The sequence below is a fragment of the Strix uralensis genome, chromosome 2, assembly GCF_047716275.1.
Source record: "Strix uralensis isolate ZFMK-TIS-50842 chromosome 2, bStrUra1, whole genome shotgun sequence".
In the NCBI taxonomy this organism is placed as follows: domain Eukaryota; kingdom Metazoa; phylum Chordata; class Aves; order Strigiformes; family Strigidae; genus Strix; species Strix uralensis.
In genome coordinates this window covers 40,080,604-40,152,692 of record NC_133973.1, presented here as the reverse complement: position 1 = coordinate 40,152,692, position 72,089 = coordinate 40,080,604, and the positions used below count along the sequence as shown (strand labels likewise).

At 42.7% G+C, this 72,089-nt stretch overlaps 1 long non-coding RNA gene across 1 annotated transcript; it reads right to left on the bottom strand.

Moving 5' to 3' along the window:
- Positions 1-16,975: 16,975 nt before the first annotated feature.
- Positions 16,976-59,826, bottom strand: LOC141940138 (uncharacterized). The gene is made up of 3 exons (XR_012627893.1): positions 59,505-59,826; positions 58,370-58,494; positions 16,976-19,025 (listed from the first exon to the last, which is right to left on the bottom strand). It is a non-coding gene; the product is annotated as an uncharacterized LOC141940138 (long non-coding RNA).
- Between the last annotated feature and the right edge of the window lie 12,263 nt (positions 59,827-72,089).

Genomic DNA, 72,089 nt, shown 5'->3' with positions numbered 1-72,089 from the left:
ACATTCCTGTATTTACCATTCCAAATCACTACAGTGATGGCTTAATTCAAGACAGATGAGTCGCTCTCCCTCTTCCAATAAAATTATTTTCTCCTCACATATGTGGTCTCATTCTTGAATGCAAGACGGGAAAGCCACCCCTCTCACTATCGTAAATTAGCCTTTGTCCAGTGGTTGGTCATTGTATACATGGCTTCGGGTACACAGCAGATGCCACAAAGGTCCCAAGTGCTGAGATGCTGCCTCTGTCCCTCAGCTGAGGAGAGCATTTGCCGCAGCTGAGGAGTATCAAGCTGGAGAAGACCCTTCAGTGAGGAAGGGGATACCCTGCAAGGCCCACAGATGGGCAAGCAGTACGCAAGGGCTTGTCAGCAAGAGGAGGACTCTTCTCTTAGGACTCACAGAGCTGCTTTCCCCTACAGCAGCATTAAAGCGCTATTTTTTTTTCAAGTTCTGATCAGCAGCTTTGCCATCTGGTTTTGGGTTTCTTTCCAGTACACAACTGTTGAAGTTCCCCTCTGAACTCCTCGCAGTGCCTTTTTTTCTTTGTTTTTTGTCCTTGCCAGTCATTTTGTATTTTATGAAGGACCTTATTCCTCAGTTTTTGTTATTTTGAAGACAGTTGCAATGCAAATGTTTTTTCTCTTTTATTCATTTATCTCTTCACAAAATAAAGTTTATTAACTTTGGCAGAAAAAAAGTTTTAAATTTTAAATGTATGATTTATTTTATAAGGTAACACCAATTATTTTTGCGTTATAATAATAAATCAAGTTTGCAGAAAGGCATATATATGAATGTCAAGTACCTGGGGCATCTTACAAAAATACAGACTAAGACAAAGGAACAAGACAATTTTAAGGCTCCAGAAATGTCAGTTTTCCAGGATATTTAGATTTTATTCTAACACAGGCAAAAATCTTTGTTTGGAATACAATGTAAAGACATGACAGGACAAAATGTCATTATTTTACAGGTCATGTAAGATATGATATACTGGAGTAACTAACACAGAAAACTTCAAAGACAACTTAGTAATACAATGATTAATGTCAATTTTATGAAACATTCAAAAACAGATTAGTTCAAAGTATAAAATGAAATTTTTCTTTCAAAGATGTACAAAAATTTCATCCCCCTTTGGCAATTGTAAATGTAACATCTGGTTAAATAATTTTTGAAATTTCAACGTTCAAAACCTTTCAGTAGTTGATCAGACTGTGGTATTAATTTTTGTGCAAATCTTCCTGAACCTCCTGATTGGTTTCTCAGTTGTCACTGGGAATTGATCATAAAAATTACAGTAGCAAGCTTCAAATTATCTGAATGTCCTTAAAGCTAAGAGGCAACTAAATTTTAATTTCTTTTTAGTTGTTGCACTTTTCCTGCTCTTTGCCCTTCTAGAAGACAGGGCAACATTTTCATTTGTCCTAGAACGGAGTCTGGCTTGACTGCAAGCAACTCCTTCCTATGGAGGGACCCAAAATAGACACCTGGCTCGTACCCAAGCAATAGTTTCCAAGTGAACCAACTCACAGCTCAATCTGAGTGATCTCTTACAGAGAGACAGCTCTGCCACTTTGTTCATGCTCAGTAGCATGTTACTCCTCAAGAAATAACACAAACTACTTCCAGAATAAAACATTATTCTCTGTGAATAGGCTTAATACGATCTAGATCTTCAAAATAGCCTTTCATTGTGGAGGTAGACCTCCTTTGCTCCAAGACCCTTGACTGTGGCTGTCCTATTCACCCTCTGTTGGACCACTACAAATATAATTCTTTCAGCCTGAGCCATCCCAGTACTGCTGTGGTCGGCAGGCAGGAGGCAGGTCTGTGTGGGAAGCGCAGTCCGTAGGCTGTTGTGGGCTGCTCCCATCCCGTTTGGAAGATCTGACATACCGCCGCAATTTATTGGCAAATTATTTTGGACTTCAAAGCAAGAAAAATAATTCAAATTCATGGTTTTCTTTGCTGTGAAGGGGAAATTAGTTTCTTACCCACTCCTCCTTCCAGACCGGGATATGACTCAGTCCCTGATAGTTTAAAGATGATCAGAGCCGATACTGGATTTCTTTTGTGAGATGTGCCGTTGCTGTATTAAATGCTTAGGATAAAAATACCTTCTGCTGCAGTCTGCTGCTGCACTGGAAAACAAACAGGCCTTCTTCCTTTAGATTGACTGGAGGTAGATTGCTATTCATTTAGACTTCAGTCAAATTTATAGATTTAGGACTTCCATACAATATAATATAAAATTCTTGTAAAAAGAATGAAACATACTTGTGCAGTTGGTGTAATGGTGATAACTAGGGAATATACATCATGGGCAAGGGTTTCAGAAAGGTTTACTTTTTTGCTCAGCTTCAAAATGAAAAATATCACAAGGAAACATGGGTTATTTGTGGTGCTAACAATGCATATTTTTGAGGGTCTCTGGTTTCCTGTGGCGCCTCATCCTTAATGCACTTTATTGTGAGCATGTTGGCACACATCCTTTTCCCAAGCCAAAAGCCACCTGGCAGTTGCAGCACCAAGAATGAAAAGCAACATCCCACTTTCAGTGGTAAATTCTCAACCTATGTGTGATTTTTTGTAACAATCTACTCATTTGCTCTCCTGCAGTGATAACTAACTAGTGTCTGGACAATGCTGTAGAAGGAAAACAATTTCATAACACCTCCTAAACTTATACCCCAAAGCATGAAAGTCTCTCCTTTATTTTAAAATGTGGGAATATCTAAAGCAATATACTCCTCACGTAGATTTTAAATATTTTTGAAAGTCATAGTTTTATTTTGCCTCTGACATTACCTTTAACTTAAATTAAGAATACTTAAGAATTAAGCATGCCTGCATCTTATAGACACACACCCACACACAAAATTTAAAAAAATCGTATTTAGTTATTTTGGGTGCCTCACTTAAAATACATTGAAAGTTCATTGATTTTTAGATAGCTGGAACTCAGCACAGTCTGAACATCAGGTATCTCCTAAGGTATTCCGAGAGGAATATCCCAAAGCAGAACACTCACTATTATTATTTGCTTTTGAAAATCTTGACTGGGAGCGACATTTCTGTTAGTTAGATGTCTTAACTCCAGGTAAAACACAGCGGAGACAAACTGCCCCTCTGTACATATGTTCATGCCTTTTAAAAACAATACTTTAAATGCTAGGTGCTTGAGCTCACTAGTAATTCCCTGAATACTAGTAGTTCAATCAACATGCTAGTCCTTATATGTAGTAAACCTCAAGATGGCACTCTTGAACTACAGAGTTTTTCGGGGAAGCTGATTATGAATTTCTTGCAAAGGAAAAAAAAAAGTGTGTGGGGGAATTTAATGGTGAGTGTGAACCTGTGTGAACCTGTGCAGGAATAACCACAGCAAATATCAAATAGAACAGCAATATCATACTAGGACAACAAAGCCTACTGGAGTTCACATGGCAAAATCTACTTGAAAGTATTGATTGCAATAAAGATGATTGTTGATAAAAAAAACCAAAACACAAATCCATGGTCTTTTGAAGCTTCTTCCAGTTTTTTCCTTGATCACTGTCCTTTATTCACTATTTCCTTTTCTCTCACAGAGGATTTTTTCATATTTCCTCATGAGTATCCTGAGGTTTGCTTAGGTTTTGATTTGGTTTCATTCAGACATTGGTTAGAACGCATTTGGGTTCAATATTTATGCCAGTGGCAATGGTCTATAAAGGCTGTGCCTCTCAGTTCCTCCTTCCACAGGTGACTCATCATCTCCCTGTGTGCAATGGAAGGTGCTGTGCCAGTACCTGTAACAAAAGTCCCTGACAGCTTCATCCTGGCTTTTTCTGCTTTTTCCTCATGCAGCATGGGGACAGAGGGAGGAAGCCCTGACATCCCCAAGCACAGAGGGGAAGGAAGGACACCTACCTGCTCCTCATTGGGTATTGTAGAGCTAACCTGCTTCTCACCAGCCCCACATGAGCAACTTGCTTTTTTCTTTTTACTTTTCAGACATTGTAACACCATTTCCTGCATCTCCACCGGGCTCCTGGGTTGAAATCCTGCAGGTAGCTGGAGAGAGGCTGTCTCAACACTGCCCGGAGGGTAGACATGGCTGCTATGCCATGGTTCCCGTGCAGCTATGGAGCAGCTGGCTCCAACCCAGGCACTGTGGTGGGTAGGGAAATGCTGGCACCGGCAGGCAGTCACCCCTTGTGGGGTAAAGGGGGCCCTTCTTCAAACCAGGCTTATGTGAAAGTGGAGCTGGGAAGAGGGGCAGCAGCTTCCAAGCATCCAGAACCTTTATCCTTCTCTTCTTCTTCCTCCTCCTCAAGAGGAAGTTTTGTGCAAGTCAAAGAGATGCAACAAGGAGCAGGGATGGGAGGGAGGAGGGAGACCATGGGGGACCTACCCTGGCTTGCAAAGATTTTGGGGGTCTTTCTCCCATGGCATTTGCTCCTTTCACAAGCACCTTCCCTCCCTCAGCAGTTTTCCTCATCAGTTTTTCTCTCCATGTTGACTTTGGAGACTCACAGCCTTGGCTGTGTGTTACGTGAGGTTAGGGTCACGGCTGGCACCCACCCAGCCCACCAGCCAGCCTGCCTTGCTCGCCGCCCTCGTAGCCACCACGTTGGAGCCAGCTGCTGAGCACTCTTACGAAATCATCTGCTGACTCACCCTTCCTTTGCTTGCCTAAGTGAAATCATTCCTGCTTTTAAAAATCACTTTGCAGCATTACATGACACATTTATCCACTTCTTTCACTGTCATGAGCTGCTTCAGATAAGCAGCTGTGAGGTTTCTGGAAAAGATATCGTGGTTTTTTTTTTTTTCTCTAGGGCCATTGAAAAAGGCATGGCATTTGTTTCTGCTCTGCTTGCTGTTATAAATCTGAATCTGTTGAATCACCGAGGTCATTCCTGGAAATGCTAGGAACTGCCTTCTCCAGAGATGGTACAGGTGGGTCCCAAGGTGGGCAGCTCTGCTTTTTTAATGGTGTCTGTGTTTCTCACATGTTGTTTCTCCCAGGTATGTTGTATGAGCACAGTGGCTTGGCTGCTTTGGGCAGCAGATTGATGCCTCTGAGGATGTTGCATCACATCAGCATCCTTTCCTATCATCAGCCCTCATTGCAACATGGACTCACACAGACAAATTTCTCTGGGCCAAATTTGGTTTTGGTACCTGTACTGTGACGTTTTTCAGTTACTATGCCTAGATTGGAGACCTTATTTACTTGCACCCTATTTTGCAGAGCTGCTGTGTCATGCATTGAATCTTTGTCCAAGCCAGGCTCTGGCACAACAGGGAGATTAGCTATCCAAGGCAAGAGCCTGATGAGTGATGGATTTTGGAGATGGACAGACAGGAAGAAAATGAGTGGGATTTTGCTTAGATTGAGCCAAAACACAAACTTAATTTTTTTTGACTGAATAAGCCATTACACTACATTTTGATCAATCCAAGTATTGGTTTTGATTCTGAATTCATTACTTTTTGAGTCAGTGTTGGTTATGATTGTGATTCATCTGACACTTTTAAAACTGTTTTTGCTTTATAAAATAGTAGGTTAATTTTTAATTGGGAAAAAGCTAAAAGTTGAAAGTTCTGATGTTTCCAAAATTTTACAAAAAGAAGGTTGCTTTTTCAGAAGTAAAGCATTTCAACCTGACTTTAAGAAAAATACCACCTCACTTTTTTCTTCAGGAAAGAGTATTTGCCAGTTATGACAAATATTATTTCTTTCATTTTGTGATGATTGCTAAAACAGTAATGAAAGCATGCTTTGGTAAGTGATATACTACACCTTGTTTTTTCCACGCTACAGAGCTGGGTACAGCAGAGACACGAATACTTTTGGCTCTTCATAGACTGGTTGCCTCAAAGGTGTTGAGGAAACCCTGTAAGTATGACAGTCAAGAGTATATTTTCAGTCCCAGAAATCTGTGTTCTACCGTTAGAAAACTTACTAGGTAACCCGGAAAGTTTTATGATGTGGCTGACAGTCTAACAGCTGACTGCTTCCAGAAAGACCTGTGTTGCCAGCCTCTGCCTTCCCCAGGTCAACTCTATAGTTCTATCATCATTCCCCCTGTGCCATCACCAACACTTGGCCAAGTCTTCAATAAGGAGGTCTGGAGAGAGAAACTAACCAAAAAAAAAAAAAAAAATTGTACCAGAAATAAAGAGTAGCTTTCTGTCAGTTTAGCCCCAAAGTCTGCTTTTCATGGGACCCTTGTCTGGTACCAACACCAGTAAGGGAAAAGGACCATGAGTAGGAACATCCTGAGCAGTAGGCTGGCTCGTCTGCATCAGAGCCCCATGTCCCAGGAGGCAGCCATGGCATGGAGCGAGAGAGCCATTCCAGACTTGGTGTTGCATCTCTCCTTCTCCTTTTGCAGTGCTGCATCTCCCATTTTCATGTTGCTTTTTTCTGTCATTGGAATTGTTTTGTATACTTGGTCCTGTGACATCTGTGTATCTCTATAATGTTTTCTAGAGCTTAAGTAGATCCTCAAAAGCATTAAAAAGCTGTGGAGTACCCATGCAAAGGTGCAATTCATCAGTTCAGGTTGTTGACTTTTGGTGGAGGCTGAAGATTTCTTTTTTACTTTTAGAAAGTTACAAATAAAGGCATTTAACAGTCTTCCAAGTGAAAAGTACCATTTTTCTATCATTCCTGTTACATTGGTCATTTCCAGATCTCAAATATTTACGTGTCCCCCCATTTCTATCTGCTGTGAATAAATGCTGGGGTTTTTTTCCATGTATAACAGCCAAAAAACCTGCAAACACTCTGAGCTTTGACACTAGAAATTTTTACTTTCACTAGCTGTAAAATGAAAACTAATGCTCCCCTCTGCCTTAGCTTGGAATACTGATTTGCAGAATTTCTCAGTGGAGGACATGGTAGGTATTTTTAAATCATTCTTCCACTAATGTGGAGAGCCATCTCTGGGAAAAGTTTGTAAGACCAGGCCCATGGCCATCGTTTAGTCAAACTGCATAATTCTTAGGTCTTTTAATCTTTTCTCATAAATCAATCCTCCAATCCCCTTAATCGTATTTGTTGCTCGTTTTTGAATTCCTTCCAATTTTGCAATTTACATTATAATTAAGGCTTAGTGAAACTGATGAGAAAGTCATTTTTGGGGCCAATTTTTATGCTGCTTGTAAATATTCAAAATCTTGCTTTCCACAGGATCGTGAGGGCCCCCAAACTGTGTGACAATGGCAGGGACCTGAGGAACTCCCACTCCTGGGGCAAGGACAGATGTTTTCCCAGATTCTCCCACTGTGACTTGCCACTAATTAGTATTCATTATCCCATTGATTTCCGTGGGACTATAACTGCCTATGGCACAATTCACAGTGAATAAGGACAGGAGGATCTGCCCCAGCCTGCACCTAGTATCACTAAATCACTGCCTGATTTTACACGAGGTGAGTAGTGTTAGGCAGCAGGCAGGGCAATGGGTTGTAGTTGGGCTGTTTGGGGGAACATAAGGCAGCAAGCAGAGACACTGAATGAATGGCTGTGCTGGTGGAAGACATTGCGGTCCAAAACACCTTCCCTGGGTGTTTTCAGCTGCAATCATATGCTCTCCAGGCAGCTGGGACAAATGGTGAAGTTAGAGCCTGCACTCTGCTATTGCTGCCCTGTGCCCTTCCTTGCTCTCAGATCTGCCAGGGTGCTGCTCACCCACCCTCCCTGTAACCACTGTCTGGAAGAGCGTTTATGCAAATCCAGTGGAACCAAAGGTGGTTTGCAGATGGGAGGCCTGAGGAAGATGTACAACTGGCAGAGGAGCAGCCCCTCCCACTGCAACCACCTCCCCTGCTGCTTCTGGCTTGCTGCAGGGACATCTGCCCACGGCCAAAGCTTGCCCCTGCACTGCACATGGAGTGGATGAGAGAGCACGTGTGATCCTTCATGCTGGGAGGAGAAGATGGCCATCATAAAGACCTGATGGACTGAAACTTTCTCAGCCAGCACAGCTGACTGGAGTGTAGGCTTGTCCATAGGTGAAGGAGGGGGCTCAGGATAAGGCCATCTGTGAGCCTTTGTAGAAGAAGCCCGTGCAGAGAGTCCTTGCTGTACTTCTCAGATCAGCTGCCATCTATTCCTCTCAAGGATCCAGAATTGGTTTCTGACTCTGTTTTTCTACCTTAAGTTTTGGGGTTTTTTTTATGTGATGGCTGCAAAGAATTGGAAATCTGCCCCACTGGCAACAGACTGAAGACTCCTGTGAGAGTTTTAGCTCAAATGCAAGCTGCAGAACAACCATTAAAAAATAAATAGCTGAATCCCTGCCTGCCTATTTTATGCCCATAGCTATACCAGCCATATTGTCATCTTGGTTCTGCTTCCTCTGAGTGCACATATGAGAAGCTACCAGCGTATGTTTCTAGTCTCAGTTACACAGGTCAAAGAAAATGAAGATTTTCATGTGCCCTCTGCTCACTTTTCTTCAAATATTTTGAAGATTCTTATGGGGAAATATCTCATATTACTCTTATAGTATTGCCTTATAAAAATAATTATTCTCTTATGTTAAAATACCCTTTTCCTTACAATATGAATGCTAGAACCAAAAGCAGAATGAAAGTTCCCATGTAAACAGAAAGTAGGAGACAGTGCACTCTTCAGTAAACATGCAACACTGGTGAGGGAGAGCAGCATCATTATCTCCATTCTGCAAACAGGAGCATAGAGAGGTGCAACTCACCCAGCTGATGTTGCACAGGAGCTGGGCACGGGGAGGCAATGGAACTGAGTCAGTCCCAGCTCCTTGACTACAACCCAAGCAGGCCATTTTATAGAAAGTTTCTCAGGCATCATGTGCAGTCCAGCCCTCTCAGCTTTCTCGAGCAAAAGAGTCACCAAATTTGCTGAACAGTGCCCCAAATAAGAACTGCATGATTCTCTCTGTGCCGTGCTGCTGGGAAGAGAGACCAACAAGCATGTTTGCTCTCCAAATGTATCACCGTGGCAACTAAAAATTATAGTCAGGAATACTGTATTTCCTTGTTTTTATCATGGCCTTCAGGTTCTACCTAGTGATAGCATGGTCAATTGTTTTAATATTCAAGTATGCATAATAGACTAATAGTAAGAGCACTCCGAATACGTGAAGCCAAAGAGCTTTTCTCATTTATCTTTCTTAAGTCGGCCCCAGAAGATAAACAAGACAAAGAAAAAAACCCCACTCTTAATACAGTGGAAACTAAATAGTCTGCAACTCTAGAAGAGCAAGGACTTTGTCCAAGATTTTTAAATGCAACTATTAGTTTTATATGACTCAGTTTTCCTCTGTCCAAATTGAGACCTCTCAGCAATTTGTTTTCTGAAAACCCGGTTCCTTCAACCTACCTCACGTTGGATTCCCAGGAATCCAGAGTCAGAACTAGGTGATGGTTGGACTAGATGATCTTCAAGTTCTTTTCCAACCTAGATGATTCTGTGAAATCATTAATAGTTTTGAAAACCGAGGACACTTCATCACTGTGCTGTGACTACAGCACTTGAATGGATTTACAAAATCCGGATTTAGTCCTAGCTCTGCCACAGACCTATCATGTGGTCTTAAATAAGACAGGCAATCTGTCTGAGATTCAGCTTGCAGTCTGAGAAAAAACAAAGGTAAAAATTCATTTTTCCTCTCCATCATTAATACTTATACCATAAGTGTTCAGTGTCGATGACTGTCTCTTTCTACAACGTCTATTGCAGTAGCCTCTTCATTCTGCAAGATTAATCACAATTAGTAAACAACAATGCAGCTCTGCACCTAATTGAAACAGTTAGAGAGTTACTTAGGTAGGTTTGTTAGACCTCACTAAACTTTGCCCTGTGATGGCTGCAGCATCGTCTGTATGAAATTTATCTAGACAGTGCTGGTTAAAGTATATGAACAACATCTGCAGTCCCATTTTAAGACTGTGATATAGATACCAGTACTACTCAAGATGAGTAGTACAGATTTTCTTTCCATCAGGCAGATTAGCAGGGAGAAGACTATGAGAGTCTCTGAAAAAGCAGAAGGGACAATGGCACACAATGCCTTGGCATCAAACTCACTTTTATCCCAGCATACAGAAGACTGTCTGTACAGATCAATGTAGCCCAGTAAGCCCATCACTGATGGAGCAAAAAGTAAGCCTTGAGAAGTGTGTGCATATGGTGCTGTGTCCCAAGAAGAATCTTTGGCAATTTGAGGCCCATTTCCTTTCTGAGATGAATGAGGAGGAAGAAGCACCCCTATAATTGCTAGTTCCTGGTGATTTATTTTTCATGAATGAGTTCTGTCACTTTTTGAAACCATTTTGCTGTTTCTGCTCTTTCAGTCCTATCTAGAGAGGATGTGGAGAGGAGTGGGGGAAAGGTGGGTTGAGGAAAAGTCCATGTACTCAATGCCTTTTCTTATCGGTCCTTGCTAGTAAGAATTTCTTTCAGCAATACCAGGTCTCTGAGACCAGTGGGAAAATCTGGAGCAATGGAGATTTACCCTTGATGGAGGAGGATCAAGATAGGAAACATTTGGGCAGGCTATACATATATAAATCCATGGGACTTGATGGGATTCTTCCATGAGTGCTGAAGCAGCTGGTCCAGGTCCTTCCGAGGCTACTCTCAATTATCCTTGAAAGGTCATGGTGATCAGTGGATGCTTGGAAGAAAGAAAATGACAAGCCTATCTTCAAGAACGACAAGAAGGAGGATCCAGGGAACTACAGGCCAGTCCACCTCACTTCCATCTCTGGGGAAGCGAAGTGAGGGAGCAAATAATATTGGAAAACACTTCCAGACATGCAAAGGATAAGGTGACTAGATTGGCATGGATTGGCTGGCATGGATTTATGAAGAAGTCATGTTTGACCAACCTGATAACCATGATGCCTGATGAAATTCCTGGTTTGGTGGATGAGATAAGAGCTGTGGATATTTCTTGTCTTGGTTCTAATAAGGCTTTCCATGCTGTCTCCCATAATATCTTCATTGACAAACTGGTGGAGCAGGGACTAGATAAATGGTCAGTGTGGTAGATTGAAAACTGTTTAGTTGAAAGGGTTGTGATCAGCATCACAAAGTCCATCTGGATGTCAGTCATTGGTGGTGTACCCAGGGGTCGATACTGGCACCAGCACTGTTTAACATCTTCATTAATGACCTGGATGCTGGGATAGAGTGCACCTTCTGCAAGCTTGCAGATGATACAAAACTGGGAGGAGTGGTTGACACTCAGAATGGTTGTGGTTCCATTCCAAGGGACCTCAACAGTCTAGAGAAACAGGCTGACAGAAACCTCATGAAGTTCAAAACAGGCCTGCCTGCACCTGGGGAGCAACAACCCCATGCACCAGTATGGGCTGGGGGCTGACCAACTGGAAATTAACTTGGCAGAGAAGGACCTGGAAATCTTGTTGAACACCAACTTGGACATGAGCCAGAAAAGTGCCCTTGTGATAAGAAGACCAAAAACCTCCTGGGCTGCATTAGGCAGAATGTCACCAGCAGATCAATGGAGGTGATCCTTCCCCTCTACTCAGGACTGGTGACATATCTAGAGTCCAGTACTGGGCTCCCCAGTACAGGAAAGACATGGACATACTGGACCAAGTCCAGAAAAGGGGCGTGAAGATGATTAAAGGATTTTGACCATCTCTACTATGAGGAAAGGCTGAGAGAGCTGAGACTGTTCAGCCTGGAGCAGGGAAGATTTGGGGGAACTTATTGTCTAAAAATACCTGATGGGATGTGTGAAGGCAACAGAGCCAGGCTCTTCTCAGCAGTGCCCAGTGACATGATGGGAGACAATGGGCACAAACTGAAATACAGGAAATTCCATTTAAACATAGGAGAAAAATTTTCTTACTGGAAGGGTCATTGAGCACTGGAACAGCTTATTCGAGTAAGTTGTGGAGTCTCCATCCTTGGAGGTATTCAAAACCCAACAAATGTCCCTGAGCAACCTGCTGTAATTGATCCCACTTTGAGCAGGTGGTTGGACTAAATGATCTCCAAAGGTTCCTTCTGCCTCAGCAGTCCTGTGATTCTGTGAGAGGAGAGGAGAATGGTCTTATGAAATTTGCAGTGCTCCTTCAACATAACTTCCTGTATCCAATGAGTCTACTGTTTTCACTGTGATATGTGTATTACTTTGTTAATTTATTACTATTATTAAATTAAATTATTATCACCATTTATTGGTGATAGTTGAAGTAGGCCTGGAAGACAACACTTGGAAAGGATTCCCCAGATATCAGTGGATATTTGGATTCAGATTGTGTTTTCAGTTTGCTGGGTATAAGGCCCTTAATACTCCAGAAATGAAGCTTATATGTGAGCCTAGGCCCACCAGTTGCTCTTGGGGTTGTGATGGACCATTTTTTCAATTTTCTTCATCACTGTTTAGATGCATCTTGAAGCTGATGCCTTTCCTGCATGGTGACAGAGTCAAACCTGATACAGGGTCAGCAAACAGCTCTGCATCCAGAAGTGACTCATCATGGGTCTCCTCCAGCTGCTTTCACTATCTTCTCTGCCAGGAGAGCTGTTTCTCTCACCTGCTTCAGGCAAAACAAGCTGGAGCTGTAAAACCCAATGGTTTAAGCATTCCCAGGTTGTTATGACGGAGGAGGGTTTGGGAAGGCTCAGATGGGAAGGCTCTGCTAGCAGGTCAAGGGGGTTGGAGCCTTTGACTGGAAGTGGTGATGAGCAGCTAGGGACTGGGTGAGGAACAGTGGTCTCTTCTAGCACCCCTAAATGGAGGATATTCAGACCCTCAGGGCAAATTCCTCCTATATGCATCTTTGTAACCTTTTCCACCAAAATAGAGTTTAATCTCTTCTCTCCAGATGCAGAAGCTTACAAAGAGTCTCTCTCAACAGGGTAGGCACATGGAAAACAGCAGTCAAAATAATGACTGTGAAGTTAAAATTTCAATATTTTAATTCTATATCAATTTCTTCTGGCCTTCAGTAGAAAGGCTTGAATGCACAAAACTGCTTGCCAGTGCTCTGATGAATTTAAACAGATGAAGAAAATATGAGCTAGAAAATCTCTCTTTTGCTATTTTTTTTCCAAGGACTATCATTAGTATGGGTACTACCTGGACTGAACCAAGGTGCTGTGTTAACAGCTGCAAAATTACTGGAAGCAACTTTGAAAATAGCCTATATTTGTCAATTTGCTGTAGTTGTGCCTTTCTCCTGAGTTACTATCTTAATCTCTGGAAACTCTGTTTTCATTTAACAACACAGACAGGGTTCCAGGTGCTGTGACTGGGAAGGAAAACCTCAAAAATGAGAAATGAAGATAAGTGAGGCAGATATGAGTCTGCAGACAGTCTGGGACCATAGCTCCATGACATGTGAAGTGACCCATTCGCCTCATTGAGGTATTCATTCATCATGTTCCTAGGGCTGATACTGAAAACTCAGTGTTAATCATTGTGATGTTGCTGTAAGAGAGGAAGAGGATAATGCCAGATATCTTAATTTCGATACCAGGCACACCTTTTTTGGTATCATGAGTCAGTAACATTTACGAAGATCCATGATGTGTTATTACCCTGCTCTGCCTCTTTCAGGGTCAGGAAGAGACTGAGCCCAAGAAGCCTGAGATGTGCCTTGACATTCAAGAAGAGCAGATCTATTGGTCAGAGCTGGGTCTTTCATAGGATGTTATGGCTGAATATGGGTGAGTCTTCCAACCCCTCTGTCTCCACCTCTTCAGGCAGAACTGCCCCTCTCAGATCAGCTAGTCAATAGATCCGCTTAGCTATAATATCACAAAAGGGAGATCTGAGCAGCTCAAAACATGATATGACAATATTTTTATCGGATGAACTGTCTACTGCAAATGACGTGTCACATTGGCACCCCCAGCTGGAAACCAATGGTAGGAATGATATGCAAGGTTTGAACACACCAAATACTGAAGCCTCTGAAATCCTGAGATGGTCTTGAGAAGATCCTGACCAGCAGCTCAAACCGCAGAATCACAGAATGGTTGAGTTTGAAAAGGACCTCTGGAGATCACCTAGTCCAACCCCTCCTGCTCAAGCAGGGCCATCTAGAGCTGGTTGCCTAGGTCTGTGTCCAGATGGCTTTTGAATATCTCCAGGGATGGAAACTCCACAACCTACCTGGCAACCTGGGCTGGTGCTCAGTCACCCCCAGAGTGAAAAGTCTAAATGCTACTGGTTTTAACTATGTTCACTGAGAACAGAAATTAGACTAAATCATGTGCACCAAACCAGTCCCATGGGGTGTCTCTAGCATTTCCCCAGCACATAAGGGTGCTAACAGGTATATACATACAGTACCTCTCTACCTGGTGGAGCTTGCAGCCCAAACACAGACTGTGAGGACTGGACTGGAGGCACAGGGCAGTCAAGTGGTTTCTACAAGGTCATGTAAGAAGGTCAGTGGAAAAATTGCAGCGGGAACTCAGGGACAGAGCTGAAAATGCTGAAAACAACAGCTGTTTTGTCACTAAGCAAGGACTTTATCACTGTATTTTTTTGCTCTGTGTGGTACAAAGACACTAACGCTGAAAGAGTTGTCTCAAAACCAGCTTTTCAGCTGTGGGATACTAGTCCTCTAACTGTGCTTGTAGTGCTTTTGGCAGATACTGCTTTGTGCCCTGCATCTCTTGCCTAGCTATCCATTTGCCCAAGATAAAAGAATAGGAGAGAGCTTAAGAGTTACAAAAAAAATGTCCTTATTGTGGACACAGGAAATACTGGAAGGGAAATATCCTTGGGACAGACCACTGTTAAAGATTTGATGTCAGAAGGTCTTCCATACTCTATGTACCATCAGAGGTCTGTCCAGGGGATGCCCAGTTCTTACATCAGCTTCAGGTTGGGGAATCATCTACCACAGCTGGGACATCCCTGGCCTTTTCCTGACCAGCTCCTACAAGCTGAGTTTGACTGGTAACAGCATTAAGAGTGGAGGGCCCAATAGATCAAAAACTCCTTGCAAACTTCTGCAATCAAATATGAAAGTGGAAGACAATCCTTGATCTATCAACCCTTTCCTCCCCAAACTGAGTTATTCCCAGCTTTTTCACCACTTCTTCTCACATTTTTTCTCTAACAGAGCTCTTTCTGATGGCAGATTGGTCTTTCCTGCCCTTCAGATGGAGCATTTATTACAGATGTGCTTAGCACGTCTCCTGGAGTCTTTCCATCTGAGACATGCTTGTTACAAACACCGTCACAGGCTAGAAAAGTTAACCTGGAAGAAAGTTTGTCATTTTCTTATACACCACTCTTCGTAGGTAGGTTCTTTCCTCCGCATGCTGGTTAACTTTCTTATTAGATCAGATCACCTAAGACTGGTGCTGGATTGCGGTACCGGCCAGTCCCTTCCCTTTCAGAGGACCATGGGAGCTTCTTGACCTTGCCCCAGGATATAGTGCAATTAGGCAATTATGCACTTCTGAGAAGACCAGGGGACCTGTGTCTGTGCCGAGCATGGTGCTGCTGATGGTGGAGAAGCAAGTGTTATTGAAATGTCAGATTAAAATCAAGAGGAGGACTTTCTTCTCTCTCTCATGCTGTCTTGTTTTCTTTTAGTTCAAGCTCTGCTGTGCAGCTAATCAAAAGAGGGAGTAGCAGAGAGATCATCTGAACAAACAGAGCCCAATATTTGATTTGGATGATGACAGTGAAAATGTCTTATCTTGCTTTAGTGGCCAAGTGACCAACCCCTACTGCCCGGCCTTCTGTGCACTACAGACTGGCCACAATACACTGGTGTGCTCAAAGTCGCCACAAAGGTCTCACCCTCGCAGCTGCCTTTGAGAAGAGCTCAGCAGGAAAGAGGATGAGCATGTGTGTGTTTTCCCGCAGGCAAGGGAACAAGCCTGGAAGGAGCACTCCTGCAGCGAACGGGGGAGTTTCTGTTCCTGGCAAAAAGTTTGAATTCTTCGCCAAAGCTTGTCACCACCTTCCAAAGCACCGGTCTGCTCTCTCTCTCTCTCTCTCATGCTGGTGTTTGGCTCCTGTCTTCTTTCCTCAGCTGCCGAGAAGCTCTCCCTGACTTTGGCAAAGGAGAGCAGGACCTGGCCTGGGGCTTGGCACCCTCCTGAGCTGGAAGGGAAGCTGCTCAGGTGTCCAGGGCTCGTTGGACCTGTCACCCCTGCTGCCACACACCCTGCCGCAGGGCTCCTCTGCTCCCATGGGAATATGAATACCTCCTTGGGTGTTTAAACCCATTTCATGCACTACACACTGTGCTGGCAAGGCCTGCCATCTGATCAGTGCCTGGCCGAGAGGTGCAGGAGCTGCTCAGGGCAGCAGTGGATCTCAGGAGGGGAATGGATGTGCTCAGGGCATCAGAGGATGAAAGGGCTGCTCAGCCCTTGGAGGCAAGAGCCTGGTGGATGAGGGAGCTAGTTTGAGCTCTGCAAAAAGGAAGGAATTACTTTCAATGCTTAAAATGTACTTAATCTAGGAAGTGGATGTAGACTGTTCTGAATTAGCCTGAGATTTGGGTGGAGTTCTGGGTGATTTTTTTTCTTTATACTAGGAGCTACCATAAGGTAGGGTAACTTATAGGGTGTGTACATTCTCTTTCTTTATAAAGGACCATATATGGCCTTAGAGAATGTATATATTTTGTATTAGTAAATTAGGTAGTATGATGTATGTTTTCTTAACCTCTAACCCCCTGTCACATTAAAGCATTGAGTTTATCTATTTCATGCATAGATATGGACATGTGTTGTTTCCTCTTTTGCTTTTGTCATTTGGTGATATTATAGTTACTCTGAATGAAAATCCTTTCAGAGATGTTCCAGGAGAAATGAAGATGTTTCAGTCAAACCAAAAAGCAAATGCAAATGACATTTTTAGCAGAGTTGTCCAGTAGAAACAATGATTTGCCTTCCTACATGTGTCTTGGAAAAACTGACCTATGCTGTTCTCCACTCCAGGATGTGATATCACTCTTTTGAAGTTACATACTGTTAAGGTACTTTGGGTTTTTTTTTTTCTTTATTTTATGGAGAAGATGTATTCCTCACATAAAATTTTCAGAGGAGCAGTCAGTACACAGAATGAATTGTCTGTTGTTAGATCTAAACTGCATATCTGTAGACAGTACATTTTTGTACTCTAGGGTGCTCTAACAAGCATCATGGCTGAATCATAATAAACATTTGATTCCCCTATCAAAAACACATCTACACATACAAACAAACACATTTTACTCTACCTTCAATGTCTTTGACAGCATAAAATTTAAATACCTGAAGCAATTTATAAAGTAGTTCTAATACAAAATCCATAGCCAGACCACTAGAATTCAAATATCTAGGCCTTTAAGAAATGGAAAATAGCCAGGCAGCATGCAGTTGCATAAATGTTCCATTATCTTTGCTTTCCTTGCATTCAAAAAGTATTCATAAAAAAATCCCCCACCATCTGCTATAACCCCACCTATAAGGCATGTTTGCAAATTCTTTCAATGTGCACATCATTAATGGGGATTAAATTTTCACTTATGCATACTAATCTCATCCCTCCTCCCCATACTGCTTCCTTGTTCCTGCTTATGTAACCAGTCTGCCCAGTTGGTGGACGACTACTTCTCTGACTCTCACTCTTGTGAGGATGCCTTTGGAAGAGCAGTGTCTCCATTCACACCCAGTCAAGGCTGATGGAGATTATCTTTTCCATCAAAAAGCTAGTCTGGAACTCACCTGTCTGCCCAGAGCAAGTGGGGAGAATGGGGGACACTGGCAGGTTCCTACTGCTCCCTTAGCAAGAGATAGCTCCACAGTTACACTCCTACACTGTCTCCCTATAGTGGTAATCAAATAAGTATACTAGCTAGCTAATAGCTGGTGTTGAATCCTACTGAATCATTTTTCCAAGATATACAAGCAAAAAGACTTCTGTCATGATGAAAAGCTCAGTTCTTTAAACCAGCCTCAATTAAATCAGACTGCTGGCCAGGACTGTGTATTTCTCTGCTGCAAAACCCACTCATCTTTACAGTTCTGCTTTGACATGGGAACCTCTTCATTTTGATCTTGTTAAAAAAGTTTTTACTTACTCAGTTTGGAGGTGCAGAATGGGAAGGCCTGTGATCCATAAGGGGACAAACACTTGCTGCTCGTTTTTAAAGCTTACCTAGACACAAGTTTTTTGCTTAAATGTATCTGAAATTTGACATTTCAAAGTACAGTCTTTTGTAAACTAAAGGGAACTGAAACTGTTAGACTTGCAATCTGGAAGCTGTTAGATCTACAGGGAATGTACTTCTCTCGTTTGCATTCCCAGATTTACAGACAGTCCTCAGAAAGAGAACTGGGTTGAACCACTGAGGATGATGGTAGCAGCACCTAGAGATCCCCATGGTGAAAAGTTCTGTATCAACAGCAGGTAATTGAAAGTCCTTAGAGATACAGTTTAAGCAGACAAAGAGAGGAGAAAGACATAGAGAAATTAAGTACTCTCCCAAGATGATATGAAACCTTGGTGGCAGAGCTATGCTTTAATTTCAGGTTTTGTGATTTCTGGTCAGTGTCCTACAATATGTCACACTGCCCCCTAACACTTGTGGAATGCATTTCTTTCTATATCGCTGCATATGTCCCTCTGACTATATAGACACATCTATATATAACATGCAGCCAGAGTTGTCTATATAGATGGATAATTCTCTATGCATTTATTAATTTATCATACATACTACACTCCAAACAATGTAACTAATTTAAGTACTTCATTCGAAATGCTGTCTATTTTTCTCCTTTAGAAATATCCAGAATGTCGCACACTTTTCCTTCCCATTTTGGAAAGGAATCCTTTCTTGCCTGCAGAGAAAGAGGCAGTGATATTGCAATTTCCACAGAAAGAGTTTGTCCCTTGGGTGTTCTTGCAGGCATTTGTGCTGAAGAGATGTTAACACAAGCAGCATTTTACATGAAATATATTCCCGTTGCTCAGGGTTCTGCTGCTTGATGCTTGTGATGCTGCAGCTCCCCACGTTTCCCATCCCTCCAAGGAACCCTACAGCAGAAATAAAGAAGCCAGGACTTAATATTTGGTTGGGTTTTTTTTTAAATAAAAAAGCAGAAGAAATAACACTTCAAGGTTTTTCTTTTATATGCAACACAGGAGGGGGGAAATGGTAAAGATTTGCTTTGGGAGCACCTCAAATCAACCTTTTTAGTCCTGTGTGGCTAGAGCAGTCTTGCTTATGGTGAGGGCCCAGGAAGGTGGATGCTGATTCCCACCACTGTGTAATTCTCTGTGCAAACCCACCCAGCCCCTCACAGGCCGGGGGGTGAGCCATCATCCCAAAAGGGGCAGGAGACCTTTCTCATTGTGCCCTGGCAGTGAGGAGCTCCCCTTCCAGGGATGGGGGCATCCCCTGACCCGAGGCCGGGACTGGCTTCGCTCACACCGGCAGAGTGCTTCCAAGGTGAACCACCGGTGTTATGTAAATGCCGATTTTTATTGCTGTGGGTATGGGTAGAGATTAACGACCCAAGCTGGCAAGGGAACTGAAGTGAAGCCTCCTTCCCCACCTCTGATCTCAGATCAAAAGCTTCAGCCCTGCCTGCCGCACCCTGCTTCTGCAAGGACCCGCACCGGGAGGGCGATGCCGGGGGCGCCCAGATGGCATGGCCACCCCAGCGGCCCTGGCTCTTGCGGGGCAGCCCAGCACTGCTGGCTCTTGCCAACACCTGCCATGGGTCTCCGTGTCGTGGGAGGGCAGAGGGGAGGAGGAGGAGGAAGACATCCTGGAGAGGAGGTGGGAAAGGGAGGGAGGAAGGACAGAAAACACCATACCAGGACGTGCTTTGCACAGATGTTAAAAACTGGGAGCATCTCTACTAATTGCAGCAAACTTGGCAGAAATTAAGCCTAATAGGCCTCCTTCCTACGATTGTGTGACTAAACACCAGATGCCCTATAGGCACAAACTGACAAGACTGTGTAAATCTTCAATAAAGTGTCTGTGATCCTTCTGACAGAGGATGTTGCAGGGCAGCCCCCCAAGCAGGCATCCTCCTGGGGTGCAGAAGCTGGTGGGGTAGGTGTGGAGGTGTTGGGGCTGTGTATTAAAAAAACCAACACCAAAATCAGATTTTATGACAAAGATGCTCTTGAGAGTGCGCTTCCATAAAAGCATCATTTTTCTGGAAAAGTGGCAAAGCTCCAAATACTTTCTTCCTATTTTGCTCCTCTAGCACAGCATTTCTGTCTGCTGTCATGAAGAGAACTGGATACTTTATGAATGGTCTTGGTGCGTCATGGGAGGAGAGGGTTACTTTGGATTTATCCAAGAGTGTTGTAAACCACATGGCCCTTCTCTCTCCAGCTTTATCTTTGAAATGTCTCAAGAGACATCTTATTTTTATGACTGCTCAAGGACTGTAAGCTCAAGGAGCTGCTTTTGGGAATGCATATGATCCCTGTCACATCAGATGACTGCATCATAATGTCAGTGCTGGCTCTGGAACGTAAAGTAGCTGCTGGGTCCCAGCTCTCCATCTGCAGTTCTAATCCAGGATTTTGAATCTGAAATTTCTATTTCAGTATTTTAAATAATTTGAAACTCTTTATTAAAAGGGCTAATGCATGATATTTTACCTCCATGTGTTCTGTGGTCAGGAAAACATATAGAGATTGCTCTTGAGAAATTTTTATCTGCCTTTGTGGTTAATGTGCATGATTGCCCTAGGGAACATCATGGTACCCTGCCAACGATTCTTGTTATTCCAAAGCACAGTAAAACTTTACAATTTTAAATCATTGGCACAATACCTTTTTAGGTTATGTCAGAAATACCAGGTATCAGTTTCAATAAAATTGCAGCATTTCATTTTGATGTTTAAATTTATTGCTAGCATGAAAACAGCAATCTGCAATATACCCGCAGGTCAAAATGAAGAAATTAACATTGTTGAAATTAAACTTTTAAGGTTTTTCTCCCTGCTTTAAAATGCCACAAAATAGAGGTTTGAGTTTTTTAAAGGCACAATTTTCTGATGGACAAATTCCACAGTAAGATGTGTGACTAACATTAATTATCAGGACAAATCTGGGGAATTTGAGGATGGTCAGAATAAGAAATCAAGCAAGCATGTACTGGCAATACTTTGACATGAGTTACTGCATATGTGAGTGAAAGTTTGAGGGCTTGTGATAACAATTCTGTTGGAAGATAGTATCAGAGGGTGTTTCTTCAGACTGGTTTTGCGAGTCTGATTCAGCCTCCTTGACCCCTTGGTGGACTTGAATCTGATGGAGCACACCACTAAGCATCAGAGGAGGACATACATACTTTTAGTAAAAGCATATTCCACTTTGGTGGTGGTCACTGTCAGGCTTTTGAATTTGTTCCAGCTCTCCTTGGTGAAGAAATATCTCACAAAAATGATACTGCTATGTCAAAAGACAAGTGGTTGATCTCATTTTCCAAACTACCTCACCTATTTCTCACTGTGAGCTCGGTTACTCATTTTAGACATTAATTTATTTCTGTTTCACACAGACCTACGTTATGCTGCCATATGTCACTGGCAATGTTGACGTCAGGAATGACTATGCTTGTACCTGTGAGTCTAAATGTTAGAGGTTAATTAAATGTGTCTCTAATGATTGCTTTTCTCATGCTGCTATCCAGAGTTTTGGTCCCAAGTTGAAAGGGATATAATCTAGAAAAAGAGAGCAGCCTGGGAGGGATGACTTCATAGGAATACTTATTTTCTGGAAGATGAAAACAGTTTGGTAATGTAGGAGAAGCAGTAGGCTGGATGACTGGGTTTTGTGTATTAATGACTAAGTGTGTATCATGCCAAAGGTCATTCATTTCATGTACCCCACAAATATGCAAGCCTAAGTCTGCCTGATGGTGACTAGTGGCAACACTTCTTGTTTTGTCTCCATCATCTGGGCTTGTGACTGTGGTGGGGAGGCCTTAGTTCTATGATTTTGTTCCTGCTGATGTAATTATTGCACAGCTAATAGTCATGATTCCCCAGAGGCTGAAGGAATTGCAGTAGACAGGAGAAATGGCTTCTACAACAACCAGCTCTGTAACCCCTCTACTCGGCCTTTCTCACCAACAGACAACAGACTTCGGGTGGGCACATCTCTGGTGAATGGGCAGGAGGATGTTTTATCTGTGTTCATGCAGAAGCTTATAAATTTAAGGTAAGACAGCAAAAGGTGAGTCCATTACTGAAAGTGTAATTTCAAAAATGAATCCCATAGACACTGAGTGCCTCCAGTCAGATCATAGCCTGGAAACGACTTACAAACCCAGTGTCTATGTCTGAGAAACCTGAGTGAGGACTTTCTTTATAAGCAAGTATTAACAAGTTAGGTTTCCTTCTAACTGGCAAGCCAGCAGACGCCTATTTGAATCTATCTGTAGTGAAAGGAAAAAACTTAGCATAAAAGTGACTACTTCATCTTGTGACATAAGAACCCTCTGGCAAGTGTTCCCCATCTACCCAGAGATGATGTGTAAGCAGGTCATCACAACATGAGTTCATGTTTTACTGCGAGATAATGGATGTCATGTGCACAGCAAATGGCAGTGCTATTGCCTTTGATCAGTTACAGACATAGATGCAGGAAGGCAAGTGCCTATTCGCTTCATGCAAAGGCAATGACACGTTGCAGATCACACTTACTCTATCACCATGTACCCAATCATGTCATAAGCCAACCTCTGAAGCTGGAATGAAATCAGCCATGATTAAAAAACTTGAATGGGGGAGTCCTATTATAAAATTGTCTCTGCTACAGTCAGAAGGAAGACTTATATTGCCAAATCTAAAGAGGCATTCTCTCCCCCCTTCCTTGGAAGCACTGTTTCTTTGCTACTAATGCTGACTCAGCTGAACACCAGCTAACTGTGTGCTTTGCTTTCCAGTGAAGGGTGACTCTCTTAACAGCATACAGATACGCTGTAGTCTCTACCCCAGAAAATTTGGGGCTTTTTTAGAGGGAGTGTCATCTTCTTAGACTTGTATTTCAGACCCTTTCTGACACATAGGAAGTAAAATTTCTAACATCTGTGTTAGGCTGAGTATAGCCTGAGCCTGACTCTGAGCACTGATGAGTTAAAGGAGTGTTGAGTGAAAGGAAACACTTTTTGTTCACCTCCCTTCTCTGACCAGATATTTCTATATCTTCTTGTGGAGATACCACAACACAAGCTTAAAGATGCACCTTATTTCCTTAAGTCTGGGAAGAGAAGTTATCCTGGAGTTAGGCACTTCACCTGAAATAACTATATGGACAAATAGGATCCATGTGAACAATCCAGGATTTAAAAATAAATAATAAATACTCCTTACTAAAATATCCATACCGCATCAATAATTGAATAAAATCAGGCTTTAATCAAAGTGTAAATTCTTTTCCTCAGCTGTTCAGAAAAGGTTTACTTTCCATTTGAATCCTATGCTGCTACACATTTCATTTCTTTTTTATTAAAAATGTCTTTATTGAAAGTATTTCTATAAGGCTCAGGAGACTTGGCAATCATTTTTATTGGATTGATCAGTTCCACTTGCATACAAATCGCTCTGTTTGAATTGACTGCTGCAACACATCTTTTTTATATAAACTGTTCTATTGATTCTGACATAAATAACATACAGAGTGCTTCAAATCATAAAAACATCAGGTTTTGGGATTCTTACCAGAATCTACTATGTACCAGACAAGAACAAGCAAACAACCAAAATGCAACTGTAAGGATCTGTGAAACCTTAGCTTTTAGAAACTTTTTTCCTCCTGGCTTTGGCAGCTGCCATTTGTCTGTCTATTACAACCTGAATTTGCACATTTTGCGCATGCTTTTGCATTCATGAAACATGAATGAAAAAAAAAAATCCTTCTAACAGATCTAATGTGGCTAATGAGAGAAAAAGGCAGAAGAGAATGGAAAAAAATTATATTCAGCTATTCTATTTTGGTTTTGAACTTTTACTCTGGGAGGAGGTTTTGTTGCCTTATTGGTATAACTGCCTTTCTGCTTGAGTGGAGTGATAGCTACATGCTCCCAGGAAACATCTGTTCTACCACAAACATACCTGCTACTCTTTGGACAGCTCGGCTAAACTGCAGCTTATTTGGAAATTGGGTGTCTCAGTCGTGGTGCTTGAATTCAGCAGTGCAGTTTGGTCTTCCAGAGAACGTTTCAGGAACCCACAACTCCTTGATCTGTGCTCCTGTCCCTTCATTTCTGAGTCATCATCAGCAATGGATTTAAGGTTGGTCTCTATTTGTCTCTTTCCACTGAGACATCTCTTACATGTATGACAAGTCTCACATTTGCATACTAACCACTGTCTGGGGTTTGAGGTTACTTTTGGTTCTCCAAGACCCTACAGTTAGGCAACACACTCTAATTTCCTTGGCTGCCAGTCAGGGCTCACTAACAGGAGCCTAGAAGCAAAGCTGAGCTGAGATTTGATGAAACAAGGGTGAATTGATACAATGGGCTCCAGTTTGTAATAGAAGTTATTGAAAATGAGGTATAAAGATGAAAGTGTCTTTCAAGTGAGCATGCATCCAGTCCATCTGTGTTGGAAAAGGTACAGCTGTCATTTATCTGGGTTTTGTTGATCTTGTCTCATTTTCTGACTGGAAACATCCCTCCTTCTGGAGTGCTGAACATCTAGAAATTCAGGCCAAATGGACATGTATTTTTCAGATCCTGTCTGGACAGAGTTTCTGGGCAGAGAAAGAAGACAGAGCTGGGAAATTTGAATCCTAGGCAGATGTTCTGCCCAAGCATAGTGACTCCAACGCACTGAAGATGGATAAAGGCCTCTGAACACGTAGTACCCTGCATGGGCACATACACTTCTGCCTGGGATGTCTCTGGCAGACTTGCGGAAGTCCTAGGAAGAAAAGTCATTGTGATGGTGGACACTAAAAAAGGGAAAAATAAAGATGGAAAAGCATTCACTGTGCGGCTCTCCAGCAAAATTATACCTTTGATCGTGTACTGGCCTTGGTTTCCTACCTAGATTTTACACTAAAACCTTGGGCACATTGCTTATATGTCCTTGCCCTACAACTGTGGTGGTCTTCTGCTTGCTGTTGGTCAGCAGCAGCTATGGAGCACAGCTCTGATGTACCTAAGACTGTTAAATGACTGCATTTCTTGCACAAATTGGAAGAAAGCCTGATGCCATGTTGTTGCATTTCATATAACAGAGGACAGTATGTTTTGGGGATTTTTTTAATTTTGAAAAAGGCTATTTAAGTCAACAGGGAGTTGCCATATTTCCTTAGACTGCAGAAGAATGGATGAATGGATGGCATTTGTTTCTTCCCAAGGGTTGTCAGAAATAAAGAAAAGGAGAAAAATAAAACAAATGTTCTCACCCATCTGTCAACAGTCCATTAGCAAACAAGTCCTTGGCAGTACGGAAAGCAAGAACATTTACCATGCTTTAAGGTGGACGGCAGGGCAGAAGCAATACTGGTTGACTTGTTCCAGCAGCAGTATGTCATGTCATGTTGGATCTATTCCTTTGGCAACAGCCAACTTGATGCTTCTTTTTCCTCCCTCCTCTCTGCTGACTGAAATTTCCCTTTGCATACAATGCAGTGTCATGGGGTGGGTGAGATTCCGTATCTCCTGCCAATGCTGGATTGTCTCTCAAAGAGAAAGCTACTTTCCAAGAAAACCTCCCCACATGAGCTTGACATTCATTTCAGAACTTGCCTCACCGATACGTTCCATGTCTCACCAGAAATCTGTTTATTATCTGCTTGCTTCCTCATGCTCTGAGCAGACTCAGAAGAAACCAGAGAGCAGTGGGGCTGCCCTCTCCAAGCAGCTCTGACCAGCTTGCCTCCATTTCCTCAGCTAGCGCATTTTAGTAACAGTTTAGATGCCCCTATCCACATTGTGAGAAAAATGGAAAAGTATGATCAGCTTAAATTATGGACTACAGTGACAGGATGGGGAAAATGAAACTGTTTTTCTATTTGTATTGTGCTCCGTGGAGACAGTGAAGCTTTACTAGGGCTTGGTTGAATAATGAGCCGCTAAACAGAGAACCCTGCATATCACTTTACAAACAGGTCCTCACAGAGTTCGTATTAATTATCCCATTCCTTCTGATTAGATTCAGCTGATTTCTCACTCACTCTCACATGACTTTGTGCGAGGATGTATGATGCCTTGTGAGAACAGCAATGACACATCCATGCTGATATAGTCATTAGATAGCCTAAGAACTCATGCTTCCCGGCATGGTCATTTACTTGCAAACATACTGCTATGGTGCAGTGAAGGTCTTTGTTCCCATAAAAATTGCTGCAAATCTGCAGTGCAGATTGTCAGGGGGGAATGGCCAGAGGGTCAAATCTGCTTTTCAAAGATGTGCATAATCTTCCAGTGCTGGGGTGTGGTTATCAAGATTTATCCTCATTACAGATTTGGTAATGCAAACATTGGAAGTTATAACTTTCTCTGTTTTTATTTTTCACTCTCTGTCTGGTGTTGCTCAGTATTGTGTTGCAGCTGGGCAGACGATGGATTCCACATGGCTGAATGGCCATAATCCTGCAGCATAAAGGAAGAAGGGAGGAGGAAAGTGCTTTCCTGGGAACTCAGAAATTATAACAAGGGAGCCCATGCTGATTCAGGCCACAGGATATAAAAAGAAGAAAACAGAAAAAGAAATGTTCAAATGCAGTGTGTTAGATTCATACCTTCTTTACCTGTTTGCCCAGTAGCTCCAGGGTTTGTGTGGCTTATGCTTATAATTTTCCTCCTACATGGTTATGAAATGGCCAGACCTAAAGAAGAGGAAAGGGAAAGGGAAAGGGAAAGGGAAAGGGAAAGGGAAAGGGAAAGGGAAAGGGAAAGGGAAAGGGAAAGGGAAAGGGAAAGGGAAAGGGAAAGGGAAAGGGAAAGGGAAAGGGAAAGGGAAAGGGAAAGGGAAAGGGAAAGGGAAAGGGAAAGGGAAAGGGAAAGGGAAGGATCTCTGCTCCCCATGGTGGAGCATGTCATTGACCCATGTTCCTGGGGTGTGCAGAATACCCTTGCTGCCGGGAGACCATGAGTAAACCAGAGGCACTCACTGCTTGGAGTTCACTGTAGAGGCACTGGCAGTCCTGCTGTCTCTGAATGGGAAGCAGCATAGCTGCATCATTGCAGTCCTGCTGGTGAAAATCTAATAGCTTGAGTCTGGTGTGGGGATAAGCTGTTATCGCCATTGAGGAGGGTGCTGGGCTGTCTGACTTGCACCAGTGCTAGCTCAGGGCCCACTGAATCACACTGCGTTGCAAAGTAAAGATGTTTCCACAGTTTTTGTTTCCCCTAACAATGAAGGTTTCACTGGTTACCTCTTTTGAACCTTTCCTGGTGAGGTCCCAACTCATTGCTGTTGCAGAGGAACAGGCAAGCAGAGCTTGGCTGTGAGCTTAAGGAGGAGGACCCTACCCTGCCAGAGCTCTTCAACTCCCCTGCTCTCTGAGGGAGTGCTGGTGCTTCATTTAGAGATCTTCCAAGCTTGGGGATGAGTACCACACTGTATTGATTGTATTTCTGTTTACAAATAGCTTAGTCTGACATAGCTGAGAAAAAAAAAAAAAAGTAGCATTTCACTTTGATAGCTTTTAATAACAGTTCTTCTATGCTAGCAAAAGAATACTGGCTTCATCCTCTGCCTGTGTAGTGACATTTGTCTCTGAAACACTTTAGCTACAGGACAAAAAATTGAGTTTTTGCATTAACCAAGACCAGCAAGTGCAGTTGTGAACCTCTGCTTCACAACGCTGCTTAAAACACAAACATTTGTGGTGCATACATACTTTGTTTATAATATCATCGCCGTGTACATGGATTTCATTGCAAACTGTGTGATATATCATTCTGTCTCTTACAGTGTAGAAATAGTGTATAAAAATCAGATTGAGTCCTTTATTTATAGTTGTCAAGAACCAGATGACAGAAAACATCTTCTGCTTGAAGAATGATTACTGATAGTGTTTCCTGGGAACCCCTTTCATCAAACAGTGGGAATGTTTCTTATCCTTAGCATCACATCTGCAATGTCAGAGCCAAGAAAATGTCAATAACTCCATTATTATGAATCCCTGCTTTCAAGGATTAATAATTTTACACATGCCTACACACAGGCAAAAGCATTTGAAACTGAAATTTGGCATAAACATTTGTAGTCCAAGAGCAAAGCTTACTTCTGTAAAATGATCTCTGCGGTTTTGAGCCTGAGAGGACTCTCAAGGTGCCTGCATTTTGGGGTTTTTTTTGAGTCAGTTGTTTGGAAATGATACAATCATCTCACTTGTTATCTGGCAAGAACTCATTTGTATGTCTGAAGCTCTCAGGAGGTAAAAAATTGTGGTTTACTTTGTCATGTTTTCTTACTTTTCTAATAGAGTTTTCTCTAGATGCCAAGGAAAGTGAGATGGTGAAGTCCAATTGGTACAACAGAATCCCTCCCTCCCTCCCTCCCTCCTAAATTTATCCATTAAATATTCCAGCCTCCCATTGTTTAAAGCCCCTTTATATGTAGCTGAGTAGTATGTGTAAGGAATGCTATGCAGGAAAATGTCATTGCATAAAGAAACCAAAACCCCAAGTAACTGGAATAAAGGAAACCAATTTACTGTGGGTTTTGTCTTGAGTGTGACCAACTTAATTTTTACAAAGATATGAACTGTAACTGAAGTTTTCCCCATAACTAGACATTGATAGTCTCTCTTTCATTCTTTCTCTCCCTCTTGCCCTTTCTTTTCTCCCTTTTAATTAGCTCCTTCTCTGCCTGTTTTAATGAATTTGGCTGAAATTTGTAGCTTTGACATCTCTTCCTCTCTTCCTGTTAGATTTTTTTCTTTTAACTTGGTGAACAGGTTCAAAAAGTATTGCCAGGTACCCATATTTGCACATAATTAAAAATACACATACAGTGGAAATACACAAACCTCATTAGCTTAGAAAAGCAGCTTTTAAAAAGCCCTCTGGCTCTCTCAGCTTTCGTGTGACATTATCTCAGTTGTCCAAGAACGCCTAATAATCTAAGAACTTGTAATAATAGTGTGAATTTCTCATCAATCATTGCCCGATAATCTTTGGGCACCTATGCAAAATGTAAATAAACCAAAGTGCCAAACGTAAGGCAGCTTGCCCAGTTTCATTTTATTATGCAACTGGCAAGTTGCTAAATTACAGAAGTGTTGGTGAAGATGAATTTGAACAGATTTTTTTGTGGTGGCCTAAAATTTTGTGTCAAAATCCAGGACTTAGTAGCATTCAGAACATTCATGCTCTTGTTGATGATCAAGGAGTACAGTCCAGTTCAGCTTCTTCCAGAGACCTGACATCCCTCCTTTGCATTTTTGTACTGTTAGCTTAAATAATTCACTCATTCTGTACCCACGCACTTGTTTCCTCTCTCATTCACCTATCCAAAGTATGAACAAACTTCCTGAAGTTATCACTTTGTATTTCAGCTTAAAAATCATGGCATTTCAGGACTTAGCACAAACTGCCTTGGCCACTGCTCCCACTGTTAAGCCATGGCATGACGGGTACCCAGAATCTGAAACACAAGTGGAGGAAGCAGCAGGCATTTGATACACCCATCCATGCACGTAGCACCGCAATAATCATCAGTAAAGCCGAATGTTAAACATTGCAGACTAGACAATTTGAGTAGGAAGTGTACGTTTTCATGAAGAGTACTCTATTCTCTCGTTAAAGTGATACAACTGGGGCAGAAACAATCAAAGTGAGTTCATCATGAATGTGTTAAGGGCAACCTACTCTAACTCTGACATAACAGTCACCCTTTTCCAGTTGAGGGAAGGGTCTAAATGAACTCTTGGGCAATCTGTGCATAGAACATATCTCATCTTTGAGTTGAAATGATGTTGGCTTGGAATTACAAACGTTTCTGCAACCATCATTTTTATTTGGATTGACCTTTGGACTTCACAACATGCTGCAAGAGCATCTGCAATAAGAAATGTGGGCCAGCCAAGCCCAAAGGCCCACCTCTCCCTGAGGACTGGCCACACCAAACAACAAAGCTACAAGCCTGCAATGAAAAGCTGAATGCATGGAGAGGAATGTCAACCTAGATAATACTTGCCTGGCATAGACCTGCATGACATGCCAGGTCAGTTCTTTAATAATACAGAGAAACCAGAAAGCCACATCACAGGTGATCTACAGATAACCTCAGTGGGAAGAACCTGAAACAAAAAACCTGATTGAACAAAGTTCCTGAGTACTTTGGCTTCAGTTAAGAGTACTCACATACTTAAACAAGCTGGAGTCTCCTGCTAAGTGATGACCTCAAAAGGGAAAGACAGAATATGATATTCAAGTGCTTGGTAGGGTTCAAAATCTACAGCAGGTGCCCTGTATGGCCTTCTATCTTCCCAGAGAGTGCTTTAGGGACTAATCTGGTGTTAACTGAAACTCTTCATAGGACTCATACTTTTGGTAATGAAGATTCCCTTCTATTATCAGGTTGGGGGAATGTGCCCTGTAAAAATAGTTTCTGCTGGAAGACTGACAAGATACCTGTAGTATAATCAAGACATTTAACTCCAGACCTGGAGAACTGGACAAAAGTGAAAAAGTCAAGGCAGTTGTTTAATGGCTGATAAGTATAAGTCATGTGTATATCAGTGGCAGATAACAGTGGTCAACTTCTCCAGGAGTTTTGTAGCACGATGTGTCACCTGTTCTTGTCTGTAGAAATCACCCTAAAACCTGCATGAGATATTCTGCTTGTACATTTTTTTCCGCTTGAATTATGCTGGTATAAAACTGGTGGAATAGAGAGGAGCATCAGGGCGTCTGTCATCAATGTCCATACCAATATGACAAGTATTAAAAAGCACCAGTTCCTCAGTAGTGTAGAAAATGAGTGCTACAGAGGATTGTATTTCTGGTACTATTATTACAGAGAGACTTGTAAGAAGCATACATGCTGTGGATGAAATGGGCATGGAATCACAGAGGCTAATGATAGAAAAAGGCCACTTATGTCAACTGCTACATTTCCCTGCTGTTACAGGATTGTTCCCAATGAGATATGGTGTATTTTTAGTGCTTTGTCCAGTCTGGTTTTATATGTAAATAATAAAAATAGACAGCCATAAAGGAGCCTGAAATAGTTTTGTTCTAGTTCTGTCTTGCTCTTCTCTCCCTCCTCCCCTCTCTGATTTCTTATTCAGGCTAAATGAGAGCAGGAAAGACAACCATACTTCTTTTTTTTTCTTTTTTTCCTTCTGTTCTCTCCTCTTCTTTCTACTGTTTGACCCTTTTCACAGACAGGATTTCTCTGACCTGATTTTTAAAAAATTGTATTTGGACAGTTCAGTTTTATATGCTACTCTACCACAGTTATGATTTAGGAGGGTCTTCAAAATGTGGAGGCTCAGTATCACAGGAAACAACCTACTTGCAAGCCAACCTGGAAAATAAGTAATAAACAAAGCAGTGATTTCTGCTCAGATAGGAACTGAACTGAAACTTTTACATATACTTTCTTGTGTACTGTGTCTCACATTATCTTAGGAGTTGCTGAGGGTTTACTCACTGTCTGCCTGTCCATTATGCATAGCCTTCCAGAACGGTGAGCTAGGATGTGGTTTAGCTTGAAATCAAGTATAAGCCATACTACACAAGAACAAGCAATTTAACAACAAAATAAAGTAGTCTTTTTGATATAGAAAGAGAACTGCATAAGTATTTCATCATTTTCATATAAATACATGTTCATGTTTGGGAGAACTATACTATGCACCCTTAGAGAGAGTTGCATCACAAGTAGACATAAACTGGTATGATGTAGTTTTCAGAAAATTAAGTTGTTAGCTTGGAACTCATCTGTATTAGGAAACAAATTTGTCCTCAGTGGTTTGTCATAGCACGTGCCAGAAAGTCAAGTGGAGAGGCTGAGGAAGTTACAGCTGAGGTGCTATTATCTTGATGAGTGAATGGCCCTCAGCATATCTTGTCTTTGATGCATATTCAGTCACATCTCTGCTTTGAATCTGGTGAGCATAATACCTTCTAGTCAGTGAAACAGTGGACAAATTAATGCCCAGTTTGTACCTGATGGGAGAAACCCATCTAAATGGTAGCCTGAATGAGAACACAGAGAACAAAAAGACCTAGGAACTGAATTAACACCAGCCGAGTGTGTGTGTCCTGTCTGCAGCAAAAGAAAGAGAGAGATGGAAAATGAGGACACACCAAAAAATTACTTGTCATCTGCTGTTAAGATAAAGCTGGAGAGAGAGAGAGAGAGAGAGACCAAGGGAAAAAAGAACTTGCATTATGGACTGTGTTGGCTGAAAAGAGTCTTGAAATAGAAACTGTGTCCTATTGTCCCTCCATGCTGAGTTGAGGGAAATAGGCCTCCTGACATCCTCTTTCAATAATCAGCCTTGCACAAAGCACCCAGCTCCAGCACAAGCTTCTTTTCCCAATAGAAACAACCCTCAAGGTACTCAATATTGGGTAACTGCTGTGGATGCTTTGAGAAAAAAAACAAACAAAGCTGTTTTTTCTCAGAAGAAAAAAAAAAGGCGAAGCAGAAGGTACTTAGCTAATCTCTGTTATCCCTCAGTGACAGCCTGCAGTGTCCTGCAACTTTGGGAAGCCCTCCCAGAAGCTGCTGAGAGTGAAAGGGGCCTCGGCCCTTAATTACTCCAATTAATTCCTGATTTACTCCAGGGAGAGAACAAAGACTATCCGAGAGGATGAAGATAACTTATGCAAATATTCAATAAGGAAGAGCAAAAATGTACTGGAAATTGAGGATTATTGGAGACAAGTTGCTGTCAGCTTCCTTTGGAAGTTTAGGGTTACTGGAGAGAAATGAGACTGTATAACTTCATAATTTATAAGCCAAAATACTTCAGGCATATAGGGTAATGAACGGGTAGTGATCCATCTCTTTCTGAGAACTGCTAGTTCTAGTTTCCTTCCTCTTGTAGTCTCAGCAGCACCCTGCTTCACCAGTCCACAGCTCAGTAGCATTCCCACAGTTGTTAGTGGACTTATCCTAGTGATATTTCAGCAAGACATAGAAATACTGCTATCTATCTAAGAAATTGAAGCACAGAGGCTAAGTGCAGGATTCATCCTGCACGACTTTGTATGTCTCATCTAGACTCTAGTGTCAGCAGAGCCCCAGACATGCTTCTTGGGCACAACTTGTCTGACCTTTTTCAGGCATGTAAATAAGCTGAGACATGCCACAGTGCCTGTCTCCCCATTAATGGTAAAGGGAATCCAAGTAATTTTCTCGTACGTAGACGTTTGCACTGTAGAGTGATAAATTCACATAGGTCTTTCCCAGTCAAAATATTTGCTTACGGACACTTGGGAATAGGGGTGGGAGCAGGAGCTGGGACCCTGGTCTTCCAGAAACCAAAACAATAGCTCTGAATTTATAGCTGTCCTTCTCCATATGTAGTTCCTCATGTTTGTGATATTGATTTCTGTATCCACAGTGAAATAGCCAGTTTATGCATTTATTTCTAATAGAATACTCACCGATAATCAGGTTCAGGCAATCAGAAAAATCATGTGAGTCTTAGCAACAGAAAACATAGTTAAATTGAAAAATGGTCACCAACAGCCTCACACTGTTGTCCTTCCACTGTCACAGGAGAAGTGAATGTTTTTAAAATCAGTTCAGATTTGTGAAGTGGCATAGTTTTTTTAACCTAATAACTGCGGACCCAACTTTCTGGATAGCTTGATTTTTATTTTTCAACATCTTCCATCTTCCATGTTACCTTACAATCTTCCTCCTTGACTTGCAGATGCATGCCTGGCTTTTTGAGTGTGGTCTTTGGGGTTTACCAGTATCTTTCCCAAGAAATGTGTCTTTTGCTGCCTTCCTCCCATTGTGATCACAGGATGCATTTTACAAACTGAGTCCTTAGGTCTTTATATGCTCTGTCTGTAACAAAGTCACCCAGATTTCATCAACGTTTTATTTTTCTTTTTTTTTTTCATTTTTAACAACTCACTTCACAGCCCTCATGTCCCATTTTGTCTTTTATCACACAACAACCAGCATTTTCATTTCTTCAGTGTATTTGTGTTTCCATGGTGAAGAGAATATTATCATCTTTTCTTGTGGCTTACCAGCTTTGAATGGTATAAGCTACAGATTGACTTTTTAATCTTTTAGCATATTTTTCTGCCTTGAATCCTTTGTATTCAAGTTAAATACATTTTAAAACCAGGTGATTAGTAGATATCTGCACTTCAAGGCCAAATTAACTAGTAGTCTGACTTCCAGAAAATTTCACCCAGATACCCTTAACCTGGGTTCAAGATCTTGTATTTGCCTAAAGCATGTCTTCCAGAAAGGCACCTGGGCTTGAAATAAAGGATTCACCTCTTCATGTGGTAGTTTGTGCAAATAATTAATCATTATCTTAAAACATTGTGCCTTATTTCTCATTTGAATTTTTCCAGATTTAACTCCCAGATATTGATTCATGTTTGGCTTCTGTTTGATTAAAGTACATAAGGTACTTACAATAAAACAGAATTCAATCTTCTTTGACAGGCTAAACATATGGAGCTCTTCAAGTCTCTCGCTTGATGCTCTTCCTGAACCGAATCAGGGAAACGAATTATGTTGCACTCAGTGTGCTACAGGGGGAAACAATGGGAGCGTGCTTTGCACAGAAACATTGTGCTTCATCAGGGCTTGGGAGAGAAGGAAAAAGAGGAGGGGAGGGGAGACTAGGCAGGGCAGGAGACAGACAGTTCGTTAGGCAAGATGTAAAGAAAATCATCTGTGGATGAAACCAGGACTGTACATGTGCAACAGCTCTGTAGTTACTTGCTTACTGTTCTGGAAATGTGGCATGGGCCAGCGACTGCCTACAACATAACTAGTCTCTAGCTCTATGCATCAGCTGGGGGTTTGACCGTAGCAGGTCCAGAAACTCACCTGGCAGGGACAGGATCCAGATTTCTCTGCAAACTTGGCCAAGTGACCAGACAAAAGCATTTACTCTTCATAGTAATGTGTTTTAACTAGAATATAGAAACTGTGCTAGGAGAAAAATAAAATCGTTTTCATTTCATTCTCTTGAAAGGAATGTTTTGTCAGTCATGTATCAAAAGCATAAAACTTGTCTGGAAGAGTATTAAACCTCTACTTGTACCCTCATACCAAAACAGTTTCATTTCAAAAATTGTAAGCTGAAAACATTATCTCATTTCTATAGATGTTGGCATTTTTCATCTGCTTGGGTGTTTTTCTGCAGGGTTTTTTTTAAATATATATTTGGGTTTTATATTGTGCTTAAATAGGTAAAATTATTACCTATTTTTAGCTTTTTAAAAATTGTATAGAGAACACAAGATTAAGGACAAGATTCATGTGCAGCATATATGCAGTTCCCAAAGACGATTATAAAAGATTGTTCCAAGGAAAGTATATTAGGGTGAGCAGGCCCAAGTTATAGGCTTAAGATTACAATAGTAAACTTTTAAATACAACATTGTCTCGTCTGAAGTAGCTGGTGTGTGGTTAGTTCTGTGTCCTTGTAGAATTTTAAAGCAAAACCAAAAATGAGCTTGGTGAGCCTAGACAAATACCTTGAAGTATATGAGATTTTTCCAAGCTGGGCCAGCATGTTGTATAGTAAGTCAGCTGCACCACATGAAATGTATAAATGCATGGAAAATTATAATTATTGCCAAGACTGTTTGATGTGATAATCTATCCCTCTTGACTGTTGTGAACACTTCCTATGTCTTGCATTTTCTTAAAGTGGAATTTGATATATTTATCGTAAGCCCAGTGATTCAGAGCTTGAGAGGTAAAGAGCTCTTTACTCCCATCCCTAGGTAAAAAGGGAAAGAACAAGCATAGGACTACTTTTTGTCTAACTGTAAGTACAAAGGTGCTTCAGAGTGGAGATACCTTGCTATTAAACAGTGGTAAACAGGGGAGGATGTGCAGCTTCCATTTCCATAGAGCTGCTAGCCAGGGTTTCTCCTGCTGCATAGCACAACATGTGCTCAATATGAGCTCACCTACAGCAGGTAAACCACTATTACGGTTTGCCACCTCTAAGAACACCACCTTGTATCCTTCTCCCTCCTCCTCTACCCATGCCGTACTCCATCCCACTCCCACTGCCATGAATTTACTTGTCTCCTTCAGTCGGGAAACAACTATGCTTTTCTTTCTTTTTGTTAGGTTATTTTTCTGCCTGTCCAGGGAACTGCGCAGTGAGTACAACAAGATCTGATGCATGCCTTGTTATAAGCTGGGCTCCCAGCTCCCCCTCCTTAGGGAGCAGCTGTCTCTCACTGCTGCTTAACGCTTTAGCCCCAAAATTCACGGAGTAACAGTACAATGCCTGCTGGGCCTGCAGTCTGCCATAGGATGTGGCAATAGTTTCTCGAGGAGTTTAGAAAAGCCCTGGTACTTTCTCCTGAGGAGGCTGTTCAACCAAAGCTTCTCCATGTTGGGTATCAAGCAAAATGCATCACAGCAGGTGTGGCCTTGGGGACTTAGATGACAGCACAGTACCTAAAGTGTCAAAGGACCTGGTTGTCAAATGAGGAAAAAATCCCAGACAGATCCCTGTCTTGCAGCCAAGAGCTCCAAGGAGAAAATTGTCCTTTGGTCCCCTTGCTGGTGAATGAATGGAAAGCCCAAATGTGGAGACTTCACACAGGCAAACTGCAGGCCAATTGGGAAATCATCACAGCTAGAAGTGAGATCCCAATGGACTACAGTGAGGTCCAAAAACCTTCTGGGATGGAAGAGTTTCTTTCTAAGCAATGGGGAGTCCATGCAAGCTTCCTACACTCTCTGAGCACCGTGAAGGTGGACACAAGTGGCGAAGGGCCTGCTGGGCATTGACATGTGAAAGATGGGAAGATGCACAAGTTGCATTCACCTTTTGGGCACCCACACATGAAAAGTGTGAAATTAAGTTAACAGACTGCTACTAAAGGTGGCCCAGGGAAGCCTGTTATTCATTCGTACAGAGTGACTACACTTTCCCTAGCTGATGCTGTGCTCCTTTTTCTCTCCTCTTAAAAGTTTTTTTCTTGCTTCATGCTCAGGCTTGTGAGAGGTGAAGAGCTGCCTATTCAGGACACAGTAGGAGGAGTATCTTCTGTCTGCAAGGCTCAGCTGCAAGTATGAATGTTTCTTAGGAAGGACCCTCATGTCTTACATGGTCAGGTGCTACCTCCCACAATTTGCTGCACAGTTGTGGGCTCCTAGGCACGCGGGACCTTACAGATGCTCTTCACATTTATGAACTTCATTTGCATCACTGTGTGTTGAGTTCAACAAGAGCTTAATAGATCCTTTATTGCTGGGGTTTTTTGATACCAGATCAGACAGATGTCTGTTGGGTGTAGAGAGTCATGCCCTCAGGAAAATAATAGACCAATGATTCCTGAGGAATCATCCAGCCTTCATTTCTGCTTTTTTTGTCAACTTCTTAAGAGAGTAAAATCTGGAGGAAAATGATGGCCCAGTAAAGGTTTGATACAGTGCTTTCAAACCTTGCACAACATTTCAGGACTGCTAGATACTCTACTACTGCTATCTGAGGTAATTACTTCATTATTTCAGGCTAATTTTATGTAATACCTCATGTATTATATTAGAATAAAACTGAATGCATGTATACCAAAGATCAGAAATCAAGACTGTTGGCACTGACTGAGGCAGTTCTCAGTACCAAATGACTCTTAGGATGAAAGTTTATGATTTCATGCTTTGGTCTTTTCATTGCCCCAGACAATGGTGTTCAGTCTATCTCCTAGCTCACTAGGAAACACGCAAAATCCCTTCTACTTAATTTTAATTTTCTCCCTTTTCTCTGCCCTTAGTAATGTGGCCCCTTAAAAAGTGCTGAAATACAGAAAGCAGAAAAAACATAATATCAAATTTTAAACTGTTCATACCAATGCCTTTAGAAATGTTTTGTGTATCCAAAGGCATGTATAATTTGCAGTCTTTTGACTAGTGTTCATTAGCAATTTCAAAGGCTGGCCCTGCTTTCTTTGGCCTGGACTTGAAAAGATGTGGTCTGGGCACAATAACTATGTTATTGGAACTAAACAGGACATCTCAAGTCCCTTATGTCTCTTATTGTTGAAGTCCGTGGATGGCACAAAGGCTTTGTTTTCGTTTGCAAGCAGGATGACAGATAGTTGTCTTCCACATAAGGCAATTAGAGACGTCTTCCTCAAAATACCCATTATCAGGTATCAAAAGACCAGGTGATAAATTCATACCCCCCACATGACGATTAAAGCAAAATGTGTAATGCTCCTTTGGATATGACATATGCGTAGTCACTAAATTCAACAGCTCAAACACCTTCTCCCAGTGCTAGCTCTGCTCTGTTCCAGTTGGCTCCTTCAGTACGGTTTTGCAATACGCCAGATATTTCATTTACAGCACAGAGGTGTATGCCTGAACATATTTGCAGGCCAGGAGGGGATTTTGGCTGGAGGGATTTTTTTTGGAACAGGGAGTTAGAAAAATCCTGTGTGGAGTTGGCAGGGGTGGCTTGCTGTGGGTTAAGGTGCCAATTCAGCCATGCTCAGCCTCTGATGGGTGACAGGCAAGGGCTGCGCTGAGCAGGTTCCTGGGTCACCTCTGAAGTTAGCCCTGCTTGTAATGAGGATGTGCATCTCCTGTGCAGATCTGGCATATGCAGGAAGGCTGGTAAATGTATAAAACAAAGCATCTGATTGAAGTGGAAGTGCCAGCATGAGAAAGGACTGTATTTTTTAGAAACAATTTTTCTAGCTGTCCTGGATATTCCTGTATTTTACTTTTTTTTTTCCCCCCTTAAACAGTATAGGAAGTGAGAGAAGAGAGCGACATCTTTTTTACTGATGTTAAGTTCAGCTTGTGTATGAAAAGCTGGCCCAGGTTTCAGTTTTCACAGCAGGTTTGAGAAGTCTGTATCCCATGCTATTAAAAGTGACTGAATCTTGGAAGTTTATCTCAATTTCACATAAATTTGAATAACCCAGAAATTTAGCTGAAGTTACAACAAAAATTTGAAGAGATTTTGGATTCACGGGTAGTTCTGTTTATAGAGTCTGTTCCAGGCAGATTCCACATGCATTCAGGAAACAGTTTAAGCTGTTCAACTGTCATTTTGTAAGTATTTTTGAAGAGATTGTCCTTCCCTTGTTTCCTGGATAATAATTGCATTTCCAGTGGAGAGAAGCCCCAGCTGAGGATATGCGGACCCACAAGTAGAGAAGTAGAATTTGAGGGCATTCAGATCTAGATTTTTGTCCTGGCTAATATACAGAACCAAGATCTGGATTCAGATCTATAGCAATCCAGAATTCCTGAGGTGCTCATATTTATGGTTTGGATTTGGGCTGAGGTTCAGTTTTACAGGAGCAATAAATGAACTAAAGCATGGAAGTGAATCACTACCAAAATCAACTTATGGTAAGCCATTATTAACTTATTCAGTGAACAGAGCCAAAAAAAAATATACCATTTAAACTACTACTACTTTCCCCCTTCTTTTCTCCATCACATTCTGATATTATTCTCTTATAATCTCTCTAAATTTATAGATGACTCAAAAAACAATGTTTGGTAAACATAAGCATATGCTTTTCATCAATATTTTATTTTCAAATATGGTGAAGAGTTGTGTTGCACAATGAAAAATGTCTCTCCCTAAACATCATTTTCTAATGGACTTTTTTATGTCCCATAAAATGTGCTAATTTTTACTTGTCCTCTGCTGTCAATGAAACAAACTATTAATTCTTTCCACAGAACCAAACACCAAACAAGAATGTCTGGAATATCAAGAATAATGACGTACAAAGTCCCTTCTGGCCCCAGCTTCTATTGAAAAATAATTGGATGAATTGGTGATGCTTACATTTCATCTAGCCTGCCACTGTGAGTAATTCCAGGGTGCTCTTGGCCAAAGCTCAGCCATTTAAGCACTTGGTGAAAATCTATTTGGATGGACTCGGTGTAGGAATATGCCAGATAGCAGCAGAGTAAGAATGAAAGCTCTTTGGAATAGCGTTCCATATGTTGTCACCTAACATCTAACACTGTGCAAACGGCATCCTGATTGCGACGTCAAGTTTCTGCCACAGTGTAAATACCAAATGATGAGAATGCTAACCATAAAAGTAAAACTGGCTTGGATATGAACTGTAATGTGATGGGCAAGGGAATTCAGATGGTGGAATAGGCCCTTGTGTGGTGTAAATTGTCACAGTAACATGATGTCAGCGGAGTTATCATTTACTCAGAGAAATGCCTCTTTGCCTTGCCAAGAAGTCACGATATGGGCTCTCACCGCTCAGAATGGATTAGTGAACCAGAACAAAACAGATGCCAGCTTGCCAATGGTCTTATTGGGATCACAATTTTCTACAAATTTTTAATAGGATTCATAGAAAAATGTTTTTTTTTTTACTTCCAATCCCTCAAATAGTCATTTTAAAACATGTATGTGCTTTTTTTGTCTTTTGGTTAATTTTTTTCCTGGTGACTTTTCCTTCTGTTCCTTTTTCCTGCCTTATTGTTGATGGGTTTTGAAAAGGTTTTTCAGATGTTCCCAGATTTTTAGATCATCAAAGGAGAAAGAGATTTGGGAGAGTACTGCAAGACAGATATGCCATAGAGGAAACCAGGTTGAGATGACACCAGGGAGTGGGGATGGCTGGTGCTGCAATGTGGGGACTCTGGTGGGGTCCCTGGTGGGCTCACTGCCCAGAGCCACTTTGCACAGCCAGCACTTGTGTTAATTTGTCCCGAGTCTTGGGAGTGCAGGCTGCCCTGGGAGAGAGAGGGGGAATCATAAATAAGGAGAGAGAAAAGGTGGAGATTTTACCAAAGCCAGTTCTCAAGCAGCAGTTACACAGACCTCCCCACTGTGTCATGAAGTGAGAGGGTGAACTTTAGTAGGAGGAGAGGGCCTCTTCCTCCTGCTGTTTGGAAGGTGAAAGTGAAGAACAATGTGTTAAGTGGAACCAGCTCATTGCGTCCTCTTGTCTTCTTGAGCAGGCACTCATCTCCATATGAATAGTTGCATTTGAACAAATCTTTTTTTTGGTAGCTTGAAGTTTGCTTATTTTTTAACAAACCCTCCTGTGATGAAGGTTACAGGTACATCTGTCAGCCAGTGAACTCGCCCATTAAGGGCTGTGAGGCGTGCATAGGCTGACAGACACAGGCTGTGCTGTGTGCTATTGCTTATTCAGGGCAGTCTGAAAAGGTGGTGTCTTGACTTCACCCTGGCAGTGGGGTAACTGCTGAGAGGGAAGCAGGAGGATCGGAAAGGATAAGTGTCGTCTAGATTGAAGCATTCTCAGACAGCCCTATGACTTCATATGAACTTGTCACATGCCGAGTCATTATTTTGGACAGAAACACAGCCAAGGCAAAGTTGTGGTCTAAGCTCTAGACACTACTCCAACACACGTAAATAGATACATGAATTTTTCTCTCTACCCAAATAAATGAATACATATAAACAAAACACACACACAAAAGTTGTAAACCCAAATGATTCAGACTGGTTAATGCAAGAACTAGAAGAATCTGAGGTCAGTTTATGGTGCTTGTCCTCATGCACATGAATTCAAAGGATCTTCCTGTTCTGATAATGAGGACCTTACTTCTAACATAGAGAAGTCCCATATTCCATGTGACTTCAAGTGCAACTACAGTACTTCATGGGTGCTGCGTTTCAGTGATATACTAGATGCTGACTGCCTCAGGCTCTGCCCTCCCTTCATAAAGCATCTCTTATTTCCTTTACTGAGTTGTAAAAATGTTTCCTGGGAAAGGCTCTTTCCATGCAAGTGGTCTATGGACACCTTCCAGATACTAATCTGGGAAGTAGCATGGGATCTTCCTGAGATCTCATGAGTAAATGGGTTTCTGCAAGGGTTTAAGGGACTGGGGAGGGTCTTTTCATTAGGAGGGGACAAAACCTTTATCAAAACAGGGTAGCTGCCATGGGCTGACCTACTTGGGGCTGAGGAGGTGTTGCCCCAGAGGAGGAGACAGTATCACTGTTAGAAGACAGGGTGTAGAAGGATATGTAAAGGTAGCAGCCAGGTGGCTGAAGTTGTTGTTTACTCTTCATGAGAGCTGTAAAGAAATGGGGTAGTGTCCTTTGGCACAGAATGAATAAGGAAGTTGAAAATGCAATTTTGGGGTGGGGAAAGAGCTTGCAACAATGACGCTGTAAAAACAACTCCCCTAAAATGTATCTTGATGAAGTTCAGTTCTGCTTTTTGTGAAACTAGAGAGAGCTGATCTTACAAAAACAAGTGCTTGTTGAGGTTGCTGTTGTATGGAATTGGCGTGTGATGTTTTTCTAGCAGCCTCTCTTCACTGTCATCAGAGTGCAATTTCTCTAGAGTCGCTGTGGGATGCAACAGATTTCTTGGAAAAGAAGGCTGTGTTGACACCCACAGGCTAGTAATGTTTTCACAAGAAGGAACATGACTTTACATTTGACTCTCTTGAAAAGAGATTAGCAACACTGTAATTTATAAGAATTGCCAGGGTTTGAGGTTGTTTTTTCCCCCTCTCTCTGAATCTAAGCTCCAGCAGGTAGGTGTTAAGTGAGTGAAGCATTTCTGGCAAGATTTATGTGCCCATACAGTAGAATGGGAGTGAAATCTGACAGTCTAAAGGAGGGGGAGCAACTGACAAATAGAGGGGGTGGAAAAGGCAGATTGGCTTGGATTTTTTCTTTCCTGTTCCTTTGCAGTCAAACCCCTTTGAGACTCTTCACTCTTGGGTTGAAAATTTCATTTGCACCAACATTTCCCTTCCCTGTCCTTTTGGTCTAGCAGTAAACATGGGTCCACAGCATGTATGTGGAAAGCAGACATGGCCAAGGCTAAACATCCTTGAAAGAATGTCTTTTCTAGAAATAGATGACAAGCATTTTCCCTAGAAACAAGATCTCTTCAATGATGAATTTCTCTTAGAAGAAAGAAGCCCTTTCTCACTATGGAGTCTCACAGTTAAGTGAACAGTACTAGAAGAAAGTGTGTTCTCATACAGTAGGGTATTCCAGCCTAAATACCAACCAAAGCCTTTGCTTTCCAGAAAGATGTATACCATCCTGTTTGGTTATTTTGATCAAATGGATGCTTGCAGCCGTGCTGGACAGCACGATTGCTCTTGCAGGACCGTGGTGGTTAGCAGTTCCAGGACTTCTTGGCTATTAGATGGGAAGCAACGTGTAGTTTATAAGGTGCTTATAAGTTTGTAAGGAAGCTTAACACTATGAAGAATAACAGATTACAAAACCAAAATGAGTGGGAATAGTTCCATTAGCCCTATGATTCCTACTGAGCAATGCTATAGGAATACAAAATAGGGATATAGTTTAGATGATAATGGCATTCCTCTTGTTGCATAAAGGCACATTTTCAAAAAGACAGAAATATAGATGCAGAATAAACTACTGAATATATATCTAAATATCAGAATTTGATCTTAAGTAAATATCTTAAGCCACTTCTGAAAGACATTCATCATGAACCATGGGTAGAAAATAAAGAAAAAAGAGACACACTTGCCAATTGAGTCTTGCTTCTTTATATGGAAAAACATAGACATACGGGTAATGAACCAGGTTTTATCTGTAGCAAAATCCACATGTGCAATTGCACCTATGTTCTAACAAATTTGGAAGGTCCATCAGCCACAGAAACCTAACACCTCGATGATCAGAAATTTAATAAATAAGGGGCACTTTAGAGGAAACACTTTGACTGATGTGTTCTCCTTTCTGATGGAGGTACATCACAAAGAAATTTCTCACCCATTCTAAGAAAAACACTGCACATTTGCTACAGCATGTGTGTTTGTAAGATGAATGGAGTGACCTGATGCTTGGGACTCCTGATAGTAAAAACATCAAGTACAACTAGTCTGGAATATTTTTTAAGTCTCCTGCTCTGTGAAAACTTTTAGGATTTTAAAAAACATCCCGCTCCTCAGTGGGAACAACCTGAGACCTTTTGAAGTTTCTCAGGAAAATGAGAAAGAGAAAAAAACCAGTGGGTTTCCTGAACTGCCAGTTGCCTAGGGATTAAACACTGACATGAAATGGAGAAGTTATCAGGACCAACTCCTTGTGCCACTGACTGGTCACTTAATAAAACAGCATCAATGAGAGGCCATGAACTTGCTCCATCCTAAGAGATGATGGTTGTTATGGCGCTGTGTAGGATAGGGCAACCAGATTCAGGTCCCTATTTTGCCAAAAAACCCGGTTTTACTATGTCAGTGACCTAACCACTAGTGTCTTGGCTAAGTTGAGCTGTTCTTTCTTGGGATGCAAGCAATTTTTCTGATGAAAGCCTAAGCAAAACTGGTGTGTTTCTAAAGAAGATTTATGTTTTAAACATATCAACATCTTCCAATAAAAAAAGTGTGTATCACTGGAAAATTCCCAGCTAGCTCTACTGATGAGTAAAGTTTTGCTTTACAGATGGAGTTAATAATAGTTTATAAGCTAAAGTGAAAAGGATTTTGGGTGAGCTTCCTAAAGAGGAAGTGAGTCAGTGTCTCGGCAGGAAAGTGTTCCAGATAGGCAGGGCTGGAAAAGTTACAAAACAACCCCCAACTGCGTGGAGTCACAGGGAGTGGACAAGGGATTATTGCATCCCAGATTGCAGAAACCCAGTAATTACTAGGGGGCCTTGCATACCCCTCAGCCCATGTGTCTTAAGGTATGGCCTTCTCCCATCTCACAAGCTCAGAGCAGCTAAACTGAGTCATCCCAGGGAAGGCGTAATGGCTAAGGAAGAAGCAGGTGTTGCAGATGGGTGGGTGATTCAGTGGATGGTGTTATTCCTACTGAGTCAATACTGAAGCAGTTTGTAAGCAGGAAGTTGGGGACACTGTGTGGCTAGAAGATCTGCTTTCCAAATCCAGTGACATTCAAGGAGTCTGCGGTTCCCTCAGTACTCTTTCCACAGGGTGGGTTGCCTTTAGTTGTCCCTGGGCACAGCATTTTCAAAAGCAAAAACTAGAGAGGCATTTTTAAGGTGACTTTCTGTGGGATTTACAATCCTGAGAGTCCAGTTATTTTTGATCATGGACTGGCATTTCCACATTAGGAAGGCATTTTTGGAAAACAGAAGTCCTGTGTTCTTGTGACTGACTTCACAGCCCTCCCACTTGTTTCTGAGGGCTCTGGTTTGGGCATTTACATCTTTTGTATTCTGCAGGGCACCATCAGGTGTACTTAATGACCATGAAAAGCAAGTTCTCTGTGGTCATCATGTCCTTTGAGGTGTCAAGGTTGTCTTATAGAAGAAAGGTGGAGCTGATGCATCTCCTCTCACTTGCTTAATTCATTGCAAAAATAGGAGCAAATTTTAGAGAACATGTCCTGTAATATCCATTACCAATTATGTGATTACAAGGCCCATATTACTTGCCTTCTGCTGTTCCAAAGCTCTCTAGTAATTTAACTTTTCGGAGCAGACATGATCTTTCGCTTTCTCTCTGTGTGGGTGTACACACACATACAGGTCAAAAATGCATACATTGTACAGCACAGAGGAAGAAGTTTAGACCTTAGAAGCTACTGCTGTTTCCCTTGTGCTTTTTGCATTTGTGTGGCACTTTCCTATTGCTGAAAGCATTAAGAGTTTGGAAGGTGGGTTATTTTTCCATTCTTCAGTAATTCAGAACTCAGACCCTCTTCCTTTTCTTTTCATTTCATTAATTTTCCACTGGTCCTTTAAAATTTCATAGCATCTTTCCCTCCAGTAAACAAGAGGAAAAAATGACAATATCATTTCTGAATCCTGTGAGAAAAGCCACAAGCTCTGGTCCATATGGTGCCTGGGAGGATGGCAGATACTTCTGTGCATCTCTGCAACGTGATGAAATGGTCCTAAGATTTGGGTTGGCAGAGGTGGCCTTCCAATTTCTGCTGCAGGGAACAATTTCTGGGGAGGCCACACTTGCAGCAGACTCACACTTAACTTTGAATGGGTAACCAACCATTCACTTTGGGCTGAGGAAAATGAACTGGGTAGCTTTCTTTAACTCATGCTTGACATTTGCACTTACTGTTTTCCACTCATTTTACTGAGCATTGCTCTTGGGTTTTATTGGCTGAGCTTTTAAATCCATTTGTCCTCTGCCACCTCTCCTTCTCCCTTCACTGAGGGTCTGTGTGCCCCCACTAGCTCAGTGGAGTAAGAGTCAGAGAGTAGATTGAAGATGGGCTTCATTTCTGAAGTGCAGTAATGACATACACTTATTGTTGGTGTTTTGTTTTTTTTTCCTAAATAGCTATTTTTGCTCTTAAAGGATTTAATTTTGTTTTTACTAAGAACAAAATAATCCAAACTGTTATTTGAGGAAAAATCTCATTGCAAGAGAAGAGAAATCTTGATGTTATGTTTCTTTTAAAAATTATATAGCTTTTGAAAACCATACAGTTTCTAAAGTTGAAATGCTATAATCTCCACTGTTTAAGTACTGATCTGAATGAATTTGCCTCACTACCTTTCTGCTTTCTCTTTGTATAGATGATTTGCTCAATATTATGGAGAAAGTCTGCGTGAAAGCCTGAAACTGAACTGATTCCTCCTGTGGCTTTGGCCACAGCACCATCCATCTGCTAAATCACAAACAGCAGCCACATCCAAGGCCAGCTGAGTCTCCACAGGATAAAAACGAGACTTATGAGAGCAGCTAGAGAAGAGAGGCCATCAGGATCCAGAGTCTTCCCACTGTGGTCTCTGCCTCTTGCTTCACCATTTTTATCACAGCCTTTCTTTCTTAAATAAGGATAGACCACATTTTTATTTCTAGGGAGGAACTGAAAATCCACCATATTGAATAGGAAGTAAGTTCAGTTACACCTTCCCCATCTCTTTATGAGATGCAAGTCAAACCTCAGATAGGATGCCATCTCCCTCACTCTTTGACTTCTTTCTAAACAAATTCAGAGCTGAATGACATGGCTTGAATTCATCTCAGTTATTAGTCAGAGAATAAAGTGAAGAGTAACAGCATGTATCAATTAATTTTTCCTCATCCACATCCCAGCACTGTTTTTCCACAGTGAAACTGATGAATACAATCTCTGCAGAATCACAGAATCACAGAATCATCTAGATTGGAAAGGACCTTGAAGATCATCTAGTCCAACCATTAACCTAGCACTGACAGATCCCAACTACACCATATCCCTAAGTGCTATGTCAACCTGCCTCTTGAACACCTCCAGGGATGGGGACTCCACCACCTCCCTGGGCAGCCCATTCCAGCACCTAACTACCCGTTCTGTAAAGAAATACTTCCTAATATCTAGTCTGAACCTTCCCTGGCGCAACTTGAGGCCATTACCTCTCGTCCTATCAGTTATTACTTGGCTAAAGAGGCTCATCCCCAGCTCTCTGCAACCTGCTTTCACAAAGCTGCTCTATGGTAAAAGTAATCCACAACTGCTTCCCATTGAGTTTAGCCCCAGTTTCTTTACTGAACACCTTTACTAGCCAGGCATGGTGACCAGAGCTGTGACTAAGACTTAGGTAGGAAAGTAAACTTTAATGAAGTGCTAAATCATTATTTTTAGTACCTGTAGAAAGCTCATGATCCTCCCTGTTTTGCTTACAATATCAGTATTTGGATATATCTTTTTAATATAGGTCAGGAATTAAAAGATTCAGGAAAAGAAAGAAGTCTTTACTACTATTTGCAGGTCTGCTAGACTTAACAACCTGCTTTCTGATGTCCTAGCTTACAAGCCCTTGTAACCACTGGAAACGCTCCTGGAGGGTTGGAAGAAAGCAAATAAGGCACTGATTTAAAAAATACAGAAGAACTAGGTTGATCATTACTATAATTTTTACTTTGAACCACAGTAAGACAAACAGTAAACAAAAGCTCTACAAGCACTCTGAATCTGTAGGAAAAAAATGATAGAAATTGTTGTTCAAAGGGCAGGGAGCAGCTTTAGGTTTTGGATCTGTAATGTCCAGCACAGTGGGGCTCTGACCCTAACCTGCAGCTTCTCAATGCTGTGACAACGTACATATAAAAACCTATCTCCTAAACAGGTAACTGTGTCAGGACTGGTAAGAAAGAAATGCCCTCAAAAGCAGGCTCCCTCCTCTGTTCTCATCCCCAGAACTTTTGTCTGTAATGTTTGCCTTTTACCTGGATTCCTCATGGAGGTTCAAAGAAATGGTTCTTATTTCCCAGGCCCTAAAGCAGCTCCTTGTGGGCAGCACAGGGAAGTTGTGCTACAGATTTCCAGAGAAGAGGTTTGGCCCTTGGGATAGCCTAGGCAATAGACACCCATATTTTGGATATCTGGACTGAGACAGACTCCAAGACCTTTTCTGGAGTGCTGTGTCTGCTCTGGCATCCTCTTCAAAATGAATGTGACCAACCAGAAAGAGTTCAAGGAGAGTGTGCAAAAAGCTTTGGATATGTGGAAAAATATGCTTCACAAAGACAGAGTTGAAGCTCCATTTGTTTAGCTTACTGATGAAGTCAGCAGATGGTTTGCTTATAGTTTATTAGCTCTTATGTTAAGAGAAGGTATTTGATATTGAAAGGTGATGTAAAGCAAGGCTGGACTCTTTTTTTTCTTGAGGAATAATTTTACTTTAAACAGAAGTTACTTGGCTCAGGAGAGTTCATTCACATAAGAGGGAACAGTAATTCCCTTAGGGGTATTAAGGGATTGAGTGGATGAAATACTGCAGATGTTATGCAGAAGGTTAGAGTAGATGATCATGATGGTAACTCCTGGCCTTGAAATTTGACTGTTTCATAAAACTTCTGGGCGGAGGGATCATAACAGAATGTACCACGGGATTTTAGAGATGCTTATAAAATCCTACCTCAGCATTCACTGAACGTGTCTGGAACAAGAACTGTGCTGTCCCACGCATTCAGATTTGGCTCAAGAATGTTAAACTGAGCATAAAGAAAGCTAAATGACAACGTAGCAGAGAATAGGAGGGATGGCTGGTGATGTGGCCTGGGTATTTAAGATCTTTACAAGCAATTGTGAACAGAAGATAAACAACACAATCACAGTGTGCCACACTCAGAGAGAAGGCAAATGTCATTGCAGAATAACATGTCATCTGACGGCAGAAAATAACCCTCTCATACTACTTTCAAAGGTTACTTCAAAGCTTACAGTCAGAATGTTATCAAGACCTCGGGTTTCAATATTTGTGTTAAGCCATATTGTTCAAAAAAACATTTTTAAGGTGGAGCTTGATCAGGTTTTTGAAGGTCCTTATAGGATGTAGTCACCTGTGGTGGGAGGGGAATAGGAATGGTGATTCAAGAGATCTTCTCCCATTCTGGGCCTCTAAAATGTAGGAACTGTGTAAAAAGAAGGATCGTTATGCAAGGGGGCAACGAGCATATCTGCTCATAAAGATGTGCCAAAATCCAAGATTTTACAGGAATTGTAGCTAATCTGTGTTCCTATGTCTTATCCATGTCTGCAAATTTGAGTTACAACTTGTATGCTGAGCAGCACTGTGATTTCACAGTGTCCCCTAGTCAAAAGGAGCTCGGAAGGACAGACCCATCAGTAGTTCAATGCTGTCACCGCGTTGTGCCACCTGGCTACCTGCCGAACGTCACACGGATCCTTCTCACTATCCCAAGATCACTGTAACATGCTTGCACTGAAATATCATCAAATCGTAGAAAAGTTTGGGTTGGAAGGGACCCTGTTTCAGAGGGATTACTAGTGGTCCATGGTCACGTCACTGACTAGTACTACTGCTGTCAGGCCTTTAATCAATCAAAATATGAAAACCCATGCATTAAGATATAACAATGTTTTAAATGAAGTCTCAGAATACTGCACTAAGTATTTTCCACAACTGCCAGAGTTACAAAATTTCTGCTTTGTAGGAAATATGAAAGTATTTTTGTTTGAAATGTAAACAGTTTCAAATGCCAAAATTCCCTTCGGTTTTCAGCCAGCTCAACAGGACAACAGCACTGGCTCAGAGAAAGGGGAAGGCATGCCACCTTGAGTAGTGAGACTGACCTTATGCTACTCTCTCTCTCTCACTGGCATCTTCTCATCTAGAACTGAGGATTTTTGCAAACTAAGGTCTTTACTGCAGTGTCCCCGTTTACCAGTTCTATTCATAAGTGCATGTGCTGTCCAGTGGCTGCATGCAGTATTTCCCCCATCCCAGAAACAGAGACAGCATTCAGATTCTTTCCAGTTTATTTTCAGGAGGGTGCTGGTTTGACACTGATACTCAGAGGCAAATATTTATTTGGGGCAATCCAGTTTATTTATCCTGCATTGTTTTTCTTCCTGAACCAGTGGGAACAAACAAGTACATTTCCTTGTTGGGAAATGATGGTTGGACTTTTCAGAAAGTTCTCTGTCCAAAAGAAGTTTTGGGTCCTGGTTTCTACCCAGGGCCACACTCTTTTTTGCTGTGTGATTGCTTTCACCTTATTTTTACTCTGTCTGACTTTTAACAGAGCTCCAGCCAGGTAGCACTCCAATGTCTTGCTCTGTAACTTACCTCCAAGGAAATCCCTAGGGCCACATCTCAAGATGTGTGATCAGTGGCTTGGGGCTGGTTTTGATTGTGTCAGCCATCATTAAATGGGAGGGATGCTGGGGGGGGCACAAAGAAAGAAATTGTTTCTTTCTTGAATGTGCTTAGTCCACCACCAGCTTTTACCAAGTCTGTGATTTATAGCAGTTATTACCAGCCTCTCTTGGTGCATAATGTTTACATATTGCCTAACCTGTGCCTAACTTCTATGTACTTTTCAGTTACAAAGACTACTGGTCAAAATGGTCAAAGGTACTATTACCATAAAACATCAGATGCTTTTTACTAGAAAGTTGTGATACTCTTCAGTTTAGACAGAGGCAGATGTCTGTACAGCTAAAGAAAAGGGTTAACATTTTTTTTAACATAAAGCCTGTATTATTCAAGAACTGAAGAGAAAAAAGTCCAGCAAAATAAAAGTTACTGTGTAAATAGAGTTGGGAGGGAAAAAAAAGCCGTCTTGAAAAAAGCATGATGTTTACATGACACATTTTGGAAAAGTTCTGTGCCATTTCAAGGTAGTTGTAGTTGTAACAGGACACCTGGTTGTTAGACCATATGGCTGGAAGATTTTTGCAAGGTAGAAAGCCCACAGATTATGGCTTTGGCTACCATTCAGCATATGAAATCAAGGAGAGGAGGAGTTTAACAAGTGTGAGAGCACTGTCAAAGCTATGACCAAGCAGTGGTTGCACTAGTGGTGGGAGAACCAGCTGCACTGCTGCAGCTGTGGCACTCGGTTTTGCTATGTGCATTGTCCCCCCAGGGGTTCCTTGATGACAGCAGAAGTGACTGTTTGTGCTTGGCCTGTCCAGAGCCCATCAGCGCAGCAGCAGTGGGAATGGCCACTGGAAGAAGCGGTCTGTCTGTGGGTGAGTAGGGTATTACAAACACTCAAAGGATTTTTGATTTAAGGCCTGCAGTGCCTCAGTGCTTTAGGGAGTGGATTTGGCTGTAGACAGAGAGAAAAAGTAGTAAAAGAAGAGCTGAGAAAGTGCAATACAGAATTTTTCAAAACCACTGTTTTACCCCGCCTTTGTTAAAAATTCAAACAAATACCCACTAGCTGAAAAAGTATATTGAATAATTGGATTCTAGATACTGTGCCAACAAAACACACATGGGCCATGGTGATAAAAGGTTTTCTCCCGGTGGAACAAATCACTTATCAGGCTATGATACAAAGTAAGGAAACATTTCAGTACAAGTGAACTTTAGCTTCACAATAGCTGCAATAAGGGAACGCTGACTTTCAGCTGCCTTATTTGGAGGAGAACTATCCAGACCTACCCACAGCTTTTACTTATCTGCTATTGTGTAATTTTTAATGTCATATTTGCTTATACGTGCCCCATAATGACTATTTTCCACTAGAGACATGTACAGCTACTATTATGCAGCCTCACATGTTTCCTTCAAAATTTCTTCTCCCTCTTTTCTCAGCCACTTTGTCTCTCACTTTCTTTTCATATCTTGGCCATTTCCTGTCTTTCATTCATTTTCATATTATTCCTTCCCTTTCTTTTGTCTCTTTCTTTCCTTTCTCATCTTTCATATTCCAAGTCTGACACAAAGCCCATAGACTGTAATTTTCTCTTTTAGTACCTATTTCCTCCTCAATAATGTTTTCATCAAACACTTGAGAGAGAAAAATTTGGAAAAACTTTTTCATTTATCCTGAGATATTTATTCTTTATGTCCTTCCTCTACCCAAGAAAACTAGCAGTTAGTAGAGCCGCATCTGTACTACGGTTTGGGGTGCCAGGGACTGGAATGAGACACAGGGTTGTGATGTAGAGTAGTGTCAACAATGGCACCTACATTTTTCATTATTCTAATATGAAAAGAAAGTTGAGATTCCCCTAAGAATCACAGTTAAACTGATTTGAAAAGCATTACAAAAAATTAAGCTTGTAGTAGTGGCATAACAGGGAGGGAAAAAGAAGTGTGGAGAAGTGCTGCATCAAACTCCCGTGCCACCGTCGATGGAGCCGGGCTGTGACCCAGGACTCGGTGCCCCAACCATCGCTGCTGCAGGGATGTCTGGGCTGTCGGTGAGCCCAAGACCTGGGCAGGCTGGGCAGGGATGGCCATGCTGCCCATGTGTAAGCCAAGCCTGCCTTGAAGGCACCTCACTGCAGGTGCCAGATGACCTGCCCCATCACTTATTCTCCTGTCTCGCTGTGAGGTTGAGGCATTTATTCACAGGTTGTTATTCCAAGAACTGTTTCTAGCAGCTGTTTCTGCCTATTGCTGATGACGCATTTTTTTTTCTCCAGCACAGATAGTCTTAAAATATGGATATTTAAGTCTCATGAAAGTGAAAAAACTGAAAAGAAATACAAAACATCCCCACAAGCCCAGCGGGTGATACCACACTGGCATTATTTAGAGCCCTTCCTCACTTTTAATCTGGTTTTGTTTGTTTGTTTGTTTGTTTTTACTAGTGCTAGAGAAATGAAGGGAATCTCCAAATTCCACCTGAGGAGGACATACTTTTGATGTTCAACACATGTTTGGAAGACATCCATGACTTCTTAACAGGAGGTAAAGCGATCCCAAATGCACCATTGTGCACTTGTATTAAGGAGACTAGAGGACACTACCTAGCCTAAGACAAGGCTGTTGCAGTTTTCTTCTTTCCTCTCCTCAGCAAAGAAAAGGGGTAATAAGGTACCAGGCTACTCCGCCTTGTTGGAGGCAGCAAGTAGTGCCATGTATGACCTTTTGTTACTTTGACATGCTGCCTTATAAGCTGGTAGCTTTAAGAAATGCAAGGCAGAAAAATTTAATCTCCTGGAACATGATGTAAAGTCATTTAATTATTTTTAAGACATTCTTTGAGAATGACTGGATTGCTGCTTAAGGTGGGGCGTGTGCGTGTGAGTAAAGGTTTGCACTTAACCGAAAAAGGCCTCCTGGGTGTCCCAGAGCTGTTAAAGCAGCCTGTTTCCTGGGCTGGCCTGTAAACTCTGGGCACTTGGAGATCCTGGATGCTTTCCAGCCAGGCTGCCAATTTTCAGACAAGCATGGGTAATTCTCAGGCTCACCCACTCCTACCCACAAGCTGAAGTTTCTATTCTCCTGACAGCACAGTGCTTTTCTTTGGCTATGCTCCCACCCAGCACCCACAGCACAACTCCAGCCCTGCCATTGCAAAAGGTACAGGCTCCTGAGTATTGATGGGTGAGAGCTGGATTTTTTTGGTCTACAGGGAAAGCAATGGGTTTGAAAAATTCTTCTTTCTCAGAATGCAACAAAGGCACTCCATTTTTCTCCCAAATTTCCTATGAGACCAGACTATACTCCCAAAAAACACCCATAAAACCCCCTTTTTGAACTGATCTCAATGTTTCATTTTGATAAAAATGCAATGTCTCATTCTTATTCCACCTTGAAAACTATTTTTTTCATGTACAATAAAAAAAAAAATCAAACCCTGCTAAACTGTCTTTTCAAACTGAAAAACTGGAACATTTGCTTCCAGAAAGTTCAGGTGAGACCTTCATGGAAGACTTTCCCTAAAAATTTGTTTTTCAAAATGAGCTATCTTTGCCCAAATTAGATAAAACCCTTTGTTTTTAACAAAATAGCATTTTTTTCTGGTGGGAAAGAAGTTACCTTGGAAGATTTCTATGCAGCTCTATAGTGGGCTGGCCTATGGAGATACTGCGGATGATTTATCCATCAGTGGTAGAAAAGAGAAGTGTTTGGACCAAAGCTTGAACTAGGGTTTCCCTTGGCCTTCTCCTCTCACAATGATGTACCTGCTTCTGCTTCCCATCTCCTGGCACAAGCCTGCCCTACCACTCCCCTAGCCTGTAATATAGGCACAACTGAAGATTAGAGAATAAGGGCTTCAAGCATTGAAATAAGTCAAAAAGCTATTCTAATTGAGTATATACACCTCCACAGAAACGTAGTAAGATCTAGTTCTACTCCACAGTGGCTATGAGATTCAGTGCTCTTCTTCCTTGTTATTACATTTTGCTCTAGAAGTAGTATTGTCTCCAAGAACTGGATACAAAGATCTTTGAAGCCAACTAAGAAAATCTCTTAGGCTGAATTTTCCCATAATTTTGAAAAATTTGGCATTTATTTATTTTTATTTTTTTTTAATTTTGAAGGAGGAAAATCTACTAGCTTATTTATCCTCTTTTCTTTACCAATGCCAGTTGTGGTAGTACTGGGTTTTGAACTGAGCTCTAAAACTAAATTACAGCAGTAGAGCTGTAAAAAAGCTGTTCTAATTCTGGGAATACAAACATTCAGTTGCCTCTCAAAGTCTCAGCTACCATAAAATGCCTAACCTGCACACCTTTTAAAACCAACTCCTCTGCTCATCTTATCACCACCTCCTCCAACCTCTAGTCCTAAGAGTAATCTTCATCTCTTTCCTCCTTATACAAAAGCTGATCTAAAAGAGAAACAAAGCAGGGTTGTGGGAATAGAGATGTTTGTCCTCCTGTGCTGGGTGGAAGAGTACATAGTGCTGCTTTGTTAGTGAGAGAAAGGTTTTCCATCCGTTCTCAGCCAAGGGACTGCGTTCACATTTCAGCTGACCAGACAGGGCTATACGGCTCTCAAAGAGTTTCTGTGGCAATGGGTGAAAATATTTGTATCTGGATTTGTCTTCTGCTGTGTTTGTCAACACCAGTAAAGGTCAATGTTTTTCCCTGGTCAGGAAAAGATGTCTAGCTTTACAGCAGCATGAAAGCTGAAAGAAGAAAATCAAGCAGAAGTTTTGGCAAGTGGCTGATCCTTCACGATCCAGGAACCATTAACCTATTAAAATGAAATTGTTTCTTTTTCTGTCCCCAGGACACTTCAGTCATTCCCATAAGTGCTGATCCTTCCAAGCAACTCAGAGAAAGCTGAGTCTTGCTGTCAAAGGAGCACGTTAGCAAAGCTCCCCAAAATGTCCCTGTTCATCTCTTCAAGCAGACACTGCAGAGGGAAAGCAATAGCCTAATCAAGCCATAACATGGAGAAAGAAAAGGGATGAACTGAAATAATTCTCTTTCCCTCTTGCTAGCCCCAGAATTTAATTTCTGGCTTTTAGGCTCTACTGAAGTCTAAACATAGCAACATGGCATTGAAAGAGAGCCTTTCTAAATTTTAGGGAATCTCTAGTCTTGCATTTAAAGTCTAAAGGAAATATAATGCCTATTCTGCGTATCTTCAAAATAAATCAACAACCAAGCCCGATTCCTATCCTAGTGTTGTTGGAATGAGAAGCTAGATTCATAAAACGTTACACTATGGAAATCTAGATTAAGAGTGCATTAAATCTGAGTCTTGCCCAGTACATGGATATTTTCCTGTCAGATCCCAGTCTCTGCAACATCTTTTTTACAGTATTTTGTTCAAGTGTATCTCCCCTACTTCTTCTGACTAGAAAATGAATACATGCAAGACCCAGACTGCTTGATTCTGGCAGCATGAAGCAGCAGACATTTAAAAATGCATTTATAATTTCAAGGAAGCCATTCCAGGTTGCTTTTTCAGAGTGTGATTGAAAGTAATTTTGAAAACGCAGAACACTAAAATAAGAGGAAGATGGAGACACGACTATCTGTAGGCTCTCAGATTTGTTCAAGGAGATCAGGATACTTGACAGCATATAAGAGTAATTTCTACTAAGAGTAGTTTCAAATAAAAATTCATGGTTTTCCTCAACTAATGGAAAAAAAAGTTGCCAAATGGCACATTTTAAGGTTAACACAGCAATGGCTGTTACTCATGCCCACTATTGCATATAAAGTGAATACAGAAATAACTCGGCAACGGTTTGAATTGGCATTGGGTTTTTAAATCTGGTGGTTCTGATTTTAATTTAACATATCCTGTGGTGCAGTGTGTGAAATATGTACTTAACCCAGATTGTTGTGAGCTGAAAGCACACTCGTGTTTATTTTACATTATTTGCTGTAGTTTGTTGAAAGCCAACATTCCTGGGCAGTGAATGCAGTGGGGATGAATCATTTGAACTAGGTGAGGGGTTAGCAGCTGGAAGAAAATGAAAGTTAAATAACTGCATTAAATTTCAGCAAAATGGGTTAAAAAATGTAACTAGAGAAACCGCTATCTTCATTCTGAGACAAGGAATTACGACACTTATTTTTCTATGGGTTACCTACCAGTACTTTTAATGCCAGCAATGATTAGAGGTAACTAACATCACACATTTCCTACCTTCAGAACTGAGGCGCTGAAGCGAAGTTAAATACAAATTACTACCAGGAGCTGTAGCGAATGCCTGGTGTGACAGTACAGCACCAGGGAATTGATCCTAATGATTTACTATTCATATCACCATAGTTCATAGGAATCTTAATCAAGGACCAGGACATCACCAGACTGAGTATTGAATGGTTAAGGAAAAAAGATGGGCCCTGTGCTGGAGAGCTTAGCACTGAAGCAGAGGCAATGGGAAATGACAAAGTAGGCAAAGAAGAGGGAAAGCAGAAGGAAATGATGGAACAGCAGCTTTTGGCAGATCAGAAATGAGCTCAGCACAGGGGCAGTTCACAGTAAAGATTTTCTGAGAGCATCCCGGAGGCTTTTAATGATGATTTTGACAGAAGACAAGGGACCGGCTGCGCGGGCGTTTGTGGCGTGCCCGTCTCACGCCTGAGGAGTGGTGGGAGTGAATGGGCAAAGGTGCTTGTCTGAAAATCTATCGAGTGAGGCTAGGCTCGTATTAAGGGCTAGCTGAGGGCAGAAATTATATCTAGTTAGTGAGTGATGCACTGGGGGGCCTTGAGAGCAGAGGGAAGGGGCTTCTGCTGCACATAGCAGAGCAGGGGAAGGGGGACAGAAGCAGCAGCTGCAGAGCCAAAGCCACTCGTGAGGAAAGGATGCTCGTAGCAGTGTTTGAGCTGGGTACAAGTTGGATGAGACAGTGTTTGCCGAGGCCAGAAAGAAAAAGAGGTGGGAGTAGCTGAGATTCCAAATGCCAGAAGCCTGCACAGGAATTTTAGCTGAAAGGAGATGAAAGGCCACTGCGTAAAGATGGTATCTAGAAAAAAATAAAATCACTGAGGATGTGAGAAGAAGTCTGAGCCAAAGATGTCTCCTAAGGATGCCTGTGGGACAGGCAGCATGCTCCTGAGGCCAAGCAGTATGTCCCAGGGCTGCCAGCTGAGCAGCTTTGTTCCCACCACGCTGGGCTTCAGCTGGGGGATTAGGTGTCTTTTGGGTGGTGTCAGAAGGACAGGCCTCCACTGGGATAGATGGAGCAGGGAAGCAGATCTGTAAATCACCAGTGAGAGGGAATGGACTCGAAAGACTCGAGCAAGGACAAGAAGCCAGTGGGCCACCAAGTGAGGATAATGGCTTCGTGGGTGTCTGGCCTGAGAAAGACCCAGGTGCTTTCCCCAGGGCTGTGCACCACTTCTTGTGATTTCACAAGCTGGTCTGCAGAGGTGTCTTGCTGGTCCCTGACTTTCTTCCTCTGCCTTTAGCTGCTCTGCTCTCCTCGCTTGGGTGTGAACAAATACCAAGGAGACTGAGGGCAGGCTGACACATCTTGTATCATCTTCCAGCATTTGGAAGATCAGCATTGGTGAAACCTGGAAGAAGCAGAAGTGCTGAAACCTGCCAAAGTCAGGAAATCAGTCAGGTGGAGCACTGTGGAGTACAAAGAACTGGGACAGAGGAGGCAGAATAGCAACAGAGGGTTTCCTTGAGCTAGCTAACAGGTGAATTGCACAGCAACAGGGTTCATCATCACTCTACTTACCCGATTTCAATTTTCAGAGACAGAAGGGTTAGTCCTTCATCATCCTGTTGGTCTGGTCCACATGGCAGAGACTCAGAGCAAAGCAGTTATTCACCACGGATCGATTGGAAAAGGACAGGCCCTCTCTAAAAACAATAAAGTTACATTCACTGGAGACTGTATCATGTCTACGAGCAATAGGGGCTGGACTCATGTAAGATGAGGATGGTTCTATCATTTTGGGCCTTCTTAAGTCTGCATTTAGTGTACAGCTTCCACAGCTGTACTTAATGCAACTTTTTGTTTACCACAGGCTCTTGTCCTTCAAAAAGCATGGGGATACCTTGTCTGGACAAAGCCCTTGTTAAGCCAAGTAAGTGTTTCCTGGTCACTCTTTTGAGTTACTTCTTTAGGCTGAGAGATACCGACATATGGACGCTTACATTCCTGAGACACCTCTGGATATGCAAGCTTAAATTCAGTGCACGGGTACCGCCTCGCGTTTCGGCCTGCCCCGATGGAGCCGCGGAGGCTGTGGCTGCAGATGCTGGTGCGGAGCCCTGCCCTCCGTGCTGCCCGGGGCACGGCCGGGGCACGGCCGGGGGCCGCCCCTCACGCCTTGAGCTGTCTGGGGACAGCGGAGGGACCCGGCCGCGAACGCCCGCCGCGCCTTGGGCCGCATGGGCTGAGCCCCGCCCCGGCAAGGCCGCGGGAGCTGCAGGGGCTCAGCCTGGGGCGGGGCGCGTCGGCGATGGCCCCGCTGCTAGGAGCGGAGGCGCGGGGCGCGGGGCTGCCGGCCTCGGGGGCTGGATGAGAGGAGCGGGGGGCGGCCGGGCTGCACCGCGGGGCGGCGGCCGCCCGGGGGAGCGCAGGCACCGCCGCCGCCGGCCTCAGCCCGCCCCGCCACAGCCGCCGCCCGCCCCGCCGCGCCCCGGCCCCGCGGCCCCGCGGGAGGAAGCGCCTCGCTTCGCAGGCGGGAGCTTACAGGAGCTGGCACCAAGTTGCAGCGGGCGCTTTCGAACCCCATTCAGAATAAAATATCTCCCCCTTCCCCCCACCCCCCCCACCCCTCCACCGTGCGTTACATAAATTTAAACTTTTCCATTATCGAAGCTCTCAAATATTCTGAGAGAGGTTACAAAATGTGTTTACTTACAAATTTGGAAGTAGCGACAAGACGCAATGCAGTGAATTTGTCATCTGCTCATGACTAGCAGATGGTCCTCCTTCTTTGCGAGCAAACTGCGTGAGTCACATCTTGCCTGGTTCGTAGAATGGAACCGAGCAGCTCTCTGGCACCAGGGTGGACAGTGTCACCCACCGCTAATCGTGCCACCTGCCCACACGGCCAAGGGCCTCTCTTGCACTGGGCGGATTTCACTGCGCCTTTTGTAAAGGTTCGTTATTCCTCCTTCTTCCACGTTAGATTAATTTGGGTGCGCTCCTGGCTATAGAGACGGCTTCACGTGGCTCTTGCAGTGCAAAGGGATCTTTAAATGGGAACACATCACATTAACATTTTACAGACGATCTGAAAGAGATAACTGTGAGTTATGCTTAAACAGACTCATTTTTTAGCACTGGATGAAGCCAAAGTGGGGATTGCAAAAAAAGCCTTTTGAGACCCTTTTGCCTGGATTCAGTGCTGCTGCAGGCAGCGCTGTGAAAACCCAGTTCCCTGCACCAAGGCACAGCACATTGAAGGTGGCTCTAAACTCTGCTGTTAGTCAGTAGCAAAAAAAAAAAAAAAAAAAAATTAATCTGGTGCAACTCTACATTGGTTCAGGGGTCTGTGCAGAGCTTGCAGGATTGGAGTTGCTTGTCCTGGTAAACAGATGAGGCTCAATTTTATTGCAGGTATGTTAGAAAGTTGTTTTCCAAGGATAAAGTCATCAACCATCCTCTTCTGCCATCCCTCTCCTGGTCTTGAAACAATTATTTGACCAGCTATATTCACGCTGATTTCTCTTGTTAGTTTTTTTCCTCAGTCATGACAGATTCCTTGTTTTGTCTTATCATGTAAATCTGCACAGATGAGTGGTTTTCCTCTGTACCTTTTTTTTTTTTTTTTTTTTTGTGGATTCTTCACAACAGAACAAGAGGGAGCAAGTTTAAATGATACAAAGATGAGATGCTAAGAGTGATGGGGAAAATTCAGGGAAGATATCAACCTGAAAATGTTTTGAAATGCTTTTTTGCAAAGTGGCTAGGTTTCAAGTTGACAGGCTCTTTTAAAATGAATTCATTTCCAAAGCTGTCACTTATTTATATGGCATAATACTTGTTGCTCTTTGCTGGATGCAAGAGTTCCACTCACTCACACCAGCGACGTGTAAGTTATGCGCTTCTGCCGGATGCTCACATGTTTGCACAATGTGAGACACTTGAATTGAGCTTGACTGTCTTTAGGTAGCGGAGTGCATGTGAATAATGTAAGGAAACAGTTCTGGGTTTCCTTGCTTTTCCTTTTCTTCTGAAATGTTTTCTTGCCTGGCTTTCATAGAAGAGCACTCCAGATCAAGGCACTTTTTCTTTTCATAGGTATGAACAGACAAACAATCCTCTTGTTTCTGAAAGAAATGCTAAAATCCATGGAGAACAGTGAAGAAACTCTCATTTATTTAATAGTAAATCATAGCCTGGCACCAGTAGCTGTGATTTGGGGAGCCAGGAGCTGGAACCAACCTGTGAGCACCATCGTTACCCACAGTGCTTTAGACTCCTGCCACAGCAGAAAGAAGGTGCTGCAGATGAATGCTAAGATCTATTTCTGTGCTTCAGGAGGGGAGAGCTTGGAGGTGTGTCTCTGAAGTCAACAGAGCCACAGATTCACCCTGGGTGTGCTGTTCTGCTCCAGCAAAATCCCCCTGTACCTTTCAACTGGCTACAGAGGAAAACGCTGGCAACTCCAGCTCATGGTTTTGCGGTCTCTACTACTACTTTGTATTGGAAAATGAGGGTTTATGGGGATCAGAGGAGTCCTAGAAGTGAAGTCGCGGTCCTTGAAGGCCCTTACTTGGGCCTCCCACCTCTGGCAGGTGGGACTTGCTGGCCCCTGGCATGTCTCAGCCCCAGGCAGAGTGCAGCTGTAGCCCATGTCTACCATTTCTCCCAGTGTCTTTCATTTCTGCTTCAGAGGTCAGATGCTGCCCTGGGAAGTTGCCTCCATGCAAGGAGATAGAGCTTGGACTGATTTCTCTGCCTGAGCTCCTCATCAGTGGCCGTAAGGGTGCTGCTACTGAATTACTATTCAGTATGTGGGTATGAGAAAGGGAGGAAAAACTGAGGACAGTGGGTATCTAAGAAACATGGCGGGGGGGTACTTTTAGAGGTGGATCATCTTCAGGTTTGGGAAGGGTGACATTCATGGGAGCCTGTAGGGACTCCATCCAGCGCATCTAACCACCAACAGGAGAGTCCTCTAAAGTGCTGAGAATAGGCTTGTCCTTTTGGTCCCTGACAAGAGCCTCCTCTCTCCTCTCACTGCTGCCAATAAATCCAGGATTAGGAAGCTGACAGCCGCCTACACGCTCTGGAAGAGTGCAGTGACCACATGCAAAATTTATAGCCTACAATATTGCTGTAGGTGGGGATATAAAATACTTTTGTGGGGTTTTTAGGCTTGGGATTCCCCATGGATGCTGGCAGTGACATACATATCCTGATACATTACCCCCCCGCAGCCAGGCACACTGACAGGGAGGGCTGGCAGGCCACTGTGCTCCATGCCACTGCAAAGTCCCAGGGATAGATGCTGCCCTGTGCTAAGTCCCAAGTGCTCTGTCAAGGTGCAGATTACCTATGGATGGCACATTAGAGCCTGGCTTTTGCTCCACAATCAAATTGATTTGCCTCCGGTCAGTGCTGTGCTTCTTTTGCTCTGTCAAAACCCTAAAGCCCTGACTGGTTGCCCTTTTGAGCAAGCTCATTCACCACCTAGGACCTTTCCTTTAGGGCCTCAGCAGCTGACTATGTAGATGGTCCTGCACAGACAGGCTCAGCCCTGAGCTAAGCTTTCTCCACAGAGCCCTGTTTGCCTGCTGGACTCTATGCAATGCCTGTGAGACCAAGAGTAACAAGATGCCAACAGTGAGAGACTGGGGTCACCCTGTGGCTGCAGTTGCACCTCTGCCCCTGCTGCAGCATCCTCACTTGCCCACAAAACCTTCAAGTCTCAGGAGAGCCCTAACAGCCCATATACAGGTGCCACCAGGGACTCCACTTGTAGGCATGGACAAGAGTTGAAAACTGTACTGGGTCTGGCTGAGCCAGAATTGGTTTTCCTCTATAGCAGCCCTCATGGTGCTGTGTTTTATGTTGGGAGCTGGCAGGGTGTTGATAGCACACTGGTGTTGTGGCTACTGCTGAGTAGTGCTTACACAGCAACAAGGCTCTTTCCGACATTTCCCCCCAGTGGGACAGGGTGGGCAAGATCTTGGGAGGGGACACAACCAGGACAGCTGACCCGAACTGACCAAAGGGATATTCCATACCATATGACGTCTGCTCAAGTATAAAGCTGGGAAAAAGGAGGAAGGGGGTGGGGTCACCCTTGGTCCTCCGAGGCAACCACTACGCGTATTGGAGCCCTGCTTCCTGAGAAGGCCCGACATCGCCTGTTCATGGGAAGTAGAGAATAAATCTGTTTTCTTTTTTTTGCTTTCGCGCGTGGACCTTTGCTTATGTTAAAACTGCTTTTGTTTTACCCACAAGGGTTGGGTTTTTTTCCTATCTTATTTTCTTTCCCCTCTTTGCCCTGTTGAGAAAAAAAGGGGAAGGGGGGGGGAAGTGATAGAGCGACTTGGTGGGTACCTGGCATTTAGCCAAGGTCAAACCACGACAAAAACAAACCCTGTTGTCCTCCTGTGCTTCCATGCACTGACACAACCACATGCTTTGCAGCTTTTGGGACCTCTACCCTGTGCATAAATCCCATGGGCCATGCAGCCCCTCTCCTCCTTCCTCCACATGCTGTGTCGAAAAGTGAAGGACTCAGAGAAGCCAAAAGTGCAAGAATTTGACAGCAGTGAAACAGCAGGGATCTCTAAATAGGGTGCGGACAGGGAGCAGGACATGGGCTTTCTAAAACATGGGTACCGCAGCTGCCTGCCAGCCACTGTCAGCATTAGCCTGGTGACTTGTCCCTGCTGACAACATGCACTGCTTACCACTGATGCTTCACCAGGTTTGATGACCCCATGCTCATGGAGGGGAAGAAGGCAAGAAGAGACTCTGGAAAGGTCTGTGGGAGGCCCAGGAAAGCTAGTGTGAAGCCTGTAGGGGGAAAACAGGGACAACGGCATTACAGCTCTGGTGGGTAAGGGAAGAGCAACTGACATCATCGACCTGGACTTGTGCAAAGCATTTGACACTGTCCCACATGACATCCTTGTCTCCAAATTGGAGAGACATGGATTTGATGGATGGACCACTTGGTGGATAAGGAATTGGCTGGTTGGTCACACTCAAAGAGTTGCAGTCAATGGCTCAATGCCCAAGTGAAGACCAGTGGCGAGTGGAGTTCCTCAGCAGTTAGTGCTGGGACCAGGGCTGTTTAACGTCTTTGCTGGTGACATGGAGAGTGGGACTGAGTGCACCCTCAGCAAGTTTGCTGCCGACACCAAGCTGTGTGGTGCGGTCGACTCGCTGGGGGGAAGGGATGCCATCCAGAGGGACCTTGACAGGCTTGAAGAGGTGGGGCCCTGCAAACCTCATGAAGTTCAGCAAGGCCAAGTGCAAGGTCCTGCACATGGCTTGGGGCAATACCATGCACAAATACACAAAGGATTGAGAGCAGCCCTGAGGAGAAGGTCTTGGGGATATTAGTGGACGCCAAACTGACTATAAGCCAGCAATGTAGACTCACAGCCCAGAAAGCCAACTGGGCTGCATCAAGGAAGTGTGGGCAGCAGGTCGAGGGAGGGAATCCTCCCCTCTCTTGTGAGACCCCCACCTGTGTACTGTGTCTATGTCTGGGGCCCCCAATATAAGAAGGACATGGACCTGCTCGAGCGGGTCCAGAGGAGGCCACGAAGATGACCAGGAGGCTGGAGCACCTCCCCTATGAGGACAGGCTGAGACAGTTGGGGTTGTTCAGCCTGGAGAAGAGAAGGCTCCAGGGAGACCTGACAGTGGCCTTCCAGTACCTAAAAGGGGCCTATGGGAATTATGGGGAGAGACTCTTTATGAGGGAGTGTAGTGGTAGGATGAGAGGTAGCAGTTTTAGACTGAAAGAGGATAGATTTAGGTTAGATATAAGGAAGAAATTCTTTAGTGTGAGGGTGGTGAGACACTGGAACAGGTTGCCCAGAGAAGCTGTGGATGCCCCCTCCCTGGAAGTGTTCAGGGCCAGGTTGGACAGGGCTTTGAGCAACCTGGTCTAGTGGAAGGTGTCCCTGCCCATGGCAGGGAGGTTGGAACTAGATTATCTTTAACGTCTCTTCCAACCCAAACCATTCCATGATTCTATGAAAACAGAACTTGCGAATAAAAAGAAGTGGCATAGTAAGCTCACACAGGCTTGGCAATTTTTGTTTCTACAGTGTCTGAGATCCAGGTCCTGAAATCTTAAGTAAAATCATTACTTGAGAGGATGAAATGGTAAAGGCATGCCAGCCTCACCTGTGTCTTCTTTGTTGCTGTTGGAAATAATTACAACTGTGAAATTTAGATGCTATGAAGGATTGCTAGCCAGCCAGCTGTGGGGTCTCACCTCTGAGCTGAAACTCTCTTGTAGTGGGGAGGTTTCTCTTTGCTTTGAGTTCGCTTTTGAGTCTACTGGGATGAATGCAAAATATGATTAATTCCTGAAAAAAGAACTGCTGCATCTCCATTGGAGATGCTATGGGTAAATGGGAAGCTCTGAGTTATGTAGCCTGCAATTCACAGTAAGACTTTAAATAAGGTACCTGGGAAACTGCAAAATCAGCAACCACTGGAAAACCCATCATCTCAGTGTTGGATATTTGAGAAAGGGGAGAAACCTTGCTTTGAAACCAGCACAGCTACCTTGCCTCTAAGCTACTTAGTTTAAAGCTAGCTCAGTGAGAGCTACACAAGCTTCTCACTGAAACCAGATAAGCCTAGGAATGAAATATTAAAGAATAACTTGCTGTTAGATAACTATAATGAAAAATACAGATCTCCTGATTCTACTAATATACGACAGTAGTGAGTCCATATAGCTTCCCCATAGCTTCCAGCATGAAAATGAGTGGTACTCATCTGTCTCAAAAAGACTTTGCCAAGATCAGCTATTTCATGTTTCATGAGTGCTTTGTATATCTCAGGTGAAGAAAACACAATAAAAGATCAGAAACAGAATTTTATTTCTTGATTTCCAGACCTGTCTTAGCCTCAAGCAAGGGAGAAGTTTGTACAGCATAGTTAGTATGATTAACCATGACTGAAGCCACATGTTTCCTAGACTGGAAGAACTGCTAAATCTCCAAATTCTGCCCAGTCATGTCACTGAAAGTGATACCATACACCTGAAGAAGATTGCTACACCCAAATGTTTATTTTTCCAACGATACTACTTGACCTACTTTTGCCTACCATGGGAGGTACAAGCTGTTCCTATCCAAATGTCCTGAGATCATCTCAGATTCATGGGCTCTCCTTCTTTGAAACCTGTTCGAAGTGATGTTCTGAGTCCAGCCTGGTACAGAGTTCAACATCTCACACTCCCCTTTCCAGCAGCGTTTGCATGACTGGCTGAGGCTGAAGAAAGATGACCTCTCCCAACAAGATAAACCAAGCATTTGACTTTCTCTCAGAAGAAGATGTGGTAAGAACATGATGTCAACCAAGACACATAAGGGAGAGCCACTGGTCCCACTGCATGACTGTCCTGCCTCTGGGAAGTGCTGCAGGAGGAAGGACCATGAGCCTCTGGGACCAGTGCTCAGGAGGAATCCAGCATCCACCGTTGCATGCCAACTGCTAAATAGCTACTTGCAGCTGAATCCAGCTCTCCTCAGTATCCAAAAAAGAGAGCTGAAGTTTTGCTGAAGAAAACCAAGCCTCTGGTCTCAGGGGATATAAGATACACTTTTGTTGTTAATGTGTATATTTGCCTTGCTGCGGATGTCATCTAAAGCTGCATAGGAGGAATGTAGCTGGAGGCTTTTTCCAAATTTGTATTATTTGGGTAGACAGGCTCTGAAATAAACCTGAAACCTGGGAGGGGTGGGAGGGATGGAGTCTGTGCTTGAACCTTAACCCCATGAGCATGCTTCCCAGCTGCTTGGGCTCTGGCTGTGCAGCCCAACAAGCATACCTTGGGCTCTCCAAATTGTCTCATAGGGCAGCATCGTGTAGTTAACTCCAAGACACAATGCTATGGATTGATAGGGGTTGTAACTTCTTCCTTAACTTTCTGACTATTGATGTTTTCTAACAAGAAATCCAAACAAGGCAAATGGGTGAAGAAAGGCCTTGCAAAAGAGAAGCAAAATGGGAACTGATTCAAGCGTCTGTAATTAGCTAACGGCTGTGAACATTTATGAAACCTCCCAGCAGTGGCAGCAAAGTGCTGATTCTAGAGAAGCGGCTGCCCTCTTCCCTGATGTCTTTAATCCTTGCAGTCCCAGCTGCAGTGGCTCGAGTGTTGGAAAACTCCACCCTCCTTCTGGCCTCTGATCAAAATCAATATTTCAGAGAGAAATGCAGAAGAGCAAAGGAGTTAAATAAAAGTTCAGATAAGCATAACAAATATGGGAAAGATGAGATCCTCCAAGCAGAGTGCTCTAGAAAGCACTCACGTTAATCTGGGCAAGGCTCTCATCAATTGCTGTGTGTAGAAAGAGCTATTCTTGGACTCATAAGGAGGTAAGGGATTTATTTCCTCAGCTGCATGGAGTCATGCTATGAGATATCATTAAGTAAGAATAATTAGCTTTTGAGCTTTCAACGCACAAGATTTGTAGGTTTCCCAGTGTTTCCAGTCCTTTCCAAAAAGACCTTTCCTAAGTGGTAGACAGGATTTCTGTATCAATTAACTATATAATCCTTACAAGTAATTTCTCTGTGTCTGTGTGGTAAGTGTCTGTGTTGCCTTCCATCTGAGAGTCTCTAGATGAGCTTGGTAATTAATACTTTGGTGTGATAACAAAACAAAATATTAAAGTGTATTTTAATTTGAGCAGTTCAGCGGTGATCCACCAGTGTGGATTTAATTTACCTGGAAATACCTTGACTACAGTTAAGGCAAATCACAGGAAAAATGATGGCAAAATCCAGAGCAGTCACTTCAGGGTATTTGGTTTCATGGTTGCAGTGGCAATATGAGGAGCTTGCACTAACATACAGAACTGAATTTTCAGAGTGTGGGAAGCACGTGTGCAGAGGGTCTGATGATTAACTTTCTGGCACCAGTTGCTTTCCTGTGACACCGCACTCATTACTTCAGGCAAAAAACAAATCGCTCCGTGACGTTTTGTTGCTTCATCAGCAGAAAAAACTGTTCAGCGCTATCTTCTGCCAAACCTGAGCCTTCTCTTCCTTTCTGTGCATATGGAGGGTCCCCAGGAGGCATACGGAGGGTCTGTGGCGCCATTGAGTAAGAGACCAGAATGAAGGTGGGAGGAGTACAAAGGGATTCCTAGTGCCCAGCTGAGGTTATTGTGATGGAGAGGAGTCCGGGGACAGTCCATTTTATGGAAGCATTTGAGATCTACTGAGGTGTTTAGTTTTGCAGAGCAATGAATAATTTTTTTGATTTTCAGAGCCCCAGTCTTGGTCTCTTGTAAAACTGAGTGTTATTCAGATCTGGACCACAGCCTGTCACTGCTAATTCTCATAAAGAATTTGACTTCCCCTCCAGAAGGAAGGGTTTAAACTCAATGCTTTTCCTTAAAGGCAACACATGTTTTATTGAGTGACCCAGTGTCAGAGATCCAAGGAAGCTGAAATGGTTAAAAGTAAAAATGAGGGTCCAGGACTTAAAGAGACTGTCTGACTCCTGGGAGGAGTCACTGCCACAGTGACTGCCACAGAATCACTGCCACACTGCCCCAGTGGTAATGGGACCAAACTTGATAGGGATCCTACAACTTCTAGTTATTCCCACCCACCTTTTTACCCAATAACGACTGGGCTGACACTCATTTAGGCTATGGTTGATGCTACTGCTACAAAACCTGTTACCCTGTTAACAGAACAATTGTTAAGGTTTCATGTCAAGGTTTCCAAATCAGGAAGATGTAATCATTAATGGGAATGATTTATACAAAGCTACTTATTGATCTAGGAGAGCACAGAACTTTCCTGAAGAGCAATGTCAAACAGATCGTGTCAGAAAGGAGAAATAATGTCACTGTTGTGAGATAACTATTTTTAAGCTTCTTTGCTTTACTACCATTCCCAGGGAAGGTAACTCAGGCTAATGTAGTTCCATTAACTTCTAATTCCCCACTGCAGTTTGGAGAGTTTTGCTGCTAACTATAATGGGACAGGAGTTTACATTGGATTGCTAATGAGCTGAATGTTTGCACATGCTTGAGTGCAATAACTCATGACTGGGCTAGGATGTGTGTGATCTGTTACTGGCATGCTGTGTGCTGTTCATCTAAGCTGTCTTGCTGGCCCGTGCTTGCAAGCTCCACCTCACCAGGCAGAGAGGAAGCTTTTTGGCTTTGTGTCTTATTTGAGATCATGGGTTGCCCTGCTAATGTTCTCCATGGCACCTGGCATGGTGAGCCTACCTCTCCTGTGAGCAAAGAGCAGAGACTAACATTGGGCTTGGGAGCATGGAGGAAGTACAGAGGGTATTGCTCTGAAAAGGTGCAAAGACTTGGCATGGCCCAGGGAGTGGGGATCAGAAGAAAGACCTCCTGTGGGAAGACAGACATGGCAGAATGCAACAGGCAAGGTGGTGCCAAGCAGTCCTGGAGGTTCAGAAATCCACAGAAAGGGGAAGCCGCAGGAGGAAAAGGGAGGGACAAATAATTGCTTTAAGCGGATGAAGGTGCTGAAGCAGATCGCCCTTTACCTGAATAATTTCATGCCTAGGCAACTACTCCAGCTATGCATCTTAGGGTATGCTACATAAACATAACTACACATTTTTCCCAAAAGCACTGTCCATTTCAATGATTGCAAGAGTCCAGGATAATTAATTGCAGCTATTATAAAAATAATATGATTCTGTAACACATCTGTATCTCTTAAATTCAGGCCATTCCAAATTCTTGCTAGTTTCATCACTCACATGCTCAGAAACACTTTCAACGCACTAAGGAGAATGATAAAAACTATAAATCAGGTGTTTAAATCCCCACAACCATGCTAGCTTGAAAGAAATTCAGCATCCCAGGAAGAGAGCCAGATTTTGTTATTACAAAAAAATGTTCTTCTGCATGTGCTAATGGCTTAGATGTTCCTGATGTTCTAGGCAAGGGCACTGTAGGTTTTACAATGGTGATAAAATGCAAATTTTGCCCATAAGTCTTCCTGTTGACATGGAAGATAACAACATACACATATGTGTGTGTGTGTGTGTTTAAAAATAAAGTTTTGAAACTGGAAAAGGGAGTGTAGAACAGTATGACTTCTCCAGATTTTTTTGAGCTAAATATACTGAATTTTATTAAAAATATACCTACTTTTCAAGTTACTTAAAATTGTAATGTTTAATATGCATTATGGACATGTAGCCTGTAGCTCATCAAGGTATAGTGAGCATATCATCATACTGAAAGTTAGATGAAGAAATAAATTTTGCAGGATCAGAAAAAGAGGCACAACACAAAGTGAAGAATGAAAGTCCAATAACAGGAAAGGTGGAGCATCTGTAATAGTTATGATTGATTTTCCATTGCCCTATGTCTTTGGTAGCAATTACATCAGAGGTCATGTGGAGATGGCTATAAAATGCTGTTAAAAGAAAAGGCTAAATGGAATAGCCAGTTTGTGCTGACATGGCTGAACCTGCTTTGGGTTTGAGTTGCTCATGGTGGCTTAAGCTCTGGAGTCACAGTTGGATAAATCTGCAAAGTGCAACCAAGAGCATTCAGATTTTAGTGAATGTAGGCAAGCAAACTGACTTTTATAAGCCAATATTCAAAAAGTATCCCAACCCTAGGACACATGAAGTCCAGAAGTGCCCTGAAATTAAATAGTCTGCACCTGAACTGTCTTTCACAGGACACAATGCTGGTTTTGCAGCAGGGGTTTCATCATTGTTGACAAATGCTTTTTGAAAACCTTAGCCCTGAATATTCTGAATGGTGACATGCAAACAAAATCAACCCCCTTCTGGCAGACTTGGTTCTCTGCCCTCACCCATGGCTTTATCAAAAAGTAACCAGAGGGTTTAAAAAAAAATACTGTGAACTTCTGTCAGAGAAATGAGATGAGTACTCTGCCCATCTGCCTGCAACCGGTGTTAAGCTTCACACGGCAAACTCCACCCATATACGGATGCTTGAGACTCTATTTGCCTCAGTGAAATGGTGTCCACTTGCTTCAGATTGAGATTTAGGCCACTTTTAGTGAGAGGGGCCCTGCCATGATGCTGGCTGGGGGGAAATCCAAAACAGAAGTGTTTCTCATAGATAGATTCTTCACTTTATGCAAAATGTGTTGTGACACATTATCTCTTCAACATGTAGCAAAGTGTACTTTGCAGCGATTGAAGCAATTCAGTTAAATCTAGCCTGTACTTGTGTTCTGGTTCGTTATTTATAGCTAGTGTGGGAGTGTGTTGGCCTCTTCTGACAGCATATCATGGCCATCTTAAATTCTGAAAGCACTTTTTTGTTGCCACAGTAAATGTTTAAGAAGTTTAATCTTAAATTTGAGAGTGATTTGGAGACCAGACTGTTCGTGACACATTAACAAAATTAGACCAGGAAATGTGTGTGGAATGAACTCTCTTGCTTTTATAACGAGTGAGGTTGTTGGTTGTATGCTACCCCCTGTGTGTGCTGCTAAGGCATGGCCTCAATGGTCCACGGTGATGCCATGCAGATGTGTTTCCTCATGGCATTTAAAGAAAAAAATGTTTACTGAAATAGCCTAAGTGATTTAGGAAACCAAATCTCGAGCTGTTGTGGAGAGCACTTTGCATGAGATGAACTGGAGTTTCGACAGTGAGAGTAGTCAGAGGCAAAAGAGTTAATTTTGCTTCAATAAGAAGACATGGAAATAATTTTTTCTCACTAATTAAATATGAAACTGACTAACTGTATGCAAGTGTAATTTTCTTATCTTATTAGCCGTGTTCATTTCTGAAGTGAGTAACTACCACCACTGGTACAGTATATGGGCAGAATAATAGTCGTACTGATTTTTACTTTAATCTCTGAATACAATTAGCATAATTTAAACCATTATAAGCTACAGCAGATAGAAATCACATTATAGAGACTGTGGGTGGAGAAGTGGGTGGTCACATGCAGAGGGAAAACTGGAAAAGCACTTAAAATACAACCGAATAATAAGCATGCAGGGGAATGTAAAGCTACATGGAATTGAAAGGCACATTATATCAAGTGATGGGGGGAGAAAAATGGATGATCAAGAGCAAGGTTCAAGGACTTCTACTACTGTGGGGCTTGATCCCAAGAAACACTGTATACCCCATTGGGTGTGCACTGTGTTCACTCCAGCCACGGGGCTTTCAGGCAGGTGCCTGGCACTCTTCAGGCAAGGCAGAAGCTGTTTAGGGTGGCAGCAAGTGGCCAGCCATGGAGAAACCATGGGAACTGTTCAAGTGAAGAAGTAGAGAACATGGAGA